Source organism: Cetorhinus maximus, chromosome 14 (assembly GCF_964194155.1).
Source record: "Cetorhinus maximus chromosome 14, sCetMax3.hap1.1, whole genome shotgun sequence".
Taxonomy (NCBI): domain Eukaryota; kingdom Metazoa; phylum Chordata; class Chondrichthyes; order Lamniformes; family Cetorhinidae; genus Cetorhinus; species Cetorhinus maximus.
The window spans coordinates 114,844,017-114,916,105 of record NC_135892.1 but is presented as its reverse complement, the minus strand read 5'-3'; the positions used below and the strand labels follow the sequence as shown (position 1 = coordinate 114,916,105).

Genomic DNA, 72,089 nt, shown 5'->3' with positions numbered 1-72,089 from the left:
TCAGATTTCCTGCCTCTGTAATGTTTTGCTTTTAACCTATCTATATCCCTTTGTAGCCTCCTTATGTCCTCTTCACAACTTACTTTCCTGCCTATCTTTGTGTCATCAGCAAATTTAGCCACTATATCTTTGGTCCCTTCATCCAAGTCATTTATATAAATTTTAAAATTTATTGAGGCCCCAGCACTGATCCCTGTGGCACACCACTCGTCACATCCTGCCAACCAGAAAAAGACCCATTTATGTCTACTCTCTGCATTATGCCAATATGGTACCCCCTACACCAGGAGCTTTTATTTTCTGCAATAACCTTTGATGTGGCACTTTATCAAATGCCTTCTGGAAATCTAAGTACAGTACATCCACCGGTTCCCCTTTATCCACAGCATATGTTACTTCTTCAAATAACTATAAAAAAATTGGTTAAACATGATTTCCCTTTCACAAAACCATGTTGCAGTCCATGTCCAAATGCAGCAAGACCTGGATAATATCCAGGCTTGGGGCTGACAAGTGGAAAGTTACATTCGTGCCACACAAGTGTCAGGCAATGACCATCCCCAACAAGAGAGAATATAACCATCACCCCATTACAGTCAATGGCATTACCATCGTTGAATCCCCCACTATCAACATCATGGGGGTTAACATTGACCAGGAACTGTACTGCAATAGCCATATAAATACTGTGGCTACAAGAGCAGGTCAGAGGCTAGGAATCCTGCGGCGAGTAACTCACTTCTACATTTCCCAAAGCCTGTCCACCATCTACAAGGCACAGGTCAGGAGTGTGATGGAATACTCCCCACTTGCCTGGATGAGTGCAGCTCCAACAACACTCAAGAAGCTCAACAGCATCCAGGACAAAGCAGCCCACTTGATTGGCACCCCATCCACAAACATTCACTCCCTACACCACTGACGCACAGTAGCAGCAGTGTGTATACCATCTACAAGATGCACTGCAGGAACTCACCAAGCCTCCTTAGGCAGCACCTTCCAAACCCACGACAGCTACCATCTAGAAGGACAAGGGCAGCAGATAGATGGGAACACGACCGCCTGGAAGTTCCCCTCCAAGTTACTCACCATCTTGACTTGGAAATATATCGCCGTTCCTTCGCTGTCGCTGGGTCAAAATCCTGGAACTCCCTCCTGACCATCACTGTGGGTGTACCTACACCATGTGGGACTGCAGCGGTTCAAGAAGGCAGCTCACCTCCACCTTCTCAAGGGCAATTAGGGATGGGCAATAAAATTGCTGGCCCAGCCAGTGACATCCACATCCCATGAATGAACAAAAAAATCTCTGCCTGATTACCTTGAATTTATTTAAGTGCCCTGTTATAACGTCTTTAACAAAAGCTTCTAACATTTTCCCTATGACAAATATTAATCTAACTGGCCTGTAGTTTCCTGCTTTCTGTCTCCCTCCCTTTTTGAATAAAGGGGTTAAATTTGTTATTTTCCAATCTAATGGAACCTTCCCTGAATCTAGGGAATTTTGGAAAATTAAAACCAACTCATCAGCTACCTCACTAGCCACTTCTTTCAAGGCCCTAGGATGAAGTCCATCAGGACTTCATCTCTACCCAAACCACTTCTACATCCCGGTTTCCTGAACTTAGGTTATCCCTCTCTATTGTGCTAATACCATCATTAACAGAGCCACCCCTGCATCTTTTCCCAGCTTCATGTCCTCCCTAAATGTCATGTACCCTTCAATATTCAGGTCCTAATCTATGCCATCCTGCAGCCATGTCTCTGTAATGGCTATTAGATCATGATTATTTATTTCTATTCGTGCTTTCAGTTCATCTGTTTTGTTTTGAATGCAATGCACATTCAACGACAGAGCCTTTAGTTTTGTCCTTTTAATATTTTTGTAACCTCTAGCCTTATCTGCTGATTTATTCTTAGAATTGAACTCTCTACCCCTTCGTATCACGGACTGTTTATCATTTCCCGTATTAATACCTTTCTCTTTTGCTTTGTCACTACTCTTTGATTTGCAACATCTTCCAAATTTGGTCCCTTGCTCCCGCTATTTAATTGAAGACCCTCTGTCCTTTCCTAGTTATGTGGTTCACTAGAACATTGGGCAGAGGTTTTTGCTGAGCAGGCAGGCACACGCCCGACCCGCTCGAGTGTAAGATAGCGTGTGTGATGACACCAGGTGTGCGCCCCCACGTCATCGTGCACTTGTGTGATATTTCGGCTGGAGGGCGCGCGCAGGAGTCAGAGCTGCTCCCGCCATCAATTACGAGGCCAGTTAAGGCCATTAAAAAGGCAGTTAAGCTGGAGTTTACATAGCCCATGTGATTTCGCACTCGTCACACTGCAAAATGGGCAGGCGGGCAGTCGATAATTTGCTAAACCCCATCCAATGGCTGGATGAAAAGGATCAGCAGCATTGCCAGTGTGAGTAGCGAGGAGTTTTGGAGATAGTTTGCGGCTGGTTGCTTATTGGCACTGGGCAACTTCATCTCTGTTTGGGGCTTCATTCTTAGAATTTCCAGGCATCATTCCAGGACTCATTGCTGTCTGCCAGGCCCCCGGAGGATTCGGACCATGTGGACCATTCCAGGTATCAGACAGCCCTCCGTTACCCTGGTATTGGGGATTGTGGTCTCTGCTGGTGGCACTTCCTCTGAGGAGGAAGAGAGGGGCAGGAGGGAGAGGAGGCCAGGTGTCCCAATGCAGCTTCCTGGGGAGCGACCTGTGGGAGGAGAGGTGCAGGCACAATGGGTGCAGGGCCAGCAGGTAGTCCAAGGCAGAAGGGGCCACAAAGACGCCACTATCCTGCTGCCAGGGTTTAAAGGCGGCGATGCAGCTACCTCAATATGTCCGAGGTGCAATACCGAAGGAGGCTCCACCTCCCCAGGGACACAGTGACCTCTAACTGTCAGATGATTGGCCTGAGATCAGCTCCGACTGTGTGGGTGGACACCCCAGGCCAGTGGCTCTGAAGGTCACAGTGACCCTCAACTTCTATGCCTCTGGCTCTTTCCAGGGCTCAGTGGGGGATCTGTGTGGAGTCTCCCAATCAGCTGTCCACAGTTACATCAAGCTGGTGACAGAAGCTCTGTTCAGGTGGGTAATGACATTTATCCATTTCCATAAAAATGAGGCCAGCCAGACTGAGTGAACCAGAGGCTTTGCAGCGATTGCTGGGTTCCCCCACGTCCAGGGTGCTATAGACTGTACACATGTGGCCACCAAGACACCATACTCAGCTATGATTGAATGGCGGAGCAGACTCGATGGGCCAATTGGCCTAATTTCTGCTCCTATGTCTTATGGTATTATGGGTCAGCCAGTGCCTTTGTCAACAGGAAGGGCTTCCACTCCATGAATGTGCAGATAGTGTGTGATCACAGGATGCATATTTTGCAAGTCTGTGCATGGTATCCTGGCATCTCCCATGACGCCTACATCCTGAGATGCTCCCAGGTACTGAGGCTCTTCAGTGATCCAGCCCGATTGGATGGATGGCTGCTGGGTGACAAGGGCTATCTGTTGAAAAGGTGGCTTATGACGCCTCTACATCACCCAAGAACAGAGGCAGAGCAGCGTTATAATAGGAGTCATACCTCCACAAGGACAGTGGTAGAGAGGACCATAGGTCTTCTCAAGATGCACTTGGAGGCAGCTTGCTGACTGTGCTGTCTTGTTGGCCTTAATGACCTTGGTGGTCATTCTCTGGCTGGTGGAGCCTGTGCTGGTCCTGCCTGGTAGGGAGCGGCCAGTGCCATGGCTGGCATCTCCCCAGTCATCGCAGCCTCATCAGGTGCCACGATCACTGGCAGAGGGGAAGAGGAGCTTCTGCCATCATCCAAAGCACCCTGAGAGGAGCCCGCAGAGATGACAGGCAGCTCGAGCGCCAATGTGAGGTCACTCAGGACCTCCCTGCTCACCACATGAACAGGCACCTGGCTGGGATACTGGGTGCCCAATCCACCTCCCACACTGACACTGACCACCTGAGCTCAGTGCCTGTGTGAGGGCTGCAGGTCCGAGCACAACCCCAGGAGCCCCTGATTCTGTCTCTGGAGCTGTCTCTCCATGAGAGTCACCATTCTCTCAATGGAGGGGGCAGTGCGCTCAGCCATGAGGGTCAACGCAGTGCTGATGCTCCACATGGACTCCTCTACAACACAGACCATGGCACACATACCCCTATAGATCTCCACCAGACCCTCCCACACATCCCGCTGGACATCCAGCATCTGCCGCCTAATGGACGATTCCAGAGGCTCATCATCTGCCTTCAACTGAGCATCGTCCTGATCTCCGGCAATCCTCTGACTGCCGGCACCCTGGGCACTCTCTGCCTCCGCCTGCACCTCAACGAGTGTGAAGTGCCCTCACTAATGTGCACCGAAATTCTAGCCACCAATCTAATGCCCACTGAGGTGCTGGTATCTGTGCTAGTGCCTGGTTCAGGGAGTGGGTGTGACACAGGTGCAAATGAAGCTAAGTGATCCTCCGGTGTCAAGGGTGGTCCTTCAGGGTCCAGAGAATGTGTGTGTGCCTAAAAGGGAGAAGAAGGACATGTCATTCGTTAAAGTCATCATCCTGTCACTGTGCACGCCAGGCACCCTGGTGAGACAATGGAGATCCACATCATGGTGCCATCGTCTTTCAGTGATCAATGGGGGCTCCAGGTTTGAGGCTCCCATCAATGAAGAGACTGCACTAGAAAGGTTGCACAATCCGTGCACTGCGCTCTTAACTTCGTCTGGCACCCCCGCCTCTCCACGCCCGGCTGCACTTGGAGCATCGGCTCTCCCGCTCTAGGGGGTCCTGCTCGAACCGGGTCAGCAGCTGCAGGTTGGGTGGGGCCTCCGCCTGTCTGTGATCCTCTCTGATTGGTTAAGGCTTGTCTTGTCCTGAAAGGACAGAGGGAGCATTGCTGAGTCCACTCTCTACCTGCAGCGCCATTGCAGCCTGGCCAACCCCAGCTGAGGAACACCTCGCAGGGCACATCCGAGTCGTGGCCCTCGAGCTGCAAGGCACTGAGTCCAAGCAGCCAGGCATCACCCCCCTGGCCAGCTCCGGCGTCAGTGACAGTTGGCACGAGGTGGTGGGGAGACGGCCGCACCTTAACCCTTCTGCACACTGACCCATGCCAACACGGTGCTCACCCTTCCTGAGCTCAGCAGGTCATTGAAGCGCTTCCGGCGCTGCACCCATGTGTGTCACACCATGTCACGGCTGCTGACCAGCACTGTCGCCTCCTCCCATGCCCTCTTTGTGAGGTACAGTGGCCTCCTCCTCCTATACCCGTGTGGCCCTCCTGACAGCCCCCTCCTCCAGGAGGACCACGAGGCACTCATCTGAAAAGCGTGGGGCCAAATGCCCACCCGCCCTCCCAACTGCCGTCTCCAGCCGCACTCAACTCCATCACTTGAGTTTGCTAATGCACAACAGACGTCCTCCTGTGGCAGCTTTCCAGAGGCTACCTGGGCCGTTTTTAAACCAGCCGCTGTGTCACCGTTGTACCCGGCAGCCAACAGGCCCTGCACCCGCTTGACCCTCCCCGACCAGTGGGGAGCCATGTTTCACACTGGGCAGTCCTTAATTAGCCCGCCAGCATGAAACCACAGTCGGGGCCCGATCTCGGGAGCTGGCCCGTTTCCCAGCCGATCCCAGGCCCGCCGACTGCGCCTCCTGCCAAACTCCAAATTCTGCCCTATGTTTCTATCAGACTGGAGTGCAAACTCAACAGAATGTGGGGAGTCTGGTGAGTTGAGGGGGTTCGGTGAGGAGGGGAAGGAGGTGCTCCTTTCCTTTTTCTAACTTTTTCTCGCTGTAGGAATTGGTTCTTGCTCTACTACAGGGGAAGAAGGTGAATATCTGGTAAATATCGAGTGAGTGGTTAAGGTCTATTCTACTCCTAAGGTTTGAAATTGTGGTTAGATTAATAAAATATGTAACAGAAAATAAATAATTAAGTAATTAGTCAAAACACAAAAGGATGGCAGGACAGGTGATGTGTCAAGGCTGCAGCATGTGGGGTACCAGTGTGATCCAGGGTGAACACGTCTGCAGTCAGTGTCTGTGCCTCAAGGAACTTCGGCTCAGAGTCTTTGAGCTGGAGGCTGAGCTGCAGACACTGCGACACATCAGGGAGGGGGAAAGTTACCTGGACGCTTTGTACCAGGAGGCAGTCACATCCCTTAGGATAGGGTCTTCTAATTTGTTCAGTGGTCAGGGATAGGAGAGTGTGACTGCAGCTGAGGCAGGTAAGGGGACCCAGAGGGCAGGAGTGTCTCTCTGCAATTGTCCAACAGGTTTGATGTTCTCTCAGCTTGTTTGGGTGAGAGTGAGGGCTGCAGGGTGGATGAGCAAACTGACCATGGCACCGAGGTACAGGAAGTTATTCAAGTGGGGGGAACAAAAAAGAAAGTAGTGGTGGTAGGGTAGTGGATAGTGTGGTGCTGGGCATTGGCACAGTTCTCTGCAGCAAAGAGTGAGAGTCCAGATGGCTGTGTTGCCTGCCCGGTGCCAGGGTTCTGCTCAAGGCTGGAGAGGAACTTGGAAGGGGGAGGATCCAGTTGTCATGGTACTTGTTGGCACCAACGACATAGGCAGGACAAGGAAACAGTCATTGTCAGTATGAGGAGCGAGGCATCGAATTAAGAAGTAGAACCAGAAGGGTAATAATAATAATCTCTGGATTATTACCTGAGCCACATGCAAAAAGGCATGGGGAAAATAAGATTAGAGAATTAAGCGCATGACTCAAAGACTGGTGTGGGAGAAGTGGGTTCCAGTTTGTGGGGCACTGGCACCAGTACTGGGGAGAGTGGGACCTGTGCCATTGGGACAGTCTACACTCGAACTGTGCTGGGACTGGTGTTCTAATGAGCCACACCACTAGGGAAGTAGAGAGGGTTTTAAACTAAATAGTGGGGCCAAGGGATCAAATTTGGGAAGATGTGATAAATCAAAGCGTAGAGCCAAGACAAGAGAGAAAGGTACTAATAATGAAAGTGATAAGCAGACGGTAACAGGATGGGGCAGAAGGTAGAAATCTGAGAGCAGATCAGCAGATAAGGCTAGACATTACAAACATAATAAAAGGGCAAAACTAAAGGCTCTGTATCTGAATGTGCACAGCATTTGAAACTAAACAGATGGACCAATAGCACAAATGGAAATAAATAAATATGACCTGATAGCCATTACAGAGACATGGCTGCAGGGTGACATAGATTGGGACCTGAATATTGAAAAGTACATGACGTTTATAAATTCAATGTAAAAGTAGGGGGGGGGTCGTTATGCTTCAGTTGTACAGGACACTTGTGAGACCACATCTGGAGTATTGTGTACAATATTGGTCTCTTTATTTAAGTAAATATATAAATAGAAGCAGTTCAGAGATTTACTAGACTAATACCAGGAATGGGTGGGTTGTCTTTTGAGGAAAGGTTGGGCAGGTGAGGCTTGTATCCACTGGAGTTTAGAAGAATAAGAGGCGACTTGATTGAAACCTTTAAGATCCTGAGGGGTTTTGACAGGGTGGATATGGAGAGGATGTTTCCTCTTGTGGGAGAATCTCAAACTAGGGACCAGTATTTAAAAATAAGGGGTCAGACACTTAAGACAGAGATAAGAAATTGTTTCTCTCAGAAGGCTGTGAGACTTTGGAACTCCCTTCCTCAAAGGGTGGTGAAAGCAGAGTCTTAGAATATTTTTAAGTCAGGGCAAGGCTCCTTAGACAATGCCTTCCAGACCCATGACCACTACCATCTAGAAGGACAAGGGCAGCAGACACATGGGAACACCACCACCTGGAAGTTCCCTCCCAAGTCACTCATCATCCTGCCTTGGAAACATATCACCGTTCCTTCACTGTCGCTGGGTCAAAATCCTGGAACTCCCTCCCTAACACCACTGGGGGTGTACCTACACCACAGGGACTGCAGTGGTTCAAGAAGGCAGCTCACCACCACCTTCTCAAGGCCAATTAGGGATGGGCAATAAATGCTGGCCTAGCCAGCAACACCTACATCACATGATGTGAATAATGGGATAAGAAATGAATAAGAAAATAGATAGATTCTTGATAAACAAGGGGGTGAAAGGTTATGGGGTCTGCTCCTCCATTCAATGAGATCATGGCTGATCTGATAATCCTGAACTCCACTTTCCAGCCTTTTCCCTATAACCCTTGATTCCCTTACTGATTAAAAATCTGTCTAACTCAGCCTTGAATATTATTACCGACCCAGCTCTACAGCGTTCTACGATAAAGAACGCCACAGATTGATTACCCTCTGAGAGAAGAAATTCACAGAATCACAGAATCACAATGCAGAAGAGGCCCTTCGGCCCATCGAGTCTGCACCGACATATGAGAAACACCTGACCCACCTACCTAATCCAATTTACCAGCACTTGGCCCATAGCCTTGAATGTTATGATGTGCCAAGTACTCATCCAGGTACTTTTTAAAGGATGTGAGGCAACCCGCCTCCACCACCCTCCCAGACAGCGCATTCCAGACCGTCACCACCCTCTGGGTAAAAAGGTTTTTCCTCACATCCCCCCTAAACCTCCTGCCCCTCACCTTGAACTTGTGTCCCCTTGTGACTGACCCTTCAAATAAGGGGAACAGCTGCTCCCTAGCCACCCTGTCCATGCCCCTCATAATCTTGTACACCTCGATCATGTGACCCCTCAGTCTTCTCTGCTCCAACAAAAACAACCTAAGTCTATCCAACCTCTCTTCATAACTTAAAAGTTTCATCCCAGGCAACATCCTGGTGAATCTCCTCTGCACCTCCTCCAGTGCAATCACATCCTTCCTATAATGTGGTGACCAGAACTGCACACAGTACTCCAGCTGTGGCCTCACCAAGGTTCTATACAACCCCAACATGACCTCCCTACTTTTGTAATCTATGCCTTGATTGATAAAGGCAAGTGTCCCATATGCCTTTTTCACCACCCCACTAACATGCCCCTCTGCCTTCAGAGATCTATGGACACACACGCCAAGGTCCCTTTGTTCCTCAGAACTTCCTAGTGTCATGCCGTTCATTGAATACTTCCTTGTCAAATTACTCCTTCCAAAGTGTATCAGCTCACACTTTCCAGGGTTAAATTCCATCTGCCACTCATCTGCCCATTTGACCATCCCGTCTATATCTTCCTGTAGCCCAAGACACTCAACCTCACTGTTAACCACCTGGCCAATCTTTATGTCATCCGCAAACTTACTAATCCTATCCTCCCACATAGTCATCTATGTCGTTTATATAAATGACAAATAATAGGGGACCCAGCACAGATTCCTGTGGTACGCCACTGGACACTGGCTTCCAGTCACTAAAGGCAGCCTTGTGTCATCATCTTCTATCTCCTACAACTAAGCCAATTTTGAATCCAACTTATCAAATTACCCTTTATCCCATGTGCATTTGCCTTCTTTATAAGTCTCCCATGTGGAACCTTGTCAAAGGCTTTGCTGAAATCCATATAAACTGCATCAACTGCACTACCCTCATCTATAAACCTTGCCTCTCCAAGTGGAGATAGATTCTCTCCTTCAGAATTTTCTCCAATAGTTTCCCTACCACTGACGTGAGACTCACTGGCCTGTAGTTCCCTGGCTTATCTCTACAACCCTTCTTAAATAGCGGAACCATATTAGCTGTTCTCCAGTCCTCTGGCACCTCCCCCGTAGCTAGACAGGAATTAAAAATTTAGGTCAGAGCCCCTGTGATCACCTTCCTTGCCTCCTCAGCAGTCTGGGACACAAAGCATCCGGACCTGGAAGTGTCCACTTTTAAGCCTGCCAACACCTCCAATACCTTGTCACTCCCTATATCAATTTGCTTAAGAACCTCGCAGTCTCTCTCCCCGAGTTCTATACCTTCATCCTCATTCTCTTGGGTGAAGACCGATGTCTCTGTTTTAAATGGGTGCCCCCTTACTCTGAGATTATGCCCTCTGGTCCTAGACTCTCCCACAAGGGGAAACAACCTCTCAGCATCTACCCTGTCAAGACCCCTAAGAATCTTATATGTTTCAATAAGGTCGCCTCTCATTCTTCTAAACTCCAATGAGTACAGGCCCAACCTACTCAACCTCTCCTCATAAGAAAATCCCTCCATACCCGGAATCAACCTAGTGAACCTTCCCTGGACTGCCTCCAATGCCAGTATATCTTTCCTTGGATAAGGGGACCAAACTGTATTCTAGGTGTGGTCTAACTAGTGCCTTGTATAATTTTAGCAAGATTTCCCTATTTTTATACTCCATTCCCTTTGAAATAAAGGCCAACATTCCATTTGCCTTACTTATGACCTGCTAAACTTATATGTTAGCTTTTTGGGATTCATGCACAAGGACCCCTAAATCCCTCTGTGCTGCAGACTTCTACAGTCTTTCTCCATTTAAATAATATTCAGCTCCTCTATTCTTCCTGCTAAAGTGCATCACCTGAAGGGTTCTCAAAATTCCCACATTTTTCATATCATCAACAAGGATATGACTTTTGGACTTTTAAATTGCTGAGTTAAGTGTCAAACCCTGCAGACAGGAGGCTGGGCCCATGAAGTCCTGGGGCTGCACATGCCCAGGCTTATTGAGTACAACGTGGATTGTTTTGCCTGAAACCAGACAACGAGAGGAGACAGAATACGCATTCTTCCCTTTAATACAATCAACCCAGAGAAAGACTTCACCTCGCACGAAACTGAAGCCCATCAAAATGTTGCATAAATAATCATTACTAACTACTAAGGCAGGAAGGCACAATCAATTCAATTATGCAAACCCATCAATACTCCACATATACAATGGCTTTCAGTCCAAAACTAGTTACTAGGCAGGAAGACAAGGATAAACATCATGCGAGCCCATTAAAAACAACGAGACAACAATCACCTAAGGAAGCCCACAAAGTCAAACAAAGAACTAACCTTGATTTGGATTCCAATAAGAAATTCGAAAGTCAGTATAACTGGGCAGTCAGTTACGAAGGAAAGAGGGAAACCAGCTAGCAGGGCAGTGAGCAGTTGGGAGCAGTTGAAACAGAGTTTAAGCAAGAAGATCTGGAGGTTTGCAGGCCCGCAGGCAACATCACGGCGAGGGGCACGGGGTGGCAGGTTCAACCGAAGACAACAAGGCCACAACCGCAGCCCTCCACGAAGATCGACCACCCACAACTGCGCCCTCCACCCAACTGAAGAACCTTTGCAGATTCCACAGACCAGGACCATGTGGGGACGGCAGGCCCCAGAGGACACAAAGAGCGTACCCCAAAACTGCAACCGGCTTACCTGGCTGGATTTCGAACTGCCAAGGAACTCTGGGTTGGTGAGCATGATCCCTGATCTCTCCTAGTTCAATTTAGTTAGGTTTTGGTGGTGGGACAAGGGTAAGGGGATTAGGAGCGTGATTTTCCCTCGTTATGCCGTGTGTTCCCCATTCTTAACTAAGTGTACTTTGTAAGTCTGTATAATCTCAGTGTAATCCTAATGTTATAAATTCATTTGTGACTTCAATAAACTCAGTTTTTCTTGCACCAAAACCAGTTGTCTGCTGCACTTTGTCACAACACCCAAATAAGTCCAAGGTCTAGAACCCAGGGAGTGGGAGTGATTCGGACCACTCAGAAGTCAGAGGTGAAACTGTCTCACACCGCCACCCCCTACAAACCTCACACTTTCCCACATTATATCCCATCTGCCAAGTTTTTGTCCAATTATTTAACCTGTCTATATCCCTCCGGAGACTTTTTGAGTCACCCTCATCACTTGCCTTCCCACCTATTTTTGTGTCATCCGCATTTCCCTCATCCAAGTCATTAATATATATTGTAAATAATTGTGGCCCCAGCACTGATCCCTGTGGCACTCCACTAGTTACAGGTTGTTATCCTGAAAATGCCCCCTGTATCCCAACTCTCTATTGTATATTAGCTAGCCAGTCCTCTATCCATGCTAATATACTACCCCCAACACCATGGGCTCCTATCTTATGTGTGGTACCTTATCGAACAGCTTTTGGAAATCCAAATATATTACATCTACTGGTTTTCCCCTTTATGTATCCTGCTTATTACCTCCTCAAAGAATTCTAGTAAATGTCAGGTATGATTTCCCCTTCTTGAAGCCATGCTGACTCTGCTTGATTAGATTATGCATTTCTAAATGCTCTGTTATTGCATCCTTTAAAATAGACTCTAACATTTTCCCAATGACAGATGTTAAGCTAACTGGTCTATAGTTACCTGTTTTTTGTCTCCCTCCCTTTTTGAATAAGGGTGTTACATTGGAAGTTTTCCAATCCTCTGGGACTTTTCCAGGATCTAAGGATTCTTGGGTGATTACTGCCAGTGCATCCATTATTTCCTCCCCCCACCTCCGCCCACTTTTGTCCCTTGATTATTTAGTATTTTTGGAATGCTATTAGTGTCTTCTACCGTGAAGACTGATGCAAAGTATTTATTCAACTCCTCTCCATTTCCTGGTTCCCCATTATTATTTCCCCAGCCTCATTCTCTAAGGGGCCTATATTGACTTTGGCCTCTCTCTTCCTTTTTATATATTTAAAGAAGCTCTTACTGTCAGTTTTTATATTACTTGCTAGTTTACTCTCAAAGTTTATTTTCTCCTTCATTGTTATTATTTTGGTCATCTTCTGTTGGTTTTTTAAAAACTTTACCAATCCTCTGGTTTACCACTAATCTTTGCCACATTTTATATTTTTTCTTTCATTTTGATAAAATCCTTAACTTCCTTGGTTAACCATGATTGGTTTATCCCCTTCCTACAATCCTTCTTCCTCACGGGGATATTTCTTTGTTGTGAGTCATGAACTATTTCCTTAAGCGTCTGCCATTGTTCATCAACCATCTTTTCTGTTAAACTCCCTTCCCAGTCCACTCCAACCAACTCTGACCATGTTTGTATGTTTACTTTGTGTGCTTTTCAGAGAGAGCTTGCAACACATGAAACACATCCTCCCTCTTTGATCTAACGTCACTGTGGCATCCTGGCTGCTTGGCAGATCACTTTGAAGCTACACTTTCATTCTAAGAAGGTTATTGTGAGTTGATCGCAAGAGATGAATCAGGAGCTTCTTTGTGCTAATTCTGTGCAAGTGCTCAGTGGGGCAGCTAGTTACAAAGCTAATATAACTGACAAAGTGTAAGTGAAAGATATCTTGCAAGTCAGATATCTTACTAAGTGCTAATCCAGAAATCAAAGCTGCTTATTAGTAATGCACAAACCTGCGAAAGCAAGCTTTACCATTTACCCTCTCAAACTTTCCAGAACTTTGTACAGTTCTTTCAGACCCTCCCCTAAACTACTCGATTCCACTGAACACAACCTTAGTTTTACAAGGCTCCCATCTCTGATATTATTCTTGTTTTTATATTCAAACTACAAAGGGGCATTGATAAGATGGTGAAATAGGCAAAAAATGGGACATAAAATTCAATACCAATTATTGTTAGGTGATAGCGCCAATTGTGAACCCAGAGGCAGCTCACCGGTTCAGGCCAGTCGGGGAAGGGGCTTTGAGGCAAGATTACGAAACTCAGACACCACCATCTTCTCAGGGGCAATTAGGGGTGGGAAACAAATGCTGGTCTTGCATCCATTAAAGAATAGAAGAAATGTCATTAGTAAAGTCAGGGGCTGAGGCAATTAGGTGGGGGGAGTACTGACTGGAAATGGCTGACGGTTTCAATCTGGAACCAAAAGGAAAACTCTCACTCCTCCCAGCTCCACAATAAGGTCAGCAAAAAATATATAAACATTTCAGAAGGAAGCCTATTGGATCCAGTGCCCTGTGGTTGTTGGGGCTAAAGGATCCGAGTAGCAAGCTTATTTCAGAGTGACCGAGTTGGTACAGAGACAGAGGATATCAGGAGATGGTTGTTAGAATAAACACATGCTGTTTATTTACAAACTAAACTCAGCAGGTACACTTGCGTGCTCACAGCTCAAAATCTTCAGTGTCTAACTCAAGACTCTCTCACAGAGGTAGCCCACGCTACTCTGCTATTGGGTATTAAGATCATGTGATCTTACATTACAACACTTGTCTTAAAGGTATATTCAGATTGCTACATCCCTCCACCTTTACTGAAAAATACATTTTACAATTTTTTTCCAATATATCAAGTTATTTACACAGATCAATTATTTTGTGTCAGTCTCTCTGGAGGTTTCCTTATGCTTGTAGAACATGTCAGGTCTACAGCTTCTGAAGTTTGATTGAGCATCTGGTTCTTCAGTAGGTACCTGTAAATCTGTTACTTCGACTCTTTCAGGTACATTCAGCCCTTCAAACACATTTGTACTCGGTTGAGTTCGTTCAACAGGAGATGCCAATTCAGCCTCGAACACTTGTGGAATCATCTCTGGGTATTTGGCTTCTCCTCCTCTTATGTGATCTGCATACCTCCTAATTACTCGATCTTCAACTTTCCCATGGTAGGAGAGAGGTCCAGTTATTGCACTTATCTCACCAAACAACCATGCTGGTCCTTCTCTAAAATTTTTCACAAATACTTTCTCTCCTACATTAAATGTTCAGTCCCGACTGTGACAATCACGTCCCATTTTCTGACTTTGCTACCTTCTTTCTACCTTCCCCCCAAAGTTTGGCTTGATTGAGCTCAGTCAACATCTCTTTGTCCTTTTGTCTATGACATCTTTTGGTTATTTCCACCTATCACTGGCCCTCTATCCAGCTCTACCAGTCCCACCCCCCCTTAAACCAGCTTATATTTCACCTCTCTTCTATTTTTACTTAGTTCTGTTTAAGGGTCATTCGGACTTGAAACATTAACTGTGTTCCTCTCCGCAGATGCTGTCAGACCTGCTGAGCTTTTCCGGGTATTTTTGTTTTTGTTTTGGATAGGCTGGGGTTGTTTTGCTTAGAACAGAGGAGGCTAAGGGGTGACCTCATTGATTATGAGGGGCCTAGATAGGGGAGACAGGAAAGACTTGTTTCCCCTAACTGAGGGGTCAATTACCAGGGGAAATAGATTTAAGGTGATTGGTAGAAGGATTAGAGGGGACATGAGGAAAATCTTTTTCACCCAGAGGGTGCTGGGCGTCTGGAATTCATGGTGGTTGAGGCTGAAACACTCAACTCATTTAAAAGGTAACTGGATCTGCATCTAAGTGCTGTAACCTGCAAGGCTACGGACTGGGACTGGAAAGTGGGATTGAACTGAGCGGCTAGTCCCTTTTATTCCCTTTTTTGGCTGGCGCAGATACGATGGGCTGAATGGCCTCTTTCTGTGCTGTAACTTTCCTATGGTTCTAAAACACCGCACCTCCCACAGCCAATTCTCCCTCAGAACTGCACTGATGTTTCAGCCTAGATTTTGTACTCAAGTCTCTGGAGTGGGGCTTGAAGACACAAACTTCTGCCTTGGAGGCAGGAATGACACCACTGAGCCATGCTGATACCTGTCATAATATTCCATGGTTCATAACAGCCAGGGTCACTGGATAGCAATTGGGTTTAGAAACTTTGTTAAGTTTGCCTCTACTGCCTAGCGAAATCTAGCTAAATCAGCTGAAACCAGAGTCAAATCTGGGACACTACTGGTCTGTGTGGTCAGAGCGTATCAATGCACAAATGATTCCTATTAGTCAGTGTGAGGCTGCACACACCCAAATAGCATTGCCTTCCATGAAGCAGGGCGACCAATCCTACCTTCAGATGTGAGTTGTAAAGTGCTAATGAATCAGTTTCTGGTACCTGCCCATATAGGCTGCGGCACAGATCCTGCCTTTGTAAACTAGGTTAGATGTGGTTTCCAGATTATTTGTGCTCAAAATCATTAGAAAGAAGAAGGAAAGTCCATAGGTTTGGAGGGCCAGCAGGTATCAACCCCCTGACTCAGTCTTTCAGTGATATCATTTTCCACGTGAAGAGGGAGGAAACCCCTGAGCTGATGCCAGTAACCTGCGGCAAACCACACGGGACGCTGTCCTCTATAAAAGAAGGTGCTGCAAGTAGACAGACAATCAGATTCAAGAGAGATCATAGGACAGGCACCATCCAATTCAGGTTAGAGTGACTCTGCAAGATAGCCCAGAAGAAAACAAGCAAGAACCTGCAAGATGCTTCGTAAATTCAGACCAAGATCCCCGATGGTGAGTAAATGGATAGTTAAAACAAGAAATGCAAATAGCCAATGGGAATATGCAGCAGCTTGAGACAGAAAGGCAGGAGGATGGTTTGGGGATCACCCTTCATCTGGATAATTCCAATGAAGAGCAGCAACTGGAACATTGTCTTTCCCTTTGCTGTACAACTGGCTGTATGTTCACAGATTTGGCTTTCAATTGGCGCGTAGTGAAATGTTAGGATTATCAACCTGTGGGCTGAGGGGTGACATGTGGTTGTGGAGTGGTGGCATCAGTGTAACAGCAGTATCTGCCATGGCACTCTTAACCAAGACTGTGCTCCTGGTTAAAATTGCTGTGGTTCTCTTGAATGCGCAACGACTGAAGGGGCTGGTGAAAGAAAGTAGCAATAACAATTATTTTTGATTGTATGTCAGCTGTGGAAAGAGGTTAACTGGATGACTAGAGCCAATGATAGAGTGTACATGGCATGTGGGGGGAAGATTAAATAGCAAGTGCAACAAAGTCCCATCAACAGAAAAGAGGCAAACGGCCAAATAATCTGTTCTTAGTGTTGCTCATTGAGGGTTAAATATTGGCCAGGACACCGGGGTAACACCCCTGCTCTTCTTGTGGCCATGTGATCTCTCACATCCATCTGACAGGGCAGTCAGGGCCACAGCTTAATGCCTCATTCAAAAGACAGCACCTCTGACAGTGCAGCACTCAATCAGTGATGTCAGCCTGGATGATGTGCTTATTTGCTGGTCAATGATTATATGCTGAGTGTATGCCAGAGAAAATGAGGACTGTCTGGTACAAGATATCCCTGCAACTGGAGGAGGTGTGTGTATGGGTGATTATTATAGTGTGCTTGTCAGATTTAATTCACCCCTGGTTTGTGGCTATGGAGGGCAGAAATACCCAAACATCAAACAAGTTTTCTCAGTGAAGATTCTGTGCCTTTTTTTAAATAGAGGAAATGATTTTATTGATGATTAGATCTCTCAGCACCCACTCTGCATGTTTCATCAGAAAGGTTAAACAGCAGGGCTTTGAAATAAATTGTGACTTGCCAATGTGGCAAGGCACCCCCAATGAACACATACTTCCTGCTCTCCTGTGCCTGAACGTTGCCACACTAGAGTATGAATATCATCCCAATAGCTGCACTGCCCTGTGTGGAAGGTACTGTAGCTCAGCAACTTCATATTCTTCAGTGAGAGAGGGGAAGGAACTAACTGGGATGAAGTACAGCAACACAGTTAAAAGTTTGACCCAAAAGACGGAGGTCTGGATATAAATACAGCTGCTGATTGCAACAGTGAAAAATATATTTTCAATACAATGATAGTTACTTCCAAAAGTATAAATACTTGAAAAGAAAAACGATTCCAGTGCTATGGAGAAAGAGTAGGGGACAAAGAGCTGGCACAGGCGCGATGGGCCAAATAGCCTCCTACTGTGCACTATTATTTTATGATTGATGATGAAGGAAATAAGGGATGAGGTAAAATCTGTAAAAGATGAAAACTGAGCCAGTACTGAAGATGAGCACAAAATAGTGAAAACTCTGAAGGATTGCTTGCTACAAGTGTTCACAAGGGAACACATGAGCAACGTGTCCTCTCCTGAGAGATCCCACACTGAGATAGAAGCTCTAGACAGGCTAAGTGTGTTGAGGATGAACTAATTCCCAATGATTGATGATTTTGATCCCAGTGACTTTCTTTAACAATGGACTGGTCTCCACCAGGTCTCTGCTGTGCTGCTCATCGTAATGCTCACCATCCTGACAGAGGTCACCTCTGCAGCGAAAGGGAGGAATAGAAAAATGAATACGGGACATCCACGTTTGAGGAGGGCCACAAAGTACATGCTGGACTTGGAAAACATAAAACACGTATTTCACCCTCCGTCACACAGCTGGGGCACCTCCAGTGCTAGCTTCAGAAATCGCTCCCTGTCTCCCTGGAACTACAAGTAAGTTCAGCCAGTTTCACATCTCACCTCTCTTTTGTTATCAAAATGCCAAACCCCCTTATCAAAACTGTTAACTCCCCCACACCCAGTACATCATAATGATATCGCTCCCTAACTCTCCACTCACACCACTGGCTCTTTCCATCTCACTGCTCCATCAAACTATGGCACTGACCGCCAACCATTTGTTTTCATGGTCTTTGATATTTGGGGTTTCTGGTCTCATTCTCTGTCAGGATAGGAGGCTGATCAGTAGCCTTTTTCCATTCAGGATTAAACGATCAAGGTGCCACATTAAGCCATGCAACTTGCAGTTCCCTCTAAAGGACTCTCATCAACAAATGAAGCAGGGAATCGGCCACTGAACCTATGGTGATGTTTTATTTATTTTCCCTTTCTTTTCTCCTGTTTCAGAGAGGACATTGACTCTGATCGCTACCCTTCCACCATCTATAAAGCAGAATGCGTGAGCACACATTGCCTGAACAGCAGAGGGCTCGAAGATCCAGGTCTCAACACCCGCCTCGTCCAACAGGAGATGATTGTCCTGAAAAGGAAAAAGGGCCCTGATCACAAGATCATCTACCGTGCGGAGAAGATGATGGTCCCTGTTGCTTGTGTCTGTGTCCGCCCAGAGGTCATCACTGCCTAAAGGGGTCAGCATCGCCCCAGCAAAGGGTAAAGCTATTTTAAGCAAAACCCATCCTAATCAGCCTTTATTATTCTAAACTACCAGTTCATAGTGAGGAAGGAAACCATTAAAATCGAGGACTGTCAGAAAGTCATTAGTATTGTTTTGAGGCACTAGTACATTCACACTCACCTGGGATAACAGGAGACACCTTCATTTTAGGAACTAAACTGCACAGCGACCCAGCCTCTTAGAAGAATCACCCTCAGTCAGAGGAGTAAATGCTCCATTAACTCGAGTTGTTGGGATTCTGGTGCCTTCTAAAGAGTTGGGACATCCCAAGTCTTCATTCCCTGTGCGATTAGGAAACTCCCTGAAATTCCCATGTATTTTTGGAAACAAAAAACAAGCGCTTTTAGATCCTCGGTGTTTTAAGTTTTCATTTGAGGGAACAAGATGAAATTAAAAGCTTCCCTCCCTCCCCCTTACGTAAATGATTGCGATAGATGCTCATTGTGGGGAATAATTTCCCTCAGCCATCAGAAGCGGCATCGCTGCCTTTCTCTGACCCGAGAGTGAATGGGTCTGATTAAGGCTGGAGTCCTGGCCCAATATTCAGATCCCATTACTGGTAGCAATGCCCCTGCCCCTCTCCCTCTGAAGACAATGCTCCTATTTACGGAATGGGTCGTCTCCTGCCCAACACCTTTCAATCCTGTGTTTTGTGTTAAGCCAGATCCCAATTTCAGTTAGACAAAGCAAAGTTGTGTGTTTGCAATATTTGGGATCTTGCTGTTTGTAGTCTGCAGCAAGTGCCAGACCCCTGGCAGAGCAGCCATCAGCTTTGAGATCTCCCCCCCGGCAAACGGCCTATGTGCACTGATCCCAGGCACTGTATGTCACTCCCTGGGCGTGTTGACCTTTCAGGGTGAGGCATGAGTGAGGGACCCTCTGTGTCTTTACCATACATCACTTGCAGCTGCCACAACCTCCTGTCCACGTTACAGAATTATTACATAACATTCAATGAATGAAATGCAATAAAGGGGACGTGACTTTGAGCATGTGACAGCCGCAGGCCCCAGTCATTGCCAACCCAGTCAACATCTACTCCAGAATGAAGCGGCTACCCAGGGAACAGGACAGAGAAGTGAGCTTGATGTGAGTGGGGTTTGTTTGGACACAGGGAGGGTGATACACAAGGAATCAATTCTGAGTGTAGCAGATTATTGAAGTACTGACTATGTCAGAGGCAAGATGGAACTTGCTGATACCTTGCTTGTATGTTAGCTTGTGCTGAAGTTTTTGCTTCAATTAAGCTATTTGTGGCTTTGCTATTTTGTTGAACTGCAGGAGTGTTTAGACCATTCTGTGTGGTCACACAACAGAAGTACAGTTTCCACACAGAATGGCCCAATTCAGGAACTGTTTCCTCTGCCATTCCTCGCATGATTCTTTCCCTTTCTAGTAGGACCGGGAAACATGATGGCCCGGGGGTCACCAACTGCTCTGGGAGCAGTGACAGAGATTACAATCCACCCAATGTCAGTTTGCCAGCGAACATTAAACTGCAATATTAGATCAGTGACATGCATTGCTTTAATAGCTGTTCGGTGTGAATGACAACTCTTTCTCAGGCTGGAGGGGCAGCTTAATCTCCTGATACTGACCCCAGCGTACCTCAATCAACATGCCACAGGTGTCAGGGCTTGGTAAAGAGGGGGAGGGGATTCTGTACCTAGCTCTCAAACTGCAGTGCTAATTAATGCCTGTACGCAAGTGAGTCAGAATAAATAGAATGGCCAACTGCAGTCTGCATGGTTGCCACGGTGTTGGCACTGGATGAAGTTGGACGTAGCCACGATCATATTGAATGGCAGAGCAGGCTCGAGGGGCCGAATGGCCTACTCCTGCTCCTAGTTTCTGTGTAATTGGTGGGCTCGATAACTGGTTTCAAGCCAGTGCCTGTCAACATTGAGCACATCGCATCTACAATGTGGCCCGCTGGCACTCACTGTGCAATGAGAGCACTGACCAAATGTCAGCCCATTGCCTGATCCCACATTACACCCACTAAAGATCAGCTGAAATCTATTAGGCCGGAGCCTGTGCCGGAGTCGGAGCCGGAACCAGCCCTCTCGGTTGTGGCAATCCTGAAAGGAATGGGGAGTTATGGAAAGCTGGGACAAAGCACCTTGGACCTTAGCAAATAAATCAAAGCCGGGTTGCATATTCAAACTGAAATGTGAGAATTTATTAATTGTGTTAATTTATTAAGTTATTTTTATATATTTATATAACGATAAAATATATCTGACTAAAGTGCCTCATCTGTACATTTTGGTTTTAAATAAAGATTCATGTGTCAATCAATCACTGATACTGGCTTGAGTATTTGAACAGGTTTCACGGCCAAGATAAAGAAATTAATCCAAACTGGCGCACACCCTTTGTCACAAACTAAACATAAAACTATAACATTTTCGAACGGGTCTCTCCAGGTAATAATCCAACCAACAGCCAACAATCCCAGGACAGCTCAGGATCCTGCCAGCCAGTGATCCTGAGGCAGCGGTGAGCTGCCTTCTTGAGCCGCTGCAGTCCATGTGCAGCATTTACTGCCCATCCCTAATTGCCCTTGAGAAGGTGGTGATGAGCTGCCTTCTTGAACCGCTGCAGTCCATGTGGTGTAGGTACACCCACAGTGCTGTTAGAGAGGGTTTGACCCAGCGACAGTGAAAGAACGGTGATATATTTCCAAGTCAGGATGGTGAGTGGCTTGGAGGGGATCTTCCAGGTGGTGGTGTTCCCTTGTATCTGCTGCCCTTGTCCTTCTGGATGGTAGCGGTCGTGGGTTTGGAAGGTGCTAACGAAGGAGGCTTGGTTACAGGCTGCCTTGGACCTTATAGATAGTACACACTGCAGCAAAAGTGCACCAGCTGCCAATCAAGTGGGTCCTGGATGGTGTTGAGTTTTAAGCGTTGTTGGAGTTACACTCATCCAAGGAAATGGAGAGTATTCCACAAACCCCTGACTTGTGCCTTGTAGATGGAGGACAAGCTTTGGGGAGTCAGGAGGTGAGTTATTCACCGCAGGATTCCCAGCCTCTGACCTGCTCTTGCAGCCACGGTATTTATTTGGTTAGTCCAGTTCAGTTTCTGGTCAATGGTAACCCCTAGAATGTTGATAGTGGGGGATTCAGCGATGGTAATGCTGTTAGGGGAATCTCTCTTGTTCGAAATGGTCATTCCCTGGTACTTGCGTGACACGAAAGTTACTTGTCACTTACCAGCCCAAGCCTGAATGCTGTCCAGGTCTTCTTCTTTAAGCTATCAACCACTGAAGCCATACAGGGTCCATCCCTGGTGCTTTAGCATGTACACCACACCCATGACCATCACAGTCTTGCGCTTGGCATGCTCAGTGTAGATTCAAACTCAAAACTTCACAAACTTTTCATAGATTAAGCCAGAGATGCGCTTCACGCCCTCCATGGTGAGCCAGGCAATGACTGGCCAGGTTAGTGATACCCTGGATATTGTCCCGGAGCACTTTCTGATCCCTTGCCACCTTTTCCTCTGTCAATATGGCCCACAATTCTAGGTTTTTCTGCATGCAGGCAGGGCAGGCTGCTTCAGTATCTGAGGAGTTGTGAATGGTACTGGACACTGTAATCATCAGCGAACATCCCCACTTCTAACCCTACAATGGATAGAAGGTCACTGATGAAGCAGCTGAAGATGGTTGGGCCTAGGACACTCCCCTGAGGAACTCCTGCAGTGATGTCCTGGGATTGTGGTGATTGACCTCCAACAACCACAACCAACTTCCTTTGTCCTAGGTGTGACTCCAACCAGTGGAGAGTTTTGTGATTCCCATTGACTTCAATTTTGCTCGGGCTCCTTGATGCCCAACTGCCTTATCTTCAAAGTCAATCACTCTCGTATCATCTATGGAGTTCAGCTCTTTTGTTCATGTTTGCATCAAGGCTGTAATGAGGTCAGGTGCTGAGTCACCCTCTATGAACCCAAACTGAGCGTCAGTGAGCAGGTTCTTGTTGTCTAAGTGCTGCTTGCTAGTACTGTCGGCTACACCTTCCTTCACTTTGCTGATGATTCAGTGTAGGCTGATGGGGCAGTAATTGTTTAGATTGGCTTTATCCTGATTTTTGTGGACAGGGCAGGTAGGTACCAATGTTGTAATTGTACTGGTATAGCTTGGCTGGGCACTAAGCTAGTTCTGGAGCATAAGTCTTCAGTACTATAGTCTTTGCTGTAACCAGTGCATATCACATGCAGTGAATCAAATTGGCTGAAGTTTGGTATCTGTGATGCTGGGGACCTCAGGCAGAGGCAGAGGTGGATTAGGTGCTTAGCACTTCTGGCTGAAAATGAATGTAAATGCTTCAGCTTCCTGATGTTGTGACAAACAGTCTGATTGTCATTTTAATCACAGTAATTACATTTAATTCTCAATTTTCTTAAGAAGTTGCACTTGCCTGTAATAGGTTGATAAACTATGTAATAGAGTGATAAACTATGTAATAGGTTGATAAACTATGTAATAGAGTGATAAACTATGTAATAGGTTGATAAACTATGTAATAGAGTGATAAACTATGCCTTGCAAAGAACAGGGCCCTGTACATTAATACATGTAGCTTCTAGCACACGTAAATATGCCACACTGTGAGCCTGAATGATAATCTTGAATTGGTTGTCAGCGTAATTCTTAGCACGCTCAGGATTGATTAGCAAGTGTTGTCCAATCGCAGAATCACATCTAACGTCCTGTCCTTTGCAGACAGAAGGAACATGTACACACATTGTGCTTGTTTCAACTAAACAAAATAGGCGACACCCATTCTCTGGTTCTTTCCCCAGGGCAATGCCTTGACCAATCGGAGTGAACCTGCCTGGTTTGAATTTAAACAACTCTTGGCAGTTAACTGTCAGTTATCAGTTAACTGGTGCATTCCCCATAGCAAAGCCTCTACCAATCAGAGTCCACTTGCCAACCAATCAGCACTCGCTTTTCATGTAATTATAAATTGTTGTTCCCTTTACATTTGGTATTCTTGTGAATTGTCCTGATGAGTATAAAACAAAAAGCTTTGACAGCATGTGTCTTGTTTTAGCATGTTCTGACCGATGCAGTTGGTAAAGCGGAGTTATTTAAAATTCCCAGAGGGAAACTTTAAACAACTGTCATAACCTATAATTTTAAGTGTTATGTTTGAGATGTGGCTCTAAATTCAGGAATCAGACCACCAGTTCTCGAGGCTTTACATTAAACTAATTGAAACATTTTATTAATTTACACAGGTTAAAATATATATACCCATGGCTACAAATTACTATTATCATAACTTTTAACAAATTCCCAAACTAATCTCTGTTAAGGCAACAGCAACCCATAGACTTAACCAAACACCAGGCAAAGCATTTTCACCTTACAAATTCAAAATGAGGTTCCTTTCACTGTGGAGCCAGTTGGAGGCTTACAGTTGCCTTTTGATCTTACGTTGTCTCTGCCCTGCACACCCGAAAACTACTGAAGTTATACCTACCACCACTGATTGAATTCAAATTCTCATTGTCTCACCAGTCTCTTTGAACTTTACCCTTTAACAATGAAACAATTTTATTAGTAATATAAACATATTGCGTGGTATCTGCTAGATAGACATCAAGTTTTCACCCCACTTCTTGAATTCTCTATTAAAAAAATGCAAATGCACATTATCTCTTTTATATATCAAAACTAGTGCATATCAAAGCACCCAGACTAGCTGGCTTCAATCCAATTATGACACATCAACAGACTAAACCTTGATTTTAAAAGAAAAATATTTTCCAAAATATTATATACGTTAATATGACAGAGCAATACTGAAAAAGGGAAGTAAATGAAACTTGATTGCTGGTTAAACATTCAGAAACAGGCTCAGATCATCAGAGTCTCGACAGCTGTATCAACCGCAGCCCAGTCTAGTGCTCTGGAGTAGGAAGGACAAAATTACACTGCATTCTCAGCAAAGAAACAGGGAATTCCATCTAATAGTTAATGTTCCGGTGTTAATATTCCACGAACCTCCTTCCACCTTCATCTAACCCAATAAATATTTCCTTCTCTTTCTTTCTCCCTCATGCATTTATCGAGCTTCCCTTTAAAACATACAGTCAGCATGCACATATGATTTACATTTTCATAGCATTTTCCATGACTTTAAATTGCTTAACGGTCAATAAATGACTTTTGAAATACTGCAGCCAGTGCTGCAAAAAAGAGAGACGTGGCAAGACAATTTACAAACCGCGAGATCATCAATTTTAGTGACACTGGCTGAGGAATAATGATCAGCCAGGCTTCTTGGACAGCTTTCCTACTCTTCTTCAATGGAATGTCATGGGATCTTCCCATACATTTAAAGAGGACAGTCTAGCCGTGGTTTAATGTCTCGTCTGAGAGACACTGCCTTCAACAGAGTAACAATGAAGTGTCAGTCCTGTTATGCACTCCAGGGAATGAGAGTTCAAAGTTTGCTCATTTGTTCAAAAAATACCTGGCAATAAAAAGCTGTTCTCAGAAAAAGTGACCACGAAGCAGTCAGATTGTTCAGTTAGGGCAAGAAAATTTCTGAGTTACCCTACTCTGATCTACGTAACTCCAGTCCCCATCCCACTATTACTTTAGTCAACTTGTGTCAATTTCTCCTACCTCACCTTTCTGCTGTATGCCCTGTTCCAATCTGTTCGTGATTTTGTACTAACTTTATCGCTAATTGCCTGTTGTGGTCACTATGCCCAAGGTACTCACCCACTTTCAGATCCTCTACCGGGACTGTGTCATTACACATAACCAGATCTACCAGCACCTCCACCCTTGGAGGCTGGTTAACACATTGCTCGAGGCAGAAGTCCTGTAGAAAATTTAGGAATTCCATCCCTTTTGCTTCCTCTGTCCAAATTGATAATTGTATCATAAGATCATTTTATACTCTTGTCCAGTTTGCACTAGCTTTCTATTAATGCCATTAAATCTAGATTGTTTCCAGTTATTACCGCGTACTGTGCCCATTGAAATATTGAAATACATATTTCAACTTCTGTATTTAAACACAACTCCTTTCTCCATGTTTTTTGTCTAGGCTACCCTTACCTTCACTTCAATCCTTTCCATTTCTAGCTAGTGTTATGGATAAGAGAGAGAGGCAAAGTTGAACTCCTTTAAACTCTCGCTGTCTCTCTGTAAGCAGAGGAGTTCTGTTTTAAAAAAAATTGGCTGTGTTGCTTATTCTAAAAAAACCCTTTGTTTGTGTAGTCAGTTTTTTTAAATTGACTCGCAGCAAACTCTCTTAGGGTTAAATCAGAAGTTTAGTTTATTCGCACATTCAAACCCAGAGGATGATTGCAACTTCTCTCTCTCTCTCTCGCACACACACACAAACAAATAAATATACAATAAGGGGGGTAGAAAAGAGGGGTTTTACAACTATGAATAACTTAACAGTAAAAAGAACCACATAAATAGATATCAGTTCATGTGATTTCCCAAGTCCAGAAAGTCCAAATCCAGAGTTCCAATTCAGGCAGGTTCCAGGCTGAAGGTAGAAGTACAGAATTCCATGAAAGATGGTGGTGGCACAGTGAGATGGGATTTGCTATTGAGGAAGAATTTTTAGCTTGGCCGCCTGACCTGACCAAGCTTAAAACGACAGGTGATGATGTCAGGCTAGCGTCCTGACGTCATCGTGCGCTCTCGCAATATCTCAGTCGGCAGGTGCTCGCCGGAGTCAGCAGCGCACCCACCGACAATCAAAAGACCTATTAAGGCCATTAAAAAGGTAATTGAAACAAATTTTTCGCTGCCCTTTCAATTTCACGGTTGGACGGGGCAGGCGAAAAGGCCAAGCGGCCGCTGCATTTTTTAGGAAACCTCATCCACGGGCGGGATGAGGTTTCCAACAACAAATAAAAATAAAATTAAAATGTTTTAATTTAATTTATAACATGTCCCTGCTCATGTGACCATGAGGGGTCACGTTTGATCACATTTTTAAAATCTTGATTTTTGATGTCTCAAACTGTTCATCTCCCTGGGGGCAGCTCTGTGCCTGGGGGAGATTTTCAAATGTGCATCTACGCGCATGCGTGAAATTCCCACTCACCCTCACCCCCCCCCTCCTCCCCACACAGGCAGCTCTGAGCGCTGCTGCTGAGGTTTCACACTGGACGGGCCTTAATTGTCCCGCCAACATGAAATCGCAGTCCGACCCCGACCACGGGTGGCAGCCGGCTTCCCCCGCTAACCCCACCCAACGAGGGAAAAACCCTCCCCTTGGTCTTCTAGGCAGGCGATGACCAGTGGCTTCCAGATAAACAAGCTTTGAAAAGGCCCAGGCTTGTAGCAGACTGCTTTGTCAGCCAGGAGTCTTTTTTTTTGATGTTCGCAGGTTGGATTTAAATCAGCACCACTGCCTTTTCAGGCTAAAGGTGTAATATTAAAAAGCTGTCCAAAGCCTAGAGGCTTGGATAATGTGATGTTGCCCGTGAATGAATTAATTGCAGCTTAACAAGCAGTTTTTTGTGCTTCTGGCCAAAATCCACTGTTCCTCTCTAGGAGCAAGATGGTGGCTGTTAATGCCTCTTGTGGGTATAACGAGTTTCGATGTCTCTCTCATTGTTATAGTCTAAGATGTGGAGACAAGTTGTCTGCTGGTCCCCCGGTTTTGTGGATTATAATGTGTTCTTACAATGACGTGTGAGATTCCACGAGGATGCGGGTTGGATTCTTTTGTCCTTGTAACTGCTGTTGGAAATTTTCAGAAACTGTGGCTGATCTAGTGAATCATGTGACCTGTTGCAGCCATCTTTTGATTCAGCAAAGTCCATTTTAAATAAGCAACAAACAAAAAAAAGGTCTCATTTACAAAGTTCATGACACTCTGCATGCCTTAGAGACATGTAATTAGTCTATTTGATTTTATTCTTCTACTCCCCTGCTCGAGAGTGAATACCCTTGACATCAAGCAGTATTCGACTAAGTGCAAAACCAAACAGCCCGAGTAAAATCTGAAATTAGTGAAGTCAGAGTGAAAACTCAAAGGAAGATTGTTGGGGTAGTTGGAGGCGAATCACCTCAGCCCCAGGACATCACTGCAGGAGTCCCTCAATGCAGTGTCCTTGGCCCAACTATCTTCAGTTGCCTCACCAATGACCTTCACTTCATCATAAGGTCAGAAATAGGCTGAATGCCAATGATTGCAGCATTGGACTCCTTTCGAAATTTGTAATGAAGCAGTCCATGTCCGCATGCAGCAATATTTGGCTAATAATCAGGTTTGGACTGGTGAGTAACAAGTAACATGCAATATCTGGATGGCACAGACCAAGCCATTTTAGTGCTGTACCATCCCTAATTGCCTCTGAGGAGGTGGCAGTGGGTCCTGGGGGAACCCAGCATACCAGCATGCACTTCTTTGTAAGTGTAACTTACACTATTGTGGGTCGTTGATGACTCGTTCTGTCACTGTGCTGATGATTGGGGGCATAGTGATGAGGCAATAATTGACCAGGTTGGAATTGTCCTACTTTAGGTGAACAGGACACAACTGGACTATTTTCCACGGCGTAAGGTACATGCTATTTTAGTAGCAGTCCTGGAACCATATAGGGTTAGAAGCAACAGCGAGTTCTGAAAAGAAAAGTCATCAAAACTACAGTCAGAATGTTGTCAGGGCCCTAGGCCCTTGTTGTATCCAGTGTAATTCTGCTGTTTCTTATAATCATGGAGTGAAGTGGCAGCTGTGAGGTTAGGGGACCTCAGGGGGACGACGAGATGAATCATCCGCTTTGCCCCTTCTGGCTTTAGTCTCACATTTTTCATTCAGGTGCTCGGTTCCACCAACATCAATGATGAGGGTTTTCATACAGTCTCCTGATCCACTGCCTACTCCCGGATATCAGTGTGACTAGCCTCAAACTCATTCCAAAAATAGGTCTCCATTCTCAAAATGCCAAATTGTCCTCACCTCCTTCTCACATTTCAAACTCAATGAGTTGATGAAACTCTCCAGAGATACATTTCCAACATCAACACCAGGAACTTGAAACTCCTAGACCATGTGGCAATGTCCCATTCTGTTACCATTTTTACAAGTTTAAGTTGCTGATGTGTAATAGCAATTGGTTTACTTCCAACTCCGTCCAGGTTCCCCTTCACTCTGTTACTAACTCTCTCTATCAATAGCTCAATCCATGGTCTTCTCTTAGTTCTTCCATTTTGTTTTGGAGTCATCTGAGCAATTCTGCTTCTGGCTACTTGACACATTCTTTTACTTCTTTGTAACCCCATTCCTTGTAAACAAATACAGCCATTCATTTTAGCCGGAATGCTACAGGACAACAATCTGACATTTTCCACCTTTTAGGTTGGTCAGCAGCAACTGGAAAAAGCCTAAGTTATCTCTCCAGCTGGTATCTAATGCACACCACTGAGGGTGTACATTTCAGAGTGTAAGACACAGATCTACTTACAGAAACTGTTTTGCTGTGATCACGAATAAAATAGTGTGAAGAAATGTGTAGAGTGGGCAAAAAGAAGGCTGAGAGGCAGTAACCACCACCTAGAAGTGCACTGAGGGGCTGGGAATTGTATAGACCCCTCGGGCCGTATGACCCAGATTGAATGTGTGCAGTGAATACTACATGTGTCACAATTGTATTGAAGCAACTCAAAGTGCAACATGATCTATGTAGATAATATAAATACCATTGCACTGTCTGACTGTCTATTATAACCATTATGAAAAGTCTGTAATGTTCATTTGATTATATTGAATCACCTTAGGGTGCGACATGATCTATGTGGAAATCTTGAATCTGATTGCACTTTTTGTGATGGCCACTTTGAAATGTTTTGTAATGTTCTTTCAGGTGTTTTATGAATAATGTGTAGTTTTGAAAAAAGAAACCGAGGAAAGCAGAGGGAAGAAGACCCAGAGTTACTCCCACCACCTAGAAGAGCGATCCAATCCAGTCCAGTCTGTGACTCCAGAGAGGAGCGGACGAGTTCTGAAAGAAATCAAAGTGTGACATCATAGGAAAAGAGGAATTGTAAGGTTTTATTAGTTGTAGTAAGGTTTACTATCAGTAGTAAAGGTTATTGGGAGTAGCAGTGTTTATTATTTATAAATTAAAAATAAATTAATTAATACAAAGACTGGGACCTGAATATTCAAGGGTACATGGCATTTAGGAAAGACAGGGAGCAAGGAAAAGGTGGAGGAATAGCTCTGTTAATTAAGAATGACATTGGTACAATAGAGAGAGAGAGAGATTACCTTTGTTCTGGAGATCAAGATGTAGAATCAGTTTGGGTAGAGATAGGAAACAGTAAAGGTAAGAAATTACTTGTGGGAGTGGTTTATAGCCTCATAAAAGTAACCACACTGTAGCAGAGTGTATACAGGAAGACGTATTGAGTGCTGGTGAGGAAGGTATGGCAATAATCATGGATGATTTTAATCTACATATAGATTGAACAAATTAGTTTGTCAAAGGTAGGCTGGATGGTGAGTTCATAATGTTTTCAGGACAGTTTCTCAGAGCAGTACGTTTTAGCACCAACCAGAGAGCAGGCTGTACTAGATCTGGTATTGTGCAGTGAGACAGGATTAACCTCAGAGTGAAGGCACTCCTAGGTAGCGGTGTTCATAATATGATTTAATTTCAAATTTAGTTTGAAGAGGAGAGGAGTGGATCTAAGACCAATGTTTTAAATAAGGACAATTATGAGGGCATGAAGACAGAGCTAGCTAAAGTGAACTGGAAAATTAAGTTGAGGGATAGGTCAGTGGAGATGCAATGGCAGACATTTAAGGAGACATTTCAGAATAGTCAGAAAAGATACATTCCAGTAAGAAAGAAAAACCCTAAGGGAAGGACACAGCATCTGTGGCTTACTAAAGAAGTTAAAGATAGCATCAAATTGAAAGAAAAAGTGTATAATTCCACTAAGACGAGTGGCAGGTCAGAATATAAAGAGCAACAAAGAGTGACTGAAAGGTTGATAAAGAGGGAGAGATTAGAGTATGAGAAAAATCTCACTAGAAAAATAAAAACAGTAAGAATTTCTACAGGTATTTAAAAAGGAAAAGAGTGTTGGTCCCCTAGAGAGCAAGAAAGGGGAATTGGTAATGAAAAATGAGGAAAAGGCGGATGAATTGAACAGATATTTTGCATCTGTCTTAACTGAGGATACAAATAGCATCCCAGAAATAATTAAATCAAAAGAGGTGAGAGGGAGAGAGGAACTTGAAACAATTACAATCACCAGGGAAAGGATACTGAGAAAATTATTGGAATTAAATCTGACAAATCCCCAGGTCCTACAGTCCTACAGTCTTAAAAGAAGTGGCTGCTGAGATAGTAGGTGCTTTGGTTTTAATTTTCCAAATTTTCCAAGATTCAGGAAAGGTCCATTCAGATTGGAAAATAGCCAATGTAACTCAACTATTCAAGAAAGGAAGGAGGCAGAAAGCAGGAAACTACAGGCCGGTTAGCTTAACATTGGTCATAAGGATAAAAACAAAATACTGTGGATGCTGGAAATCTGAAATAAAAACAAAAATACCTGGAAAAACTCAGCAGGTCTGACAACATCTGCGGAGAGGAACAGAGTTAATGTTTCGAGTCCGTATGACTCTTCACCAGAGCTAAGGAAAAATAGAAATGAGGTGAAATATAAACTGGTTGAGGGGGGTGGGACAGGTGGAGCTGGATAGAGGGCCAGTGATAGGTGGAGGCAAAGAAGAGATTGCCAAAGATGTCATAGACAAAAGGACAAAGGGGTGTTGACGGTGGTGATATTATCTAAGGAATGTGCTAATGGTGGCATTAAGGGTAGAAAGCAGGACGAGCAAGGTACAGATAGCCCTAGTGGGGGTGGGGTGGGGGGAAGGGATTGAAATAGGCTAAAAGGTGGAGATGAAACAATGGATGGAAATACATTTAAAAATAATAGAAATAGGTGGGAAAAGAAAAATATATTTTAAAAAATATACATATAGAAAAAATTATAAATTATTGGTAAAAGGGGGATTTGAAAGGGGGTGGGGATGGAGGAGAGAGTTCACGATCTAAAGTTGTTGAACTCAATATTCAGCCCGGAAGGCTGTAAAGTGCCTAGTCGGAAGATGAGGTGCTGTTCCTCCAGTTTGCGTTGAGGTTCACTGGAACATTGCAGCAGGCCAAGGACGGACATGTGGGCATGAGAGCAGGGTGGAGTGTTGAAATGGCAAGCGACAGGGAGGTCTGGGTAATGCTTGCGGACAGACCAAAGGTGTTCCGCGAAGCAGTCACCCAGTCTGCGTTTGGTCTCTCCAATGTAGAGGAAACCGCATTGGGAGCAGTGAATGCAGTAGACTAAACAGAGTGAAGTACAAGTGAAATTCTGCTTCACTTGAAAGGAGTGTTTGGGCCCTTGGACGGTGAGGAGGGGCAGGTCCAATTATTTTTAAATTTATTTCCATCCATTGTTTTATCTCCACCTTTTAGCCTATTTCAATCCCTTCCCCCCACCCCACCCCCACTAGGGCTATCTGTACCTTGCTCGTCCTGCTTTCTACCCTTAATGTCACCATTAACACATTCTTCAGCTAATATCACCACCGTCAACACCCCTTTGTCCTTTTGCCTATGACATCTTTGGCAATCTCTTCTTTGCCTCCACATATCACTGGCCCTCTATCCAGCTCCACCTGTCCCGCCCCCCTCAACCAGCTTATATTTCAGCTCATTTCTATATTTCTTTAGTTCTGATGAAGTCATACGGCCTCGAAACGTTAACTGTCAGACCTGCTGAGTTTTTCCAGCTATTTTTGTTTTTGTATTGGTCATAAGGGAATTGCTGGAGGTCATTAAGGAGGTTATAATGGGGGACTCAGAAAATCTCAGTGCAATCAAGCAGAGTCAACATGGTTTTGTGAAAGAGAAATCATGTTTTGACTAATTTATTGGAGTTGTCTGAGGAAGTAAAAAGCAATGTGGATGAAGGGGATCCTGTGGATGTACTGCATTCAGATTTCCAGAAGGCATTTGACGAGGTGCCACATCAAAGGTTACTGTACAAAATAAGAGCTCATGGTGTAGAGGGCAACATATTCACATGGATAGAGGATTGGTTAGTTAACAGGAAGCAGAAAATAGTGATAAAGGGGTCATTTTTAGGTTGGCAGAATGTGATGGGAGTGCCGGTAGATCAGTGCTGGAGCTTCAACTATTTACAATTTATATCAATGTCTTGGGTAAATTAATTAATTTTGCTGATGACACAAAGAAAGGTAGGAAAGTAAGTTGTCAAGAGGATATAAGTAGGTTCAGTAAGTGGGCAAAAAATTTGGCAGATGGAGTATAATGTGGGAAAACATGAACTTGTCAACTTTGGCAGGAAGAACAGAAAATCAGCATCTTATTTAAATGGCGAGCAATTGCAGAACTCCGAGGTACAGAGGGATCTGGGCGTCCTGGTACATGAATCTCAAAAGCACAATATGCAGGTACAGCAAGTGATTTGGAAGGCAAATGGAATCTTATAATGTATTGCAAGGGAAATGGCGTATAAATGCAGGGATGCTTTGCTGCAGTTGTATAAGGCACTGGTGAGACCACATCTAGAATACTGTGTACATTTGAGGTTGCAGCCATGAGCTTATTGAATGGCAGAGCAGGCTTGAGGGGCCGAATGGCCCTACTCCTGCTCCTAATTCGCATGCTCGCAACTGGAAAGATGATCAAACTTCTGATTACGCTCACCCAGCCTGGTCAAAAACATGAACGATCTCCACACATCATTTCTGTGGGCATCGCTGGCTAGGCCAGTATTTATTGCTCAGTCCCAATTGCCCTCAAGAAGGTGGTGATGAGCCTCCTTCCTGAATGCTGTGTTGTAGGAACACCCCAGAGTGTTGTCAGGGAGAAAGTTGGAGGATTCTGACCTAGAAATAGTGAAATAACCGTGAAATATTTCCAAGTAAGGAAGGTATATTGCTCAGAATGGCTTGCAGGTGGTGGTGTTCCTATGCTGCTGCTGACCTTGTTTTTTTAGATGGTGGAGGTTGTGGATTTGGAAGGTGCTGACGAAGAAGTCTTAGCGATTTCCTATAGTGCGTTGTGCGGATGACACATACTGCTGTCACTGTGTGGGTGATAAATAGGGTGCCAAAAAAGCAGACTGCTTTGTCCTGGATGGTGTCAAGCTTCTTGAGTGTTGTGGGAGCTGCACTCATCATCCAGGGGGGTGTTCTATCACACTCCTGACTTGTAGATGGTGGACAGGCTTTGCGGGGTCAGGTGAGTTACTCACTGCAGCAGCCCCAGCCTTTGACCTGCTCTTGTAGCCACAGTATTTATATGCCTGGTCCAGTTTAGTTTCTGGTCAATGGTAACCCACCAGGATGTTACTAGCATCCCCTGGTGGCATATTTTGCAAGCTCTTTACTCAGGTTACTCTTTACCTGAACCAAACTCTTTGAAAAATTGGTGTATATAAAATCTTGCTCCAAATTCAATATTTTCTAAATTTCTAACCTATGTTTCCAGATGACCTCCAATGCCGATCACTTTGCCACCTTCATTCAGCTGCAAGTTCCCTGGGGTCTGATTCAATCCCTAGTTTGTTTCAAACTCTCCCTATAATGGTTTTCAGACACTAGTCCCTGACATTTAAAGATGTATGCTTTCTGGGTCTGCTTTTTTGTTGATCTCAAGAGCATTTAGGCTTTTTCTAACCATTTGATCCTTAGCTGCCCACAACTCAACTCCTCTTCACCTCTCCCAGTTAGAGATTATCTCAAGCCGAAACCCTTGCAAACGTATCTGGTGCATTGCTCTGACAGCTTTAGCCTGATGAGTATTGTATGCAAACTAAAGCATAATTCTTTTTCAAGATGACGTCTTGATGCATAAAGCTACTCCTCAAAATATACTCTCCAGCTCAATTTGGTTCAACGGGCAGCAGTTACAACGACTAAACAGTGCTCCATCTTTATAAAGCTGGGCACTACATGTACTATGTATATTCAAACAGTAAGAATTCAGAACTAGTTTTTTGGGATGGAAATGAAAATTAAATTGCTGTTTCACCCTGTGCGCAAGCACTATATCTGTGCACTTTCACCAATCAACTGAAACAAACTTTGGATTTTTCACTGATTTATACTATACTACATGTGCAGTGTTTAATTTATGAAGGGCTTCCCAAAATCTGAATGTGTCTCCCATGTGCTCAAAAGGATTGTGTGAGGCTAGCAGTTTCACGCTGCTATGCAGTAGCAACAAGTGGCATTCACCACTAACAGGATGCTGCCGTCAAGCCAAAGAGATGTGCTGCCTATCACACAAATGAGTAATGTGGTACGTGAATTTCAGTGCCCTCGTGATGCTAGGTATGTAGGCCATCCGTCCTAAAGACTGTTGGATTGTATCGAATAACATGTGCCTTCCATTAAAAGTAAAATGCTGCGAATGCTGGAAATCTGACAACACAGAAAATGCTGGAAGAACTCAGTAGGTCTGACATCATGTGTGGAGAGCATCTCTGAAGGGGAGTCACACAGACTCAAAACGTCAAGATAAAAGCAAAATGTTAACTCTTGTTTCTCTCTCCACAGATGCTGTCAGGCCTGAGTTTTTCCAGCATTTTCTGTATTGATGTGCCTTCCATTGTTTGCAATGGGCAGGGTACAGACCATACCCAAACCAGCACGTGCTTGCAAAACTCAAAACAGCATCCAACATTAGATGTGATTCATAAATTGGACAACATTTGCTAAATAACCCTCAGCGTGCTAAGAATTATGCTGACAACCAATTTAAGATAGTCAGGCTCACAATGTGGACTATTTGCATGTACCAGAAGCTACATATTTTAATGCACAGGGCCCTGTTCTTTCCACAGAAAGAACATGTATACACATTGCACCTGTTTCAGCTAAACAAAATAAGTGACAACCATTCGCTGACTCAGTGCAATGCTTTGACTAATTAGAGTCAAGCTGCCTGGTTTAAATTTCAAACAATGCTTGACAGTTAACTGTCAGTCACCATCAACTGGTACATTTTCCATGGTAATTCTTCTACCACAGTCCACTTGCCAATCAGTCAGCATTCTCTTCTCAGAGTATAAATTTGTTGTCCCCCTTGGATTTGTAATTCGTGTGAAACATCCAGATGAGTGCAAGACCAAAAGCTTTGACAAAAATATCTCTCTTCTTCAGCAATACTCAAGATTGAGAGATTTGTGGCAGCCATGTTATAAAACGTTACCACTAAAGTCTGCTCCCATTCCAGAAATTAGGGATCAATACTCTTGAGGCTGCTATTTTCCAGCAACATTCCTGTTTTTCAAAAGGAAGTGAGAATGGATCTTCACCAATTGGGTAGAAGGGCCACCAAAACAAAAGCACGAGATGGAGAAGTGCAGCTGTGTAATAGTCACAGAGAACACTGTGGGTCACATTGCGCAGCTCGGTCTGAGATTTTTCTCTTCGTAACTTGTTCAATGTTTAGTTTGGTTATCTGCTGCAACAGATGCCTTGAAAGTGCGATTCCAAAATAGGAACTGCAAAAAAAAACTTAATTGTTGAAACCACACATTACAGATGAACTGAGACCGGGCTTTCTAATCCAAGTCAGTATAACCTAGACCGAATGCAGAAAAGTAGAACGGAGAAACAAGGTCAAAAACCTGTCAGAGTGAGATATAGATTTCTTTCCATTATGGTCTCGCATGCTGCTTTTGCATTTGGAACATCTCATACTGAAACCAAACAGCGGCTTCTTGTTTGAACAGAACAGTATCCACAAAAAAAAAGATCAAAAATTCAGCTTTATTATAGAAAAACACAAGACTTTTATAAAAGCAGTTAATACAAATTCAGCATGCCGCACACTTCCTGCTTCTCTTCCCTTCCTTCAGCGCGAATTACCCTTTTGGCTTAACAAAGCGCACCCAACAATTGGATCGCAATGACTGGGTCAACTCCTATAGTTAGAGAGGACCCAACAACATCTGGCCTGCAAAGCCAGGGTCTCTGATGCCAATGGATGCTCAGGAGGCCAGGGGATTTACGTTAGATGGCGTGATGACATGGATCTCCTGCTAGGAGGTAAAAGAACATTGAAGGAGCATCCTTGCATCTGAATGCCTGGGAAACAGATTCTGCACAACAGCAGGCCAATTATGAAGTGAGAAAATGCTGCCATTCTTCTGGCAACAACGTACGAATGCAAGTTAAATCACAAACCAAACAGATCAGAGATGAGTATGCCACTTCTGCAGTGCCCAAAGCTGCAGATTTATACCATGCCAGCAGAGCGAGTGGTAGCTGGTGATTGTTGATACCTGCTGTGTACCACAGCGGTAAATACTGTAGTGGCCATCGTATCCATCATTTGCGGAGCACTGGGCAGGGAATTCCAACAAAGGCTATGGTGTCCTATGCAATGACATCGAATTTGAAATATGGACCAGAGAGCAAGACGACATTTACAAAAAGAAGAAAACGCAGCTTTTGGTACTTGCAAAATTACCAATCACCCAGCATGTAATACTTCAATTTCAATGCAGATTAAAATCAACCCCAGCCTCCCCCTCCCCAGTCACACACCAACAGCATACCAGTTCTGATAAGAGTTGGTGATATTTTCAGAAAACACACTCCAAGCACAATCTTTAAGTGCTTCTCCTGTAATACGTCCAAAAGTGTGTGCACCCCAACCCCTCCCCAACTCTGCTTTAGCTCTCCAGGATTCTGATCATTAGGCTCAAGGGTTTAGTCTAATATAATCAGCCAATTTCTTCTGCACTTGACTGTAACTCTCAGTCGAACTAGCTTGGACACAAACGGCAGAAAGCAAGTATTATCTTCAACTAAATCAGAGCTCAGTACAAAACAACTCTTTGCATTCATCTGTAATCCGCTCCCCTCAGTAATTATCCACAACATTAAACATCAGGACAACGTTCTACATGGTGGTCACATCACCGCCTACCTGTACAGGAACTCAGGCTTGAAGAGGTAGGGGCGAAGTGGGAAGAATGAGGGAACCAGAGGTGGAGGCATATTGCAAAAATCTGATTTATATACAAAAAAAATTGGGTGCTTTAAATGGTAGCATGTTCTTTAGTTACCACCTACGCTTTGATAAGAGTGATGAGTCTCTAAGGCAGTTTGACACAAACTCATGCCACACACTGCCCCCCTCATTCAGTTGGCCAATGCCACCTTCATCAGATTAGGAAGATGATGTGATCTGACACCATGATCTGGTTATCTTCTTGCATCTTGTCTAGGGCAGTCTGCACCTCCACATCGGAGAATGGCACCTTGTTATCTTTGTTGATCGATGCCATCAAAGTCTGCATCCCAAGGGACTGAGCATGTGCAGTCTTGAAAGCATCCAGCAAAGCAGCTTTGAATTCTTTGAACCTGTGCCAGGATTAAAGACAGGGTTAGAGCCACCAAAAGCACAGGTAGTGCAGATATCTTGACAAGAAAGTACGATTGAAGTCCAGTCCTCCAATCCAGAAGGGAGCAAAGCAGATCATAGAAGCACTGAGCCAAGGCCAGAGTTTGTGCTGACGGTGAAGTAAGCAGCACTGCATTGCTACCCCACCACATGCTTGTATTTATGCTGCAGTTATAAAGGGCACCAGTGAGACCACATCTGGAGTAGTTAACATTATTGATCATCTTATTTAAGGAAGGATGTAATTGCGTTGGAAGCAGTTCAGAGAAGGTTTACCAGACTGGAATGGGTGGGTTGTCTTATGAGAAAGGTTGGACAGACTAGGCTTGTATCCGCTGGAGTTTAGAAGAGTTAGAGGCAACTTGATTGAAACGTATAAGATCCTGAGGGGTCTTGACAGGGTGGATTTGGAGAGGATGTTTCCTCTTGTGGAAGAATCTAGAACTAGGGGTCACCGTTTAAAAATAAGGGGTCACCCATTTAAAATGGAAATTTTTTCACTCAGAGGGTCGTGAGTCTTTGGAACTCTCTTCCTGAAAAGGCAGAGGAAGCAGAGTCTTTGAATATTTTTAAGGCAGAGGTGGATAGATTCTTGGTAAGAAAGTGGGGGTGATAGTTTATCTAGGGTAGGCTGGATGCAGATCTGAGGTTACTATCAGATCAGCAATGATCTTATTAAATGACGGAACAGGCTCAAGGGGCTGAATGGTCTACTCCTGTTCCTTGTTCCTATGTTCTGTGTGCTTCTTCCCTCCATTGCTTGTGTTTTCTACCTTCAGCAACTGAAGGAGCTAACAGGTTACAACTGTCCCAACTCTGAATTCTCATTTCAATACTATATACTGTTAACTATGATGTGCTCATGTGACCCCATAACTTGGATACAGAAGACCAGAGGATAAGTCCCCTCTGACAGAATGCAGCGTGGATTGGTAGCAAAAGGAGGTACTTGTAACCAAATCTGTGCAGTTCGAAAATCTGTAAACACACCAATTTTATTTGTCTTTGTCAATTGTCGATAGCCTCCAATTTCCAATCTTTCTGACCATCTGGCTCTTCTGGTTATATTCCCTGAGAGATTAACCAATTCCCGATGAATCAACATTAGAGGCTAGTTCAGTTCCCAGTGTTCATTCATTCAGGATGGGACGTACAGCCTCCTGATTAAGGTTACCGTTTACTCGCCCGACACTACCCATAACACTCACAGAACTGGAGCAGTCTGTCTAAAACCTGCTAGAGGACAAGCCACTTTCAATTACTTACCCATATTTCCTAACACTGTAAATAAGCCAGCACAAAGTACTCTAACCAAAATAGCACAAAGTTGTCCATGTTGCTCTCAATGGAGAGACAGGACTGCACCATTCAGAAACTGCATAGCACCAAACTAGATACACATTTGTAAATTGAGGAATAATTACCAGGTTTAACCATGCGCATAAGACTCACCTTTGTTCACTCAACTCTGGCTTCTGAGCAGCTGCATCACTGGTATCCATGTGCTCCTCTGGTTCTGGGGTCTTTGGGGTGCGTGGTGGGACTGGAAGAGGGAAATAACATCAGATTGTTTTACCAATGGTAGTTGCATATGGTCCCCTCTTTTGTGAACAGAAATGCAGAGTATTCATTAAGAACCATACCTATATCCTCCACCTCCACACATAGGTTACCTTTTTGGTCTTTTATGGGCCCTGCTCTTCCCCTAGTTACCCTCTTACTCTGAATGTATTGACAAAACATCTTTGGGTTCTCCTTGATTTTGCCAACATTCATTCATGCCCTCTCTTTGCTTTCCTAATTTCCTTTTTGATTTCACCCCTCCACTTTCTATACTCCTCTCGGCTTTCTGAAGCATTGAATTCTGAGTGTCTGACGTAAGCTTTTCTTTTCTGCCTTATCTTACCCTGTAAGGTCCCTGACATCCAGGGGGCTCTAGATTTGGCCGCCCCAGCCTTTTTCTTTGGGGGAACATGTTTACTCCGAACCCCTTGAATTTCCCCTTTGAATGCCTCCCACTGCTCTGTCACTGATTTCCCTTCAAGTTGCTGGTTCCAGTCCACTTTTGCTAAATCACAACTTAATAAAATTGGTCTTGCCCAATTTAGAACTTTAACTCCGGTTTTATCTTTGGCCTTTGTCATAATTATGTTAAAACTAACTGAATAATGATCACTGCCACCAAAATCTCCCCGTGTCACTCCTTCCACCAAAATCTCCCCGTGTCACTCCTTCCACCCAATCTCCCCGTGTCACTCCTTCCACCCAATCTCCCCGTGTCACTCCTTCCACCCAATCTCCCCGTGTCACTCCTTCCACCCAATCTCCCCGTGTCACTCCTTCCACCCAATCTCCCCGTGTCACTCCTCCCACCCAATCTCCCCGTGTCACTCCTCCCACCCAATCTCCCCGTGTCACTCCTTCCACCCAATCTCCCCGTGTCACTCCTCCCACCCAATCTCCCCGTGTCACTCCTCCCACCCAATCTCCCCGTGTCACTCCTCCCACCCAATCTCCCCGTGTCACTCCTCCCACCCAATCTCCCCGTGTCACTCCTCCCACCCAATCTCCCCGTGTCACTCCTCCCACCCAATCTCCCCGTGTCACTCCTCCCACCCAATCTCCCCGTGTCACTCCTCCCACCCAATCTCCCCGTGTCACTCCTTCCACCCAATCTCCCCGTGTCACTCCTTCCACCCAATCTCCCCGTGTCACTCCTTCCACCCAATCTCCCCGTGTCACTCCTTCCACCCAATCTCCCCGTGTCACTCCTTCCACCCAATCTCCCCGTGTCACTCCTTCCACCCAATCTCCCCGTGTCACTCCTTCCACCCAATCTCCCCGTGTCACTCCTTCCACCCAATCTCCCCGTGTCACTCCTTCCACCCAATCTCCCCGTGTCACTCCTTCCACCCAATCTCCCCGTGTCACTCCTTCCACCCAATCTCCCCGTGTCACTCCTTCCACCCAATCTCCCCGTGTCACTCCTTCCACCCAATCTCCCCGTGTCACTCCTTCCACCCAATCTCCCCGTGTCACTCCTTCCACCCAATCTCCCCGTGTCACTCCTTCCACCCAATCTCCCCGTGTCACTCCTTCCACCCAATCTCCCCGTGCCACTCCTTCCACCCAATCTCCCCGTGTCACTCCTTCCACCTAATCTCCCCATGTCACTCCTTCCACCAAAATCTCCCTGTGTCACTCCTTCCACCAAAATCTCCCCGTGTCACTCCTTCCACCTAATCTCCCCGTGTCACTCCTCCCAGCTGCCCAGCTTCATTTCCTAAAACCAAGTCCAGAGTTGCACCCTCTCTTGTTGGACTTGCTACATACTGGCCAAAAAAGTTCTCCTGAATGCACCTTAAGAATTCTGTTCCCTCCATTCCATTCACACTAAAATTATCCCAGTTAATATTGGGGTATTAAAATCGTGTGCTGTTACTGCCCTACTGTTTTTGTACCTCTTGGAGATTTGTCTACATGTTTGCTCTTCTATCTCGCTCTGACTGTTTGGGGGTCTATAGTACACTCCCAGCAGTGTGACTGCCCCTTTTTTGTTCCTAAACTCAATCCATTTGGCCTCTGTTGATGATCCTTCTAACTTATCAGCCCTCCTCACAGCTGTATTTTGTTTCTCTAACCAAAATTGGCCCCATCCCTTTCTATCCCCCTCTCTATTTCATCTGAAAACCCTGTGACCAGGAATGTTGAGTTGCCATTCCTGTCCCTCTTTAAGCCATGTTTCTGTAATAACTATGATATCATACTGCCACATTTCTATCTGTGCCCTCAGCTCATCTGCTTTACTTACTACAGTCCTTGCATTGAAGTTTATATCCCTGAGCACTGCCAAACTCTCTTTTTATTTCCTATCTTTTGTTTCTTCTGCCTTCCAGACTCACTCACTGATTTTCTGCTGTCCATTACCATTTCTGATTTTTTCCCATCTTCTCTTGTTTCGAAAGGTATCAGGGTGGAGTACCTCTTTTACCCTGAACACCAGGCCTCCCACCCACACCACTTCATCTATGTCTCATTCAGGCATAGTCTCCTGTCTCCTCACGTGCCCCTTACTGTCTGCCCCTTATTTGCCTGATCAAACCCACCCACTGTCCTCAGTCAGTCTCCCCCACCCGTCCCTCTGCACTAAGATCCACAGTAACTGAGCCCAAGTGTGGGAACTTACTGCCTGGAGTCTCTCCCTCAGCATCGCTGAAGTCGTAGGGGTCATACTGCTCACCCTCCTGCAGCTCACGTCTCCGCTTCCTGCCTTCGCTGTCTTTCGTTTGCGTTTTTCTCCTAAGAGGGGTGGAACAAAGAGCTTTAGTGCACTGGACGGTAAATGAAGAAGGTTCCCCCATTTACTGTCTCACCGACCGAGGTAAGGTTTTAGCTTTGGGTGGATGGGGATTATTAGTGAGACAGGAGAAGGCAGGTACTGATCTCAACTGAATGATCGCATTGAACCTGCACCACACAAATCTCTCAAGAACGGTCATTATTTAAAACGATTAAATTACCATCTAGAGGCATGTCATTCTTAAATTCGAGGCTCTCTTCACACAGAGTGAGCCTATCCAGGAACAGAGTAAGCTTCTGCAGAACATTGAAGCAGTCGAGGGCAAAGAACATTTAAATCGGACTCGACACTTGTTTTTATTGTTGCACACAGGCAAAATGGCTAATGATAAAAGCCTAAATTTGTCAGAATTCTCTGCACGTTCACACTCTTACCTCTTCTTGCTGTCTCCATCATCCTGGCTCACCTCCTCCTCTTCAGTTTCCACATCACTCTCCACTTTACGCCGTTTCTTCTCTTTCTCCAAAACCTGTACAAAACAAACACGAGGGGTAAGATTTTTAATGTGGGCGGACAGGCGTGATCAGCGAGCCCGGGATCGGACTTCCGTCAGCAATTGGCCCCCGGCCGGCCAATCAACGGCCAGCTAGCGGGAAGCGTGCGCTGAAACGCTCAGCGCTGCCGGGGTGGGGGCGGGAGGAGGGCGAGCGCTGAATGAAAGCCCCCTGAAGGCAGAGAGCTGCCTGAGTGAGCTGAAGACTTTAAAACCAACAAATAAAGTTTGTAAAAAAATCAGGAAAAAAATGTCCACGCATCACAATCATTCACCTGAACATATACAGGATAAAAATGCTGTCCGTAGATTTTTAAAATTTTTATTTAATAACAGAAACCTCATCCCGCCCGTGGATGAGGTTTCATCAAAAATGTAAAGTCTGCCTGGCCGATTCACCCATCCAGCAGCCGTAAGGGTGGACGGACCACGAAAAATCGGAGACAATTACAACTTTAATGGCCTTAACAGGCCTCTTAATTGTTATCATCCCCCGCGATTTTGCGTCTTAACCGGGTCATGCACACACCCACACACCGACCTAAAAATTCTGCCCTAGAGCTCAGTGACTTGCGGTAATTCAACACTGAGGTCTCCTTCACAGTGAGGAATATGGTTAGATCGGCAGCAGGTTCAGGCTGCCCGTTAACCTGGGACATTAAACAACGGATGTGAGAATATCAGCTGATCCTGTAGTATGTTAGTAAAGGTCAAAGGTTTAATCCAGATTCTTCTTCCATAACAATGGTATCATGTCATGATAAATTGCAAGCTGTTCTCAAACATGCTTCAACTCTCTTTTGGTGCATCGCTAGTCTGATGATCTATCCTATTTAGCAGGATAACGATCTCCACTGACGAGACTCTGAACCAAGGCACCATTCTAGTAACAAGTAAAGAATAAAACTAATGCTTCTGTGCCTTGAGCTACTGTCTTTAAAAAGCAACGAAGGAAAGGTGGGTGTATAGCTACTCTGAAGCAAAAAAATCATTGGCACTAGCAGGGATTCTGGGGAACAGGATGTCTGAGGTGGGAATTCTGGTAGAAACACTGGGCCTTGGCTCAGTGGAACCAGGGTGGTCAACCAGCCTGGATTTTCTGAGACTGATCTATAATTTGGCTCTCCGTCCTGTGGGACAAGTCAGGCCTTCCCGGGACGCTTACTGCCCCGAGTTCTTGTGTGTCCGCATTTTCCTGTCCGTACATGTGCACTGGGTTACTGCATATGCGCAGACCCTAACCCACACAGCCACAAGGGAGCACTGGCCAGCACTCTCCTCAGATTTTGGTTTCAGGAGGTGGGCGGGTTGGGTTGGGTTGGGTTGGGTTGGCTCCAGTGGGTGTCCAATGGGGTGGGGTTCCAGCCAGTGGCGGCAGCAGTATCTGTGGGGTTACAGCAGCAAGCTCACACACACACACACACACATCCAGGTGTAAGCCCACCCACTCCCACAGTCTCATCAGCACCACCAACCCCACTTTGGCAAAGCGTCTCTTACTTTTTTTCCCCCACCCAGAGCTGGTCACCCTGGGTAAGAGCTGCGTGGGGAGGAACTCCCTAGCCTGGGAAATCGCCTCAGCCTCAGCTTAAATGCAACATGATCAGGTTGCCAAATTAAATTCCATCCAAATATCACAAACTCTTGACAACAGCAGCCAGTATTCAAAAAAAAAAATCAAACAGATTTAAAATCAGGGAGACAATAGGTATGAAAATGATCTCATGTTGATAATGGATGAACGCAGTCAATCTCTTTCAATTCCTTTCGCAAACAGAAATTGAATCTTACACTCTTGTTACTGAGATTAAAGTCATTTTAAGAAAGGCAGCTGTCGATCACATGATCCCAAAACTCATTCACAGGACATACATGACCCTCAATCTGTGTCAGTAAAAGGGACAGCAGAGTGGAAGTGCTTATAGATCATAGGTTACTTTACTTCCTTAGCTACTGAATGGTAGGAGATGTTTATTCAGGAAATATACGGTTATCTGTTTTGGTTGTTTAAGGTCTTCTACTAAAATTAGTGCAGACAATTGGACTAGTGTCACCAGAGCGTAAGAGCTAATAGGAGCAGGAATAGGCCATTCGGCCCCTCGAGCCCGCTCCACCATTAAATAAGATCATGGCTGATCTGACCTTGACCTCAATTCCACTTCCCTGTCTGTTCTATGCATAATCAGCACTATCGATTAAACATTGATATAAAATACACAAGTTAAGTCCTCGTTAACCGCGGAGCGCCGAGTTAAAGCTTGTGCAACCTGCACATCACATTCTCACCTTCTTGAAATAGGCAAACTGAACCAGCTCTGTTGCTGCTTCAGAATCTTGCAGGTCGACCGTCTTGCTCATGCGAGCTTTGGCATGAGCGGTTGACAGTCTGATCAAGGTCTCCAGAGTTCGGGCTGTGACAGGTGAGGTCTGAATGTGGAGGCGGGGAAAGGAAACATGATGAATTACAAAATCCTCAGCCAACACGAAGAATCCATGTTAAGTCAGTACACGAGCTGAGCAAGCAACATATGAACCACCAGCCAATGAGCACAAAATTAAAAAAGCATCATCACTATGTCGAACATTCACAAGCCCCACAGTCTCAGCAGCACCACCAACCCCACTTTGGCAGAGTGTCCCTTATTTTCTTTACCCTGGGGTGACCAAACAGTTAAGTGGGGTTGGTTCGATGAAGAAAAGGGGGAAATTAAATACACCAGCATTTTAATTTGAAACCATTAACCTTTAAAGTAGAATGCTAATGAAGCAGCATTTCGAGCACAATTCTTTATAAGGGCAGTTTTTACTTGACCTTAAAGGGATAGAAGTTAGGTGGTGAAACTCAAAGACTGTTGTCACCAATCTGTTACTTAAAGGGAATGGCAGAGATGCAGGAGCACAAAACTGAAAATGCCAAATATTATACTTCCTTAGCAACTGTGTGTGTTGAAAAGAAATCTTAACACCATTGCCCTGGAGTACTGGACTTCAGTACCTGATGCAACATGAAGTGTTCTGAAGAGGAAGATACACCTACAATAAGTAGGCTGGCTCAACCAGCGGATAGCTGTTATTCCATAGCAAACATGGCCCGAGCACAGACAGGATGCCAGCCAATCACAACGACTAATGATGGGCTTCTGTCTAGGAACGTACTGGGCCCTAAGGAGCTATTTAAGACAGACAACCCCTCTGTGCATATACAAACCACATCCCCGCGGCTACGCTTGTGGCCGGGTGTCCCTGGAGAGGGAGCACGCGGTGTCTGCCGGCACCATCGAGGCCTTCCGTGCCCGGTGGGCACCGCGGGGACTGGGGTGGTTTGTTGACCCCTTTAATCACATTTTGGTTTAATGTTTGTAAGTTTCCTTTAAACTTTGTCCTTGGTTTTACAGCTGACCTGACTTAGGGGCTGTGCTTGAGTTATCCCTTATTTTGTTAATTTAGTTAATTGTTTTAACTCAATAAGAGTTACAAACCACATCCCATAAGGAGGAGATTGAGCAATCAACGTGACCATTAACCAGTACGCATCATTCGCCAATCCCAAAGGCAATTAACGTCCAGAACACCAAACAAGATGGCTCAGCATCCCCACCCATCCCCCATGACCCATATTGCTCTGAGTACAACCAGTCGTGCCAAAACACCTGGGCGTGCTGTAACCACATGAAATATGAATAGGAATGTTCACTGGAACGTGTGTCTGAATGTAAACCTGTTAAGTGCAAGCTCCTCTCAAAATGTAGACGTGAATATAAACTGAAGCATGCCCAGAATGTGCATGTGCAAACACACCTGTATACGCGATAACTTTAAAGAAATATTTTGTGAAACGCCAATGATTAAAAAACAGAAGCCTACAAACCCGAGCAACATCGGAACTTATCTGGTCCTGGCTGCGCAGGCTGGAGTATTCCTCCGCAATGTGATTCGCCGCTTCGGACGTCAGCACCGGTTTGACAATCTTTGCAACATGGATGTACTTGCGCATGAACTCCATGCTGACAATCTTCTCTCTGCAACATAAGACAAGACAATTAGGAAGGTCGTTTCGTTATCACAGCAGGTTAAATTTACGCACAAGGGGTGGGAGCAGCAAAGGCAAGGCAAAGTTTATTGCCCACCTCTAGTTGCTGAGAGCATTAGAAGTCGAGCAGCCTGGGACTGGATCACATCAGGGTCAAGGAGACAGGTTCCTTTATCTGAATCAGTCAAGGGTATTAGGACAATCCAGTAGCTCTTGTGTGGCCACGTTCTTCTACTGGTAGCCCACATATTACCAGATTAGGAGGGGGTTAAACACAATGAGATTATGGGACACAAGGGCAGCAGATAGATGGGAACACCACCACCTGGAAGTTCCCCTCCAGGTCCCTCACCATCCTGACTTAAAAATATATCGGCCGTTCCTTCAGTGTCCCTGGGTCAAAATCCTGGAACTCCCTCCCTAACAGCACTGTGGGTGTACCTACACCACATGGACTGCAGCGGTTCAAGAAGGCAGCTCACCACCACCTTCTCAAGGGCAACTAGAGGTGGGCAATAAATGCTGGCCCAGCCAGCAACGCCTAAATCCCGTGAAAGAAAACTCAGAACAACAACAATGTGCAGGGATGTGTCATCTGTCACGGAGACAAGAGTATGAATATGGATTCAAAGTCTCTTAATATTGAGATCACGTGGTCAATGAGAATGTCTAAAGCTTTATTTATTATTGACTAATCAGAAATGCAATTAGCCACATCTGGCTACTGGTTAATTTATTGAACAACACAGTTTCATTACTACCATTGTTTTGTGACCTCTTCAAACTCTTTCTTCAGTAGTTTAAAAAAGACAAGACGGCCCGGTTAATGTTATGTAGCTAGTTAGTATAATCGCTGTGATATTCGCTCCAGGGTCATTGGCTCAAGGGTGATATTTCTCTCAGCAGAACTCCAAAGCACCTAACACTAGCACACTACCAATCTTAATACAAATTGAGTAAAATCAAGAAGCAATTTCCTTACACAAAACTTAGTGGAAATCTCGAACTGGATTCCCAAAAGGCAATGTATGTGGAAATTTCCAATACTCATATCCTGCAGAGCATTCACAACATTTTCTGTTTTATAGGGTTTTTTTTTCAGGATAATGAGGAGTATGGAGCAAAAGCAGGAAAACAGAGTGGAAGTAGACCAGCCCCAATCTAATAAAATGGCAGAAAAGGTTTGAGGGGCTGAATGGCCTTTCCCTCTAACTCCTTTCTCAACTCTAAGGTGATTTTTTATTGATACCATTTTTTTCCCCCATTTAGAATCCCTACAAATCAGCTGAGATTTCAACCCAAAGTTGACCTGAAGATGTTCCTTGACATAACTGTAATGTGCTTAACTCACTGCCCACAGTCACTTACTTTGCACCAGGCAGTTTAATTAATAAAAGGACACTTATTTATACGTAGCTTGTTTCCAGTATCTTATCAGAATAAGCCATGTCTCAGCCTGCTCTATTCCAGAAAGAAGATCCCCCAGTTCGTGGTTTCCTGATGTTTATAACCTCTCTGTTCTGATATCACTCCAGTAAATCTTCTTTGGACCTTCTCCAGTGTCTCCACATCCTTTTTAATAATACGGAGACCAGCATTGGGTCACAGTACAGGTGTTCCAATTTATAACCATAACATAAATTTTGTTTTATAATTATTTAAATCATCAATATCGTGGACACTTGTAGCTCTATTTTCCATGAATAAATTGGAGTGGTAGTTTCACTCTCAGTGCCATGTTTTGCTGGCCGATTTGTCAGGGCGTTGCCATGACCAACGTACCAAGTGGGCTCCACCAGAGTCTACTTGTCAAGCAATCTGCATCCTTTCCTCATGCAGGATGAACAGTTGCTCCCCCTTTGAAATTTGGCATTCTTGCATCTGTCCTGATGAGTGCAGGACATCAAGCTTCAACAACAGGTCTCTCCTTTCAGCAACACTCAGCTCTCCACTTGTCCGGGAGGCCAGGGATGAGGGTAAATATGTAAAAGAGACAGGATTTAAAGGACAAGGTGCGAATGGGGAAATCACTACCACAATGAGTGGTTGAGGCAAATAGCATTGATACATTTAAGGGGAAGCTGGATAAACAAATGAGGAATAGAACGGAGTTGGATGAAGAGGGAGTTGGAGGAAGCTTTTATGGAGCATAAACACTGGCAGGTGGAATGGCCTGTTTCTGTACTGTAAACACCACAAATAAAGGCAACCGGAGGCCCAGGAAGAGGCCAGTTAGCTCCTGTGGGAAGAACAGTCGATGCTTTGGCTGAGCCCTTCTCCAGATTTCAGATGGAAAAGAGTCTGGGCAAGTTGAAACTCAATAGCACTGGGGACTCAATTAAAAAGCAAGTAGAAAAGTGAGTGATACTGAGGTCAGTTATCTCCACTGATGTTAATCTAATCGGGCTGCTCTTCTAAGAAGAGAAATCTGAAAGAATTAAAATAGTGAACGCTTCAGAGTAATAAAGAGAAATTGCTGCGTCAATAACTGGAGAACACAGATTGAAAGTGATTGATTTAAAAAAAACTAGAGGTGATATGAGAAAAACGTTAAGCAACATGTGGTTAGGGATTTGGAATTCACTGCCTGATTCAATAGTAGCCTCCCATAAAGGGACTACCTCGAGAAAATGCTGCAGAAATAAGGAGGGGCACTCACTGGACTGCTCATTGATAAGAGCCAGCACAGGACCCATAGGTCAAGTAGTCTCCTTCTGTGTGTGGTCGTTTTCTGATTTCACTCCGGAGTTTCTCCCCGAGCTGGTCCCGATGATTTTTATATTCATTCAGTCCAGGCGAAAACTACAAGTTAATGACCCTCCACCCCCTCCCCTACTACAACCCAACAAAACATGCGGCTACTTTGAATCATTTCTAATTGGGATGTTGGTTATTTATTCTGAACCCAGGCTCTGATGGCCAGACAACCCGAGAGCTGAAAGGCAGTCAATGCTGCAGTAACCCACTGCTCAGAACATGGGGTGACTCAGTCTGCACTGCGGGTCCAGAGGATGTATAATTATCTATTTTGCACTTTACAATCTGATAAACGGGTGCAGACTATGCTTGTATTTAAACCACAGCGCAGATCAATGCTTAGATTTGACTGCTGCAGATACCATTCTATTTGCAGAGGCAGCCCAAGTACCTGTACCAAAATTAATCATCCAACTTACATTAATTGTCCTTCCTTCGTTCAATTGATGCAAGGTGCAGTTAAATGTCAGATTAGAGTAACAGCCCAGTAATTTTCCCAAAACTTTAATACAAATTAAAATTTCTGGATTATGAGTGGATAAGATCAATGAAACTCTTAGCGCTGAGTGAAGGAGCTGGAATATTAGATATCATTAAATTCTTGAATGAGGACTGAGGGAACTAACATTATTGTCTCTCGTTTCAAGGAGAGAGAAGGGCTAATTAGAGGTGAATTTGTCTACCAGTTGTTGGCAAACTGAAATATAATATTAGAGTATTTAGAACTGCATGTGTTAGTCAAGGATAGTTAGCACAGAAGTGTTAAAGGCAAAATGCATGTGCCAATTGCAAGAGTGTGTCTGAAGAGGCAATTGACTGGATAAAGGGAATGCTGTAAATGCAGAATATATGGATGTTTTAAAGAGGGTGTTCAATAAGGTGCCTCAAAAAGGCTTGTTAGAAAATCTGAAGCAAACGTAAACGTAAATGTTTGTTCGTTGACTAGGAACACAGTTGGGGTAAAATGGGTGTTACCCCGATTCAAAATGGGAAATGGGGCACCCCAGGGGTCTGTGCTGGGTCAATCTCGGTGCACGAAAATAACGAGTACAGGGAATACTACCCCCCAAAGCAAATGGATCTTCACTCGCAAGTCTGATGATTTACCTAAGAGTAGCAGGAATACCTAGGAAGTAAAACAGTTTATTTGGTAGGGTGCACACCAGCTCGAGAGCAAAAGCGTGTGAGCGAGCGAGAAAGAGAGAAAAAAGGACAGAAAGAGAAAGAAAGCACTTTGAATTTCCCCTGTAAGAAGCTTCAGAAGAAAATCACACTACCATTGAATACACTGTTACATCACTCAGTTCAAGAAAGCTTTTCAATTGCATCACACCTCTCACAAGTCACACTCTACCTAGCACTGCAGCCTCTGCAGGGGAAATTATCCAGCAGTTCTGAATCACAGAATGTGACAGCACAGAAACAGGACACTCAGACCATCAAATCTGTGCTAATTTTCTTCATATGAGCTGCCTAGTATGATCCCAGTGGCTCCCCTTCAATATTCATTTTCAAGGAAGTATTTAATTTCCCTTTGAAAATACATCACAATGAGGCTACAGAAATCCAGTAGAATGTAAAACAGATTATTCCTGGAGCCTGCCACTTTTAATTGCTGCAATTTCAATGTGTCTCTCACAATATTAAATATAAGGAGCATGTACAGCATTTGAGTACAGTTTATGACAGCTCATTCTGGAAAGGACAGAGCAACTCTAAGTGTATGAGGCTTCACTAGGGTATCAGAAATACTGAAAACGCCATGTGCAGCCAGGAAAGGACAAGTTACTGTTTTAGAAATTATCTTTCAGAGCTGAAGACAGAGAAGAAGCATTTAAGAAAATCCATGGGTGGAAGAGGAGGCAGAGGGAGGCAGGGGTGTATGTATTCAGGATGCAACAACAGGAAATTTATTAAAAGCAGCAAGAGATATGCACAGAAGAGGGAACGTGAGAGGGGGAGAGAAGAGAGAGCGCAAGAGATGCACAGATACAGAAAATGCTACAGCAATGATTGAACATGCTTTGGAAAAAGTGAAAAAAATGAAGTGAAAATGTTGGTGCGGAATTAAAACCAAAAACACTAGAACACGCATGATGTAGCCAAGGTGTGTAGTTATTAAAAAATGAATATTAACACCAGTGAGACTGCAGGGTGCCCAAAGGAATTTTATAGCATGTTCGTAGGACATAAAGTCATTTTAGTCACTGAATTACTTTACTGCTTCATAGACAAATGAAGCAAAGCAAGGTCCCATAAACAGCAACAAAATGAATAAAGCTGTTAAATACTTTGGGCATTGGTTAAGGGACGAATATCAACCGCAGGATCTTTTACTCCAGTTCCCCTCCAGTACTGCACTGTGTGTGCCAATGCAGAAGTGAGGAGTCAGGTTTCAATTCATGATTCACTTAAGAAATTACAGCTATTTTTTATTGGAAAAGGTTGAGGGTTGATCTGCGAGATCTTCAAGAGTGTCAAGGGTTAAGATGAAATTAAATACACTACTGCCTTCGGCTGGCGAGGGAACAAATTTATCACAAGAGATTAGAAACTTTTCCACTGATCGGAATGGTTCTAGCACAAGCCATTGCTGAAAGAGTTAAAAAGTGCTTTCACAAAGGAATCAGTTCATTAAAGAGCGAGTGAGCCAAAGCTTGGTAAACTGTGAAGTACATTACTCTCATATCTGATACGGCTGAATACCCTGTTTCTGAGCTGTAATAATCTGTGATTCTGAACAACGGCCACACTCATCAAAAAAGACTGCCCACTTCATGTGGCTTAACTTCAGGTTCAGTTTAGTGTAGTATTTTAAGATCCAAGGTGCTAATTTAATCTAGCTCAAATGACTGGGCTAAAAGCCTCCTTTCCAAGAGATACAGAAGTTTGGAGAGCTTGAAGCTTGTCCTTGGCTGGGTCCTAATCAACACCAACTAACTCCAGGCAAACTGAGCCTAAGCTTGTAGTGTTGCCTCAGAGACCTCGAGTGTGCCTTGTGTAGGGACGTGGAAATGTTGCGATGGGGCATGGACAACACTGACATTACGTTTATAGAAGAGTCTAAATGAGGGTCCATCCTGTGCTGCCCCCTTGGTGCTGGGTACAGATGGTTTGAGGGTAAAATTTTAAACCTAATGGGCTGGATAGGAAATCCATGGGATCGAGCGGATCACTGGATTTACACTCGCTCAGTATTACTCCTCATTAATTTAAGAAAATGAAACCAAGCAGAGTGGAAAAACAGCACCGCACAACAGTCAGGCCGCCCACCAGCCCCAGCGAGTCAGGGTAAACAGTCCCATTTGCTTTAAAACAGACGCATTCAAATCTCTTTCACTCTTTGCCTCATTGACCCGACACACAGACCATATTTCAAAACAAGCTCAAATACCAGCTTTTCACAAAATCTTCATCTCTCTAGCTACACTGACTGACACACCCGGAGATTGCCATGGAAACCTGATTTCGCAAGGAAGTTGGCGTAACCTACGCACCACTGCCATTAACACTTCAATTTCGGTCTTTTCATGTGGATGATTTCCTCTCACACACAACCCGTGATGATTAACACAAATCTATCGAGTCTGACCTAAATGGGGGATTCACCAGTGGCGTCAGGTCCCATTACAAGTAAACAACTTCCATGAGAGCATCACAGCAGTTTCCAGTTTCTTCTTGCAATTAACTTTCTGTACTGAGAACTAAAACTTTCCACCCAGCATTAGGTCAGGCTTACAGACTAGGTCCATGTCTGACACCGGACAATGTCAACAGCCGCCTCTATACCGTTATCCATCTCTGCTGCTAAAAAAAACCCTCATCAGTCATTTCCAAACTTGAATATTCCAATGCTGTTCTGGCCGGCTTTTCCTATTCTGCCCATCCAGAAAGTTGTGTTCCTCACTGTTCCTTGCAGCATACCCCATTCAGCCATCAGTGCTCTGCTCATTGACCTACGCAGTCTTCCACCGCACACCCCACCCCCCACTCCAAATTTCTCAAATCTAAAATGATTCTCAGCCTTGTCTTAATCCCCCTACAGACTCCTCTTTCCCGATCTCTAATCCTCTTTAAGCCTGCAACCCATCCTGTACTGTCCATCGCTCAGACTCTGGTCCTTTGTCTAACTGCCTCCCTTCACTCCACCATCAGGGGCCAAGTCTTTAGTTATTTGGACCCCACGGTTTGGATTTCCCTCCCATCTTCTTAAACACCGACTATTTAACCAATTTTCTAACCAACATTTGTTTGATTTTGCCTCTGTGAAGTACTTAGGTACATGTTATAAAATGTAAGCTGTTACAATGCACTATAACCCACTAAATGAAGCAGAAGTAAACAGATTCCCCAAGACTGACCAAGGGTAAAGAAGTTCAGCAAGGAGACGGTTTTGATACAGGAACCCATTCCAGACGTGTGCACGTTCCACCTGACACCACCACCAATGCTACACCAGCTGCCCTGACCGTACTGCTCATAATCATTAACCCACAGTTCATAATCAAATAAACCTCATGCCCACAAAGTCCTTTCAATTTAAATCAGTCACAATTGTGCCTTCTGATATGTGGTAACTGACCACGTACTACTGTGTTTTCCACAAGTTAAGCCAGTTTTGCACTCTGAACATTGTAATTCGAGGCAGACTACGTACAAATCATTTCACTTCACTATTAGACAGGGAGCCTACAGAAAGGAGTTCCATCGAAGGTTGTGGTGCATCAGTATTACAAGGTCTTTTATGTGGTTTCTTCATTAGAGTCATGTTTCATTATTTGAGGCAAAACAGGATATTCTCAATAACTCACGGAAGCTCAGGGTGTATTGTACCCTTTATATTTTACAACTAGATGAAGCATGAACATTTGTAAGCTTGGGCACTCTCCTCGCAACAAACAAAGAAGCCAGTGCGGTCTTATGCTCGATAACAGCTTCTCATGAATTTAAGAGGAAGTAAACAGATTCAACAAATTCAGACAACATCTTAAGATGAGCATCACAGCCAGTCCAGACTGTTCAAACACTCAACCCATATAAACATATCCCATATGAGGTGTGACATAAGAAGGCCACTCAACCCATCAAACCCTCGATTTCCCGACTATTCACAACCTGCATGATGGAACTTGGCTCAATCCAATTAACCTTGCAAGGGAAGGTTCCCTGGCATCTCCCTCCTGCACAGACCCATCCAATTCCACACCCTGGACATGACAATCAACAGGTCGGAAGGCTTCGTGTTCCTGGCAGCCAATCGCCACTCTACTAAGCGCCGCAAGCCTCAGTACCATTTCCAAATCAATATTCACCCAGCTCCTTTTACTGAAGTATTACCAGCAACATCAACAGCTGCTGACATTTGGGGAAAGAATCCTTCTCGGTCTCTGATCACATTTGCTCCCAAGCTTTCCAAGTGAGGCAAGTTCAGTTCAGTTCAGTGACATCTCAATTTCACCTCGTGTCCTAGGAATGTCCTCAGCATTGCCCTGAACTGCCTGCGATCTACAGGAGGTTAAATGGTTAAACTGTCTTAAATATTCCAAAGGTGGACACATCTGCAAGTAAGGCTAAGACTTGAATCAATTCTAGTGGATTGTGAAATACTTCCAGATGCAGGGTAATATTCAAATACCTACTGATAACTGCTTCATACTGACCAGTCTGGTCAATATTAACACTGAACCCCCCCAATCATCTCTTCAGCACAGCAGCCCACCATTACAAACTGCTCTCTGCCTCTACTGCAACTTCCAAATTACATTTTAAGAACAGCATCCCCTAGATCACCACCCGTCCCGTCCCTTCCCAACGTCATACAGATTTCCAGGGATTTTATTTCATCCTTTTGTATTGGCTTTGAGCCCAGGTCTCAGAGTTTGAGTTGATTCTGTTGTGATATTCGGCTTCCCACTGCATCTCAAACTGACTAGAAACATCAAGTGTGACATCTAGCAGTGGCTCAAAGCACCACTCAACAGGATAGTCACCGGCTCTCTTCCGCTTCCAACAAGAGCCCAAACGTTAGCTGTTTCTATCTCCACAGATGCTGCCAACCTGTGAAGATTTTTCAGTAATTTCAGTTACCAACCTGGGTGTTGTTCACACCTTAACTGGCACAAATGGATGGCGTGCGCTGTTACTTGCGAGGAGCTTTTTAAACTTCCTGTTTACTCCACACTCACTCCTGCCCGCGCACTGTGCTGATAAACTCTGCTGGCACTTACTTGCGTCTCTTGGCTCCATGTAAAAGGTTGTCATGCTTTTCGTAAATCTGGAGTTCCTGTTCCTCCTCCTGCGTGGCATCTGGGTCCTCTGTCGCCAGGATATCGACAGCACTGCCGAGGGGCAAAGCTAAAAGATGTCCACAAACATCAGGTTTGGCACCAGCAGTGTAGAAACAAGAGGTTCAGGTCATTGAACCTCCAGCTACAAACTGTCACCTACACTTCTCAGAACACAACCAACAGATCCACTACCAGCTCATGACAGGCTGGACAAGCAGTAGTAGCAAGAAATCTATCAGCCCATTCATGAATGGGGCAGTATGGGGCACAATGGAGTAGTGGTAATGTCACTGCTGGAGTAATCCAGAGGCCCAGGCTAATGCTCGGGGGATAAGGGTTCAAATCCTACCATGGAAATTAAACTCAATTAATAAATCTGGAATATGAAGCTAGTTTCACGGACACCATTACGGAGTCTATCACTGATTGTCGTAAAGACCTATCCGGTTCACTAATGTGCTATAGGGAAGGAAATCTGCCATCCTTACCTAGTCTGGCCTACATATGACTACAAACCCACAGCAATGTGGTTCACTCTCAACTCCCCTCTGAAATGGCTGGCTCAAAATCCTGGAACTCCCTCTCTAACAGCACATGGGCTGCAGTGGTTCAAGAAGGCAGCTCACCGCCACCTTCTCAAGGGCAACTAGGGATGGGCAATAAATGCTGGCCCAGCCAGCGATGCCCACATCCTGTGAAATAATTAAAAACCTCCATACATTAAAAACCAACATAGCATTTGCTTTCCTAATTGCTTGCTGTGCCTACATATTAATTGCATTACATGTACATGGATCCTCAAATCCCTCTGAACATCATCTTTTAATAGCTCTTCGCTATTTGAAATATTGCTTTTCTAGCCTTACTAAAACGAATAGTCTCAGATTTCCCCATATGATACCATGTCTGCTACCTTCTTTCCCACCTTTCCCTTTACAGTCTTTTTGTGCCCTCCTCACATCTCACTTTCTCACCTAGCTTTGTATTGTTGGTAGACATGGATACATCACTTTCAGCCTCTCCATTCAACTCATTAATTATAAAGTCGAGGCCCCAGCACTGATCATTGCGTCACACCCCTATTAATAGCTTGCCAACGTGAAAATTAGCAGTTTTCTGCTCTTTAACCACACCACCATCTATGCTAATAGGTTATTCTTAACCTCAAGAGCCCATGTCTTGTGCAACAACCTTTCACGTGACACTTTACCACATGCCTTTTGAAAATCCAAAATACACTAGATCTGATGGTTCCCCCTTATGTACCCTGCTGGTCAGATCCTCAAAAATACCCTTTCGTCTTGCACTCATCAGGACAATTAGCAAGAAAATACCAACATCAGGGATTCTCCAAGCGTCTCGTTACCATTTGCTTAGCTCACCATCGCCATCCTGTTCCCCTGCAGCTCGGTATCTGTGCATTCGCAGCACGTGTTCAGAAACCGCCCGGTCCTGTTCTGGGTCCATCTGGTCCAGCATAATAAACAGGAGGTCGAAACGGGAAAGCAGGGAATCCTGCAGGCCAATGTTCTCCATTGGAGTTTTATACTGGTTGTACTGGGAAACAAAGGGATGACACAGAATAAGCAATTCAGCTGAGAGATAGAAACATGAATGTACCACCATGGTCAAATATCCACCACCACAAGACAGAGAGAAGACTGACTTGTAATGGAACAAGATTAGCCTCATGGCTTCATACGAGACTCTGAGCCAATACACACCTCTCTGCATTGCTTTCAATTAATTAGTGGTCAGATTCACTGAGCTGAAGGTACAGGAGGGATTCTCTCCCCGAACCATCATAACCCCCCTCCCTCACTGGCTGCTAGAATAAACGGTGCTAGTCCAGTTTAGGTGCCTGGTTCTGTAACTGATTTACCCTCTGGAGGTGTAAAGGTCAACACTGCCACCCCAAAATAAAACAGGATAGGAAGGACAGTATTGTTATGCTACATAAACAAGCATTTTTATCCATCTTCACTCTGCTTTCCGACTGACAAGGCTGCTAACGACAGATCACCAAGCACCAGATTACACTCTCTTTACCCAGTGCAACTGCCTGCATGTTCACAGATCAGCTAACATTCACACAGATGTGTTCTGATGAAAAGGTTGATGATCTGAAACATTAACTCTGTTTCCCTGTCCACAGATGTTGCCTGACCTGCTGAGTATTTCTAGCATTTTCTGTTTTTGTTTCAGGTTTCCAGCATCCCCAGTATTTTACTTTAACATTAACACGTTGACACTTGTTGGGTACGCAGTTAAATATTGCATCAGCCCTTTGATCAGAGGCAGAGAGTATAGAAACCTCAATTAGCATACAAAATGGAAACAAATTAGGTCAAGCACATCGACTGATAAACAAATGAACTCTATGATCAGCAGAACACACCAGATGTTCCCAATCCCAATATGTACCGACTCCCTTAAATCACTGCTCAGATCCTCACCTTTCCATAAACTGGATTAGCGGCGGCCAGCACACTGCACCTGGCATTCAGCCTGGCATGAATGCCAGCTTTAGCAATGGTCACACGGCCTTGCTCCATCACTTCATGAATGGCCGTACGGTCCAAGTCAGACATCTTGTCAAACTCGTCTATACAGACGACTCCTCGGTCTGCCAAAACCATAGCTCCAGCCTCGAGCCGCCGCTCGCCTGGCAGAGAGAAAATCGGAAATCTGTTTTTAAACAACGTACCTACGTGGTGTCACCCGACAAACTTCTTACTGAGCCCCGGAAGCAAAAGACTCCCGCTTTCCCCACAACTCTCACTAACGGACCAACAATTCACTCTAAAGACGGCAGATGAGAAATCACTAGAAACCCTTCACAACTCACAAATAGCTCGAGCCAATGCTGTTCTTTTTATGGAACACTTCAGTTTAGGTTGTGTGGATGACTATACTGTGCTTGTAGTATTTCCCCAGTTCTCACTAAATATTCTGAGCAGTAATTATCAATGTGATATCTAAGGCCAGCTAAGACTGATGCACATCTTCCTCCCAGAGCAAGGACTCGATATTGGTTCAGAGCTGTACAGGAACACCCAGCTCCATGACAGACAGAGCCTCCTGAGAAGCTACACAGCAGGCCATTGCCTCTCTACTTCAACTAGTTTCCCTTATTACAGGAGAAATCCTTCTCCAAACAAACTCAAGCTGAAAGCATCCTCCTCCAAGAATCTCTTTCCTTTAAATGACATTGCACAGCTTGCATTGCAGCATCCAGTGAATCCTAAGCTGGGGTACAGGCCCCTCTCGAAGCTGTATGGTTACAGGTTGAAGCAACATGTATGAAATGGCGAACACATGGCGCTAAAGTTATTGAGCACACTGCACCTCCACAGGAGCAACAGGCGCTGCAAAAGCAAGTTCATGTGAGGTGCCAGCCCCCTGCCCACAAAGACCAAACCTCCTACCCCGCACCCCCTCATCATTCGTGGGAAGTTGGACTGAAACCACATTCCAAACTGACAAGTGATGTCCCTCTGCCAGACGGAAGCTTTACAAATATTTGAAATTAGTCCCAAAAGGAATTCTGAATAAAAAGTGAAACAGACATGCTCCTTTTCAAACAGGCGAGTGTGCGGGGCCCACGTGACACAGCTACACTGAATGACATTTCAAAACGTAGCTCCGAACCACGCTCGCCCAACACAGCCACCCTCACCCCACTTCACCGACGTTACATAGGGGGTAATTTTACAGTCCCTCCCTCGCTACTGCCTCCAACTGTGCCACCAGCACTGGCTGATCATCAACTCTTACCAGTTTCTTGGTCAGTGGTGACTGCAGCAGTCAAACCCACACCAGTGGAGCCTCGGCCAGTGGTCGGGATGGCCCTTGGAGCACTGAACAGCACATAACGCAGAAGCTGAGATTTAGCCACTGATGGATCACCTGACAGGAAGAACAGGATAATAAATTTACTTCTTTTAAAGTCAGTTTTGGGATGTGTGTTGGGGCAAGGCTGGCATTTATTACCCATCCCTAATTATTCTTGAAAGTGGTGAGCCGCCTTCTTGAACCGCTGCAGCCCATGTGGTGTAGGTACACCCACAGCACTGTTAGGGAGGGAGCTCCAGGATTTTGACCCAGTGACAGTGAAGGAACGGCGATATATTTCCAAGTCTGGATGGTGAGCGGCTTAGAGGGGAATTGCCAGGTGGTGGTGTTCCCATGTGTCTGCTGCCCTTGTCCACCTAGATAGTAACGGTCATGGGTTTGGAAGGTGTTGTCTAAGTAGTCTTGGTGAGTTGCTGCAGTGTATCTTGTAGATGGTACACACTGCTGTTACTGTGCGTTGGTGGTGGAAGAAATGAATTTGTGGATGGGGGGCCGATCAAGTGGGCTGCTTTGTGCTGGATGGTGTTGAGCTTCTTGAATGTTGTTGGAGCTGCACTCATCCAGGCAAGTGGGGAGTATTCCACCAAATTCCTGTCTTGTGGATGGTGGACAGGCTTTGGGGAGTCAGGAGGTGAGTTACTCGCTGCAGGATTCCTAACCTCTGACCTGCTCTTGTAGCCACAGTTTTGTGATTGGCCAAGTAGGAGCCAATTTTAGCTCCACCATGAGCAAACAGCCAGAAGCCAAAGATAAATATCAACATAATCTGTGACAAGATTCAGCCTTAGCAGTGAACATTATAAATCAAACACCCATCGGTTTAATGCAACGACAAAGAGCAGACCGTTCTCCAGCACTCAGTGGTAATGCTTGCAGACTGCACCTATTAACAGGACGTTGATGTCACCACGGATCCGGCTCCCATTCTCGAGGACTTTCTCTGATCCGCCCAGCAACAGGCAGAGGATTGCCTTCTTGATGTACTCGTGCCCGTGAATACTGGGAGCCAGGGACCTGGCAAGCTGTTCAAAGATGTCCTGGAAACAGAGCAGAGGAAAGCGGTGTGAATGAACACAGTGACTCCTCAAAAAGTTTTAAATTGGGCTTTCTGACTCGGACTTCAGGGAAATAACGCACACTCAACATGCCCCAGGAACGTTTAAACAAGTAAAAAGTTGAGGTCAGACTCTTTAGAGTAAAATTTTGTAACATAAAAATGAAACACTCACTTATTATTCAAGAAGCATCAACTGTCCTGAAGGTTTTCTTTGAGGATATTGCTGAAGAGGCAGGAATACAGCATTTCCTCTTACACTCCTGAGTACAAGATGAAAATCCCCAGCCATGTCTCTCTTTTCAGCAATATCCAAGTTCAAGCAAGTGATTATTAAAGGGGACTTGTTTAGTGGATATCAATCAAACACACATGGTATCAGCGACCCCCCCAACCTAACATCATTGACTCCATTACCACATTCAACAAATCCTACCTTTGAGCGGGATTTGCTGAATTTCTTGATTTTGGCCACATCATCTGCAGAAAACATTGGTGACACCTCCTTGCTCATCATCTTGACGTTGCAGGCAATCAGGATCGTCCTGTAGAGAACAGTTTCATTACATCACTTTTACCTACCCGAAAAGTACATCTAGATCAATCCCCCTTAATTATTCAAAGGGTTAGCAACCATTTCACCAGACAATATCACAAAAATAAGATGCAAATCATTACATTTCTTCATCTCTCCAAACCCCCCACCACCCTCCCTCCCAAGCAATGATGAGAAAGGATCACTAAGCTGCATTCAGTGAAGCTCACCTTGTTTAATGGTCAGCTCAGGGAAAATAAAATATTTACGAGTTGATTCAACCAGATGATCTCTCCATTACTTCTGTAAGGCACTAGGGGGAGTTTGGAGACTCTCTCACTGACACATTTGAGGCTCTAAAGGGGGTTGACAGGCTGGGTTCCTCAATCTTTGACACTAATATTTACTCTCGGACAGACATGGATTCAGAGAGGTCAAACATGCAGTAATGCAGCAAATCCCTCACGTAGAGTTTGAAAAGGTGAACAGTTTACCCGGCATTCTGTGGGAGATTGGAAGCCGAATAAAGAATTAGGTTAAAGGTGTATGGGTTATGTTTCTCAGCATTTCACTCCATTCAAACCCCAGCACTAGGTGGCCCCCCAAGTGCAATGTGTTCCTGTGCTAATGATGAATGCCGTTTACACCAAGTCACATCAGACATACCTGAACGTTCCTGAGGTGTAACCATTCTTTTTTCCAGGCAGACAGCGGTAGGTGCCAATGACCTGTACCCGGTCACCAGGCTTCACAACGTCCACTAGGTCATTGTCCAGAATGACGTCGACTGAGCGGGGCAGCTGGCCAGCGGGAGCCTTCTCAGGCATCTCCTGAATGGTTATGGTTTGGTGATCTTTGTACAAGGACAGACCAAACTCAGTCTCCAGGGGATTATTTTCCTCGTCCTGGGGATTTAATAAATGTGCACAAGTTTATGCGACTGATACAGAGGCGGTTATTTAAATGCTCTCCAATGTTCTTTTGTAACAAATATTACTTTAACTCTGAGTAACATATCTACAGCATCCAGACTTCACTTAACAGAAAGGAAGGGGTACAGTAATACCAAACCCTTCAGTGAAACATCCAGGCCTAACCCAAACTCATTAAAAGACTTGGTGATAATATTTATTCAGTTACCCCACCAGTCACAGGTCTCCAACTCACAAGCTGCTGATTGCCTGAAGCGAAAGAAAAAGGAGAGAGTCTTGATGGTGACATGGCAGCACCTTAATGGAAGCTTACGGCTAAGATTTCCTACATCAACGAACAGGCAAACCAAACAGATTAATTCAATCTGTTTTCATGAGAGCAGATGGCTTGATCTTCAGTCTTCAGGGAAGGAATGAGCTGATAGGAAAGTGCACGACTTTTGCTGTAAGCAGGATCAATGCAGGGAGCTCATTGCGCTGGGGAAATCGCAGCAGGTGGAACCCAAACATTGGAGCTTTAACATGCTGAGCCACTGGGCACTGTGTATCCAAAAGCCACAGCAGGTTATCCTCAGCTAGACAGAGCTACCACAAGCTACATCACAAGCAGGTGCCATATGTTGCATGCCTTAGGCAAAAGGATACTGATCTTCCCATTCATTGCGCCAAGTAACCTCACCATTCAGATGTTCCTCTACAGAAAAAAACAGTGCAAATAGGATGCCCGTGATATTTAGGAGGCGGCAAGGTCTGGAAGGCATTAGATTACAGGAATGTACAAACTTTCAACATCACAGGCCAGAGCGCCCCCAAGAGGAATTCACTTGGACCTATTCTGTCCTTAACAAAAAGACAACCTTTTTGCTTTGCAAATTTGATGTCAACATTAAGATTATTTCTGTCGCTGTTCGTCAGACAGACGACCAAGACAGCTCAAAACTATTTCGTTGTAGAAGGCACCAAAAATTCAATGGAATGAACTGGGGAGCTGTGTTGTACAAGAGAGAACACTGAAAAAACACACAAAACGCTAAGAGTTACTAAGCCTCATAAACCATCAGGAAAGGGCTGTCTGAACACTGTCCATTTACTTCATCTCATAACGTGAGGGGTTTGGATGGAGCTGTATCTATCTGGGAAACTAGCTGCAAATGATACTGTTGCCACACAGGGCAGAGTGCCAACAAGCTGGTACCAGGCTGACAAGTTCAGGTTCAGATCTTAATGTTATACAATTACTGGGAACAGTGTCAAATCCACTGATAAGTCTTCATCTACTCTGACCAGCCAGCTCAGGAGGGTCAGAAGAACCAACATGTCCAGAAATCCAGGGGTAGATCTGTTAAGAACAGACTATGTAAGCAAAATGGGCACAAATGGAGTAGCCAGCCCCTGTGCTCAACACCACCTGATAAATTGTCATGTCTGCCAGTGAGTTAACACCTGGGAAACAGTGTTTTCTTGGGAAAATTAATTTATTCTTTTCCCAGAAAAATCAGTAAAGTGGTGGGAATGTCACTTGCAGATCTCTTTATTGCAGCGGCTTTTATCCCACATCAACATCCGCCAGTCTCCTTGGACAATTATGACTGGGCGAGATTATTCTCAAGATGATGAGATGAAATCAGATAGCAGAATATCAGGTGCTCACACGGATCACTGAACCTCCCCCACCCCAACTGTACCCCTCCGCACTCTACCTCCCCCTGCCACCCTCCACACCCCGAGTCTACCTCTGCCAGACCCCCACCCTACCTCTGCCAGACCCCCACCCTACCTCTGCCAGAACCCCACCCTACCTCTGCCAGAACCCCACCCTACCTCTGCCAGAACCCCACCCTACCTCTGCCAGAACCCCACCCTACCTCTGCCAGAACCCCACCCTACCTCTGCCAGAACCCCACCCTACCTCTGCCAGACCCCCACCCTACCTCTGCCAGAACCCCACCCTACCTCTGCCAGAACCCCACCCTACCTCTGCCAGACCCCCACCCTACCTCTGCCAGACCCCCACCCTACCTCTGCCAGACCCCCACCCTACCTCTGCCAAACCCCCACCCTACCTCTGCCAGAACCCCACCCTACCTCTGCCAGACCCCCACCCTACCTCTGCCAGACCCCCACCCTACCTCTGCCAGACCTCACGGCACCTCTGCCTGACCCCAGGCCTTGGTTTCAATCCAGCCCAGGGCACCCGATGAAATCACACTCTCTCTGCAGGTTGAAATGCTCTGGTATGTATGAAGGGGTTTGATTTACCGCAAGAGAACAGTTTCTCTGACCAGTGAGACCAACTGATCAGAACCGTAACCCAATGGGGGAACCATCCTGTCTGCTAGAAATGAATATCCAGACAGTTTTGTGATGGTGACGACTGTTAACCACCAACAGGAGGCACCATGCAGCTGGTGAGAATGTATTCCCTACAGAAAATGATTTAAATCGCTTTACAATATTTCAACTAATATTCTAGTCTCTTTATGTCACTTTATGGTATCTTTGCGAATGATCTGGCAAAGGTTCTTGTAATCTCCTTTAATCTCTGTTGTTTTATATGTATCCATGCCATCAAAATCGCGAGATATTCTTTAACTCGAGTGCAGCTCTAATCCCCGGAAATAAGAGTGGCACTTTCACACCCAGTGCCGTGTTTTTCCGACTCTCAAAGGGGTCAGGGTGCTGGTGTTTAATCTCTGGTATAAAGTCAGTACATGCCTAACAGTTAGTCCCTGTGACACTCTACTTCCACTCATGGGCCCCTGGATCCCAAAGACGTGCGATGGCCCACGGAAGCTACATTTTGTTACCAAAAATACAGCTGGGCACTCAGTGTAAATGCCGCTGTTACAATAAACAAGTTGAGTCCATCCCATACCCAGTAATGAGTATCCACATCCTTGCTTCACACCTCAGGACGCAGGCTCCATAGGTGAACTGAAATGCACCGAGTTCCAGAGGGCCAAGAGTACTTTGTGTGACTCTGAAACCAGTTCAGCACCCCCATGTCGTGCTTCACAAACCTCACCTTGGTCGGGTAGATAGCGCTGGAGGGGAAGGCTTCAAGAGATGTCATGTCTGTGTACTTGCGTTCAATGGATTTCTTTGTAGCAGGACAGTAGTGCACACTGCGAACCACCTTGGGACGCACCAGTGAACCTGCAACGAGAACCAGAAGCAGGGGCAATAAATCTTACCCATACCTGACGACAGCTCACCTGGCTGTGGTCTGTGCAGGAGATTACACAGCCACGTTAGAAAGGGCTTCTACATCTATACCTTGCCTCATCACTTGGCTTATACAGCCATTTGCGGCAAGCAAGATCTCACAACCAGCAACCATCACTCAATCAGCGCTTGGCAGCACTGACTAAGGGGGAAAGTTGACAAGGACCCAAGAGGACTCCCTGCCTCTTCAAATAGTGTCATGGGATCTTTAAAAACTACCTGAACCACAGGAATAAGCAGTTTGGTTTGAGCTTAACATCTTCACTAGAGAATAGCTCTCACAACATAGTACTACACCACAATAAAAGCAAAATGCTGCAAATGCTGGAGATCTGAAATAGAGACAGAAAATGCTGGAAAAACTCCGCAGGCCCGGCAGCCTCTGTGGAGAGAGAAACAGAGTTAACATCGAATCCAATATGACTCTTTGTCTGGAACACTCTGATGTTCTATAGTGGTTGTATTGGACTCAAAATATTAACTCTTTTTGTTTCTCTCTCTCTCAGAGATGCTGCCAGCCTTGAGCTTTTCCAGAACTTTCTGTTTGTATTTTTTATTCATTCATGGAATGTGGGCTTCACTGGCTGGGCCAGCATTTATTGCCCATCACTAACTACCCTTGAGAAGGTGGTGGTGAGCTGCCTTCTTGAGCCGCTGCAGTCCCTGTGGTGTAGGTACATCCACAGTGCTGTTAGGGACAGAGTTCCGGGATTTTGACCCAGCGACAGTGAAGGAACGGCGATATATTTCCAAGTCAGGATGGTGAGTGACTTGGAGGGGAACTTCCAGGTGGTGGTGTTCCCATCTATCTGCTGTCCTTGTCCTTCTAGGTGGTAGTGGTCATGGGATTGGAATCTGCTGTTGAAGGAGCCTTGGTGAATTCCTGCAGTGCATCTTGTAGATGGTACACACTGCTGCGTTTTGGTGGTGGAGGGAGTGAATGTTTGTGGATGGGGTGCTAATCAAGCGGGCTGCTTTGTCCTGGACAGTGTCCAGCTTCTTGAGTGTTGTGGGAGCTGTACTCATCCAGGCAAGTGGGGAGTATTCCATCACACTCCTGACTTGTGCCTTGTAGGTGGTGGACAGGCTTTGGGGAGTCAGGGGCTGAGTTACTCGTCACAGGATTCCCAGCCTCTGACCTGCTCTTGTAGCCACAGTATTTATATGGCTAGTCCAGTTCAGTTTCTGGTCTATGGTAACCCCCAGGATGTTGATAGTGGAGGATTCAGCGACGGTAATGCCAGTGAACATCAAGGTACAAAGTTGGATTTTCTCTTGTTGGAGATGGTCACTGCCTGGCACTTGTGTGGTGTGACATGTTACTTGCCACTTGTTAGCCCAAGCCTGGATATTGTCCAGGTCTTGCTGCATTTGGACATGGGCTGCTTCAGTATCTGAGGAGTCGCGAATGGTGAACATTGTGCAATCATCAGCGAACATCCCCACTCCTGACCTTATGATGGAGGGAAGGTCATTGAAGAAGCAGCTGAAGATGGTTGGGCCTAGGACACTACCCTGAGGAACTCCTGCAGTGATGTCCTGGAGCTGAGATGATTGACCTCCAACAACCACAACCGTCTTCCTTTGTGCTAGGTATGACTCCAACCAGTAGAGAGTTTTCCTCCTGATTCCCATTGACTCCAGTTTTGTTAGGGCTCCTTGATGCCACACTCGGTCAAATGCGGCCTTGATGTCAAGGGCAGTCACTCTCACCTCATCTCAGGAGTTCTTTTGTCACGTTTGAACTAAGGCTGTAATGAGGTCAGGAGCTGAGTGGCCCAGACAGAACCCAAACTGGGCATCAGTGAGCAGGTTATTGCTAAGTAAGTGCTGCTTGATAGCTCTGTTGATGGCCCCTTCCATTACTTTACTGATGATCGAGAATAGACTGATGGGGCAGTAATTGGCCGAGTTGGATTTGTCCTACTTTTTGTGTTCAGGACATACCTGGGCAATTTTCCACATAGCCGGGTAGATGCCAGTGTTGTAGCTGTACTGGGACAGCTTGGCTAGGGGCGCGGCAAGTTCTGGAGCACAAGTCTTCAGTACTATCGCCAGAATACTGTCAGGGCCCATAACCGTTGCAGTTTCCAGTGCCTTCAGCCATGTCTTGATATCACAAGGAGTGAATCAAATTGGCTGAAGACTGGCATCTGTGACGCTGGGGACCTCCAGAGGAGGCCGAGATGGATCATCCACTCAGCACTTTTGGCTGAAAATTGTAGCAAATGCTTCAGCCTTATCTTTTGCACTGATGTGCTGGGCTCCTCTGTTATTTGAGGGTGGGGATATTTGTGGAGCCGTCTCCTCCCAGTGAGTTGTTTAATTGTCCACCACTATTCACGACTGGATGTGACAGGACTGCAGAGCTTAGATCAGATCCGTTGGTTGTGGGATCGCTTAGCCCTGTCTATCACTTGCTGCTTAGGACTACTTGCCTGCCAAACAGCATACGTCACAGCTTCACCAGGTTGACATCTTATTTTTAGGTATGCCTGGTGCTGCTCCTGGCGTGCCCTCCTGTACTCTTGCCACCCTCAGTGCTTCCTCCAAGTGATATTCAACATGGAGAAGCACTGATTCATCAGCTGAGGGAGGGCGGAACGTGGTAATCAGCAGGTTTCCTTACCCATGTTTGACCTGATGCCACGAGACTTCATGGGGTCCGGAGTCGATGTTGAGGACTCCCAGGGCAACTCCCTTCCGACTGTATACCACTGTGCCCCCACCTCTGCTGGGTCTGTCCTGCCGGTGGGACAGGACATACCCAGGGATGGTGATGGTGGTGTCTGGGACATTATCTGTAAGGTATGATTCTGTGAGGATGACTGTGTCAGGCTGTTGCTTGACTAGTCTGTGAGACAGCTCTCCCAATTTTGGTACAAGCCCCCAGATGTTAGTAAGAAGGACTTTGCAGGGTCGACAGGGCTGAGATTGCCATTGCTGTTTCTGATGCCGGGTGGTCCGTCCAGTTTCGTTTCTTTTTTGTGACTTTGTGACTGTTTGTTACGGCTGAGTGGCCATTTCAGAGGAGTCACATGTAGGCCAGGCCAGGTTGGCTCTGCTTGGCTCTGTTGTGCTCTGTTAGGCTCTGTTTGGCTCTGCTTGGATATGATTTGCTCTTTTTGCCACTGTTTGGCTTTGTTTGGCTCTGTTTTCCTCCCTGAAGGACATTAGAGAACCAGTCGACAATGCACAGCAAGACGCAGTATAATAATGGTTCCATTTTAATTCCAGATTTTTATTGAATTCAAGTTCCACCATCTGCCCCTGGGGAGGGGATTCGAACCCGGGTCCCCAGAGAATTACCCCGGGTGCCTGGATTACTAGTCCAGCAACAATACCACTACACCACCGCCTCCCCGACAGTTCTACACTAATTATCAACTTATATTTATGTGCTCACTTCCCCCAATGGGCTTGAACCCACAGCCAACAGTACCAGTGAGCTGCCACTAGCTAAAAAACTAAAACGAAGAGATGCACTGCAATCTACATCTTACAGGGACCCGGTCCACCCAGTCTCACCCCATCAAAAGACTCACATTTGATTACGATCCCTTCCACACAGACAACGTTACTGAGGTAACGAGAGGTCAAGGTTCGTGGGCTGACATGATTGGATCCAAAGCTGCCTTCCAGGCCGACGTAGAAGTCCTCAAACTGTTTGGCATAGGTAGCATCAATTGAAGCGACAAAATCCTTCAATGCTCGTTGAAAGGCCAAGAGTTCTTCAAAAGAATTGTTCAGAAGCCTGCGGGAGGGTTAGACAGAGGTAGCAGGCAATAGCTTGACTCGGGCTTCAGAATGTTCAACGTAACCCCCTTTCCCAGCCCCGGAGAACAGAACTGCTCCAACCAGAGGTACAGTAGGTATCCTGCTGCAACATCACTGTGCCAGGCACACCAGGGCCATTGGGTGACCTGCCCTTAAGATCTCTGACTTCTTGTTGAGGAAGTGCAGGGTCTCTGGTCTTCCACATACCTGGGCAGGTAGAAGTAAGTATCCCACCTAGACCGCTGTTTTCGATAGCAACACACTGGCAGGGCTCACTGCCAATAAAAACATATCTCATACAGAGAGACAGTCAAAACATGGAGGGGGTTTGATTGTTCCACTTTATTGACTGTTTCCAGTGGCAGGAGCTCAGTAACCAGGGGGAACAGGTTTATAATAACTGGTAAAAGAACCAAGGAGAGTTGAGGAGCATTTTTTTTTTGAATAGGGAGTTATTAGGATCTGGAACTCACTAAAAGATGGCCACAAGTTCAGGGGTAACCTTCAAAAAGAAATCAATGAAATGTTTGAAAAAAGGGATACGCATGGCTGCGGAGAAAGAGCAGAAACGTGGGCTTAACTGGACAATTCTTTCAAAGGGCCAGGACTAACACGATGGATCAAATCACCTCCTCCTGCGCTGCAATTCTACTGGTACGTGTGAAGTGAACAGGAGAACATCACTCCGATAGGGGGGATAGGATCACTCAGCCACCTGAACCACATTAAAAAAAGCATGTCTCAAACTTAAGCACAAAAGTCTTCACTTAGAGGGTCGGGACTCTCTGGAACGCGCACCCCAGAGCTGTGGATGCCTCATTGCACACTACAAGGCCAAAGTGCATAAGGAAATATGGAAATTGGGACAGGAAGTTGAAGTTGATGTGGAAGGTCAACTATTATCTTACTGAATGGCAGAGCAGGCTCAGGAACCCGACAGCCCTGCCTGCCTACACCCCCACCCCTCTGTTCTATAAGTTTAACGTAAGCTAGAGAGGATAACCCTCAATGACAGGGGGCTGAAGATCAGGAATGGGTGACAAAATTGAGCTCAGTCACTGTTTGAAGATACTTACTGTGTTGCTCTTTTCCCATTCTTCCTGCGCAGGTCGTTGATGTTGACAATCAGTCGGTACGAGTTCTCACTGATCATATCCCTCACCTTATTCTGATAGATCCCCTGATCTTGCTGTGGACAAAGATTCAAAAACTTAATCTGCAATTCTTTCAGTGGTTCCTTTACAACAGCTGGGCTGCACACAGCTGGCGCCAGTATAGAAAGCCACACGGCATACCCAGAAAAACGGATGAATCTCTCATCAGGGGTGTGCCAGCTTTGGTGACGAGTGACCGTGTTTAAGTCGGACTGACTCAGTTACTCCAGAGGAAACTTCATCCATAAACAGGACAATGACTGAACGTCACAAACATTGCTCTGCATCCCAAACATTTACTTCCAGTTGTTATGAATGGAGGGAGGGAGGGAGGGGGGAGGATAAAGGTCAGAGGGAGCAAAGCAGTAATATTCTATGGCAAGCGCCTCCAAAAACATAACAGAAGCAAAGAAAACTAACTTGTCTGCACTCACTGAGGGGGAAAGTGAGGGCGGGAAAGGGACACAGATGAGGTAGGATGTGATTGAACGGGTTGGAGGGGCTCAATGGCCTCTCCCTGACCAAGTGAATTTAACAAGAGCATTCACCCAATGATGCAGTGAATGGAGACATGGAGATGCTGCTGCTCGGCTAAGAGGGGCCTCAGCAGCTTCAGAATATCCCTCCAGCCATTCTCCACTCCCCCACAGCCCATTCCCCCATCTCCCCAGCCCCACGCACACCGTTTCCAGGCGTGTGCGCCGTCTCTCTCCCGCGCTCCTCTCACGCACTCTCTCCCCCTCTCACGCACTCGCTCCCCCTCTCACGCACTCGCTCCCCCTCTCACGCACTCCTCTCTCCCCCAATCTCTCCCTCTCTCTCTTCCCTCTCTCTCTTCCCTCCTCTCTCTTCCCTCTCTCTCTTCCCTCCTCTCTCTTCCCTCTCTCTCTTCCCTCTCTCCCCCCTCCTCTCTCTTCCCTCTCTCCCCCCTCCTCTCTCTTCCCTCTCTCCCCCCTCCTCTCTCTTCCCTCTCTCCCCCCTCCTCTCTCTTCCCTCTCTCCCCCCTCCTCTCTCTTCCCTCTCTCCCCCCTCCTCTCTTCCCTCTCTCCCCCCTCCTCTCTCTTCCCTCTCTCCCCCCTCCTCTCTCTTCCCTCTCTCCCCCCTCCTCTCTCTTCCCTCTCTCCCCCCCTCCTCTCTCTTCCCTCTCTCCCCCCCTCCTCTCTCTTCCCCTCTCTCCCCCCTCCTCTCTCTTCCCTCTCTCCCCCCTCCTCTCTTCCCTCTCTCCCCCCTCCTCTCTCTTCCCTCTCTCCCCCCTCCTCTCTCTTCCCTCTCTCCCCCCTCCTCTCTCTTCCCTCTCTCCCCCCTCCTCTCTCTTCCCTCTCTCCCCCCTCCTCTCTCTTCCCTCTCTCCCCCCTCCTCTCTC

The 72,089-nt window shown here is 45.5% G+C and overlaps 2 protein-coding genes across 2 annotated transcripts; one reads left to right on the top strand and one right to left on the bottom strand.

The window, feature by feature from the left end:
- Positions 1–16,115: 16,115 nt before the first annotated feature.
- Positions 16,116–19,125, top strand: LOC144690182 (interleukin-17A-like). The gene is made up of 3 exons (XM_078557634.1): positions 16,116–16,148; positions 17,878–18,104; positions 18,519–19,125. The coding sequence occupies exons 1-3, from the start codon at positions 16,116–16,118 to the stop codon at positions 18,754–18,756; spliced, it is 498 nt and encodes a 165-aa protein (XP_078413760.1). The 3' UTR covers positions 18,757–19,125.
- A 17,481-nt stretch (positions 19,126–36,606) lies between these two features.
- LOC144689971 (zygotic DNA replication licensing factor mcm3-like) lies at positions 36,607–70,757 on the bottom strand. Its single transcript, XM_078557502.1, has 16 exons — positions 70,649–70,757; positions 69,341–69,549; positions 65,596–65,726; positions 62,305–62,543; positions 61,540–61,648; positions 60,933–61,086; positions 59,972–60,103; positions 58,651–58,859; positions 57,577–57,751; positions 56,135–56,261; positions 46,989–47,139; positions 45,407–45,547; positions 43,002–43,096; positions 42,454–42,566; positions 39,720–39,810; positions 36,607–38,227 (listed from the first exon to the last, which is right to left on the bottom strand). The coding sequence occupies exons 1-16, from the start codon at positions 70,723–70,725 to the stop codon at positions 38,029–38,031; spliced, it is 2,352 nt and encodes a 783-aa protein (XP_078413628.1). The 5' UTR covers positions 70,726–70,757; the 3' UTR covers positions 36,607–38,028.
- Between the last annotated feature and the right edge of the window lie 1,332 nt (positions 70,758–72,089).

What these genes read in the sequence shown, in the direction of transcription:
- LOC144690182 (XM_078557634.1), top strand. Translation starts at nt 16,116, where the DNA reads ATGCTTCGTAAATTCAGACCAAGATCCCCGATG. An exon ending in TCAGACCAAGATCCCCGATG is followed by an intron (nt 16,149 to 17,877) that starts GTGAGTAAATGG and finishes GGTCTCCACCAG; the next exon opens with GTCTCTGCTGTGCTGCTCAT. An exon ending in CTGTCTCCCTGGAACTACAA is followed by an intron (nt 18,105 to 18,518) that starts GTAAGTTCAGCC and finishes CTCCTGTTTCAG; the next exon opens with AGAGGACATTGACTCTGATC.
- LOC144689971 (XM_078557502.1), bottom strand. Translation starts at nt 70,725, where the DNA reads ATGATCAGTGAGAACTCGTACCGACTGATTGTCAACATCAACGACCTG. An exon ending in TACACCTCAGGAACGTTCAG is followed by an intron (nt 61,649 to 62,304) that starts GTATGTCTGATG and finishes TGTTCTCTACAG; the next exon opens with GACGATCCTGATTGCCTGCA. An exon ending in CACCACTGACCAAGAAACTG is followed by an intron (nt 58,860 to 59,971) that starts GTAAGAGTTGAT and finishes TCTCTCTGCCAG; the next exon opens with GCGAGCGGCGGCTCGAGGCT.